At 43.2% G+C, this 65544-nt stretch overlaps 2 protein-coding genes across 2 annotated transcripts; one reads left to right on the forward strand and one right to left on the reverse strand.

Moving 5' to 3' along the window:
* Positions 1-46117: 46117 nt before the first annotated feature.
* LOC143217606 (odorant receptor 49a-like) lies at positions 46118-60390 on the forward strand. The gene is made up of 5 exons (XM_076442078.1): positions 46118-46145; positions 46560-49976; positions 50779-50924; positions 56586-56718; positions 56795-60390. The coding sequence occupies exons 2-5, from the start codon at positions 49941-49943 to the stop codon at positions 56843-56845; spliced, it is 366 nt and encodes a 121-aa protein (XP_076298193.1). The 5' UTR covers positions 46118-46145; positions 46560-49940; the 3' UTR covers positions 56846-60390.
* A 4178-nt stretch (positions 60391-64568) lies between these two features.
* Positions 64569-65233, reverse strand: LOC143217605 (uncharacterized). Its single transcript, XM_076442077.1, has 2 exons — positions 64853-65233; positions 64569-64708 (listed from the first exon to the last, which is right to left on the reverse strand). Exons 1-2 carry the CDS (start codon positions 65231-65233, stop codon positions 64628-64630), a joined length of 462 nt encoding a protein of 153 aa, XP_076298192.1. The 3' UTR covers positions 64569-64627.
* Positions 65234-65544: the final 311 nt, after the last annotated feature.

Genomic DNA, 65544 nt, shown 5'->3' on the forward strand with positions numbered 1-65544 from the left:
GTGCGGCGGACGCTATGTACCGGGACCCCGCGATTCAGAGGGCTCCAACACGATCAAGAACTAAAATAATGTAATTTTTCTGAAGTAATTAATTAATGTATTAGCAAGAACAAAACACGCATTAAATAAACATGCATTAGCAATACAGGATGTCCCAGAACAAGTGTAGTTCCCAGAAATGGGAGGTTCCTGAGACCATTCTAAGAGACATTTTCCTTTGCACCAAACTCAACTGCGGCTTTGTTAAGAGTTATTAACGAAAAACACGGACCAATCAGAGCGCGCCCTGGGCCGCCGCGCCGTCACGATACGATGTCACGGCGTACCACCGACACTCGCTTGCCGGCACGACGCGGCGCGGCGGCCCACGGCGCGCTCTGATTGGTCCGTGTTTTTCGTTAATAACTCCTAAACAAAGCCGCAGTTGACATTGGTGCAAAGGAAAATGTCTCTTAGAATTGTCTCAGGAACCTCCCATTTCCGGGAACTACACTTGTTCTGGGACACCCTGTATACAGGGTGAGTCCGAAGAAACATGACACCTAAATATCTACGTTACTTTTCGTTGTACAAAAAAACTTCTTAGGGCAAAGTTACACTGTTTGAAGGGCCACATATGTAACGGTGTAAGGGAAAAAATTTTCGAGGTAATTTTTTAATGAGATTTCAAGGTCATCGATATTTTTTTAAATGGAATGAGGTATTTTGTTATACGTCAATCGATGCAACTGGACATTCGTTATAAGAAAGTACTAACCTACGTATGTCGAAAAGTTAGTAGTTCACGAGATATTTCAATTTAAATAACTCTAAAACACCATTACTGTCGTACTAAGACGTTACACAAGTAAGCAAACGCTAACATCAATTTCAATATCAATGTCAATTTTTCAATTTCAACTTCAATTTCAATATCAACTCTTCAATTTTTCAATTTCAACTTCAATTTCAACTCTTCCATTTCAACTTCAATTTTTCAATTTCATTTCGTTAATATCAACTTCAATTTCGATATCAACCCTTCAACTTCAATTTCAATATCAACCCTTCAACTTCAATTTCAACTTCAATTACAATATCAACCCTTCAACTTCAATTTCAATTTTTCAATTTCAACGTCAATTTATCAATTGCAACTTCAATTTTTCAATTTCAATTCGTTAATTTCAAATCTTCAATTTCATTTTCAACGTCAATTTTTCAATTTCAATATCAACTCTTCAATTTACACTAGTAAGTAAACGCTAACGTTTTAGTACGACAGTAATGGTGTTTTAGAGTTATTTAAATTGAAATATCTCCTGAACTACTAACTTTTCGACATACATGGGTTAGTACTTTTTTATAACGAATGTCCAGCTGCATCGATTGATGTATTAAAAAATACCTCATTCCATTCAAAAAAATATCAATGACCTTGAAATCTTTGCACCGTTACATGTGGCACTTCAAACAGTGTAACTTTGTCCTAAGAAGTTTTTTCGTACGACGAAAAGTAACGGAGATATTTAGGTGTTTTGTTTCTTCGGACTCACCCTGTATGTTCGTGTTTGTAAGCTTTTTTTCACTTTACAAAACATTTGGGGCCACAAATGGTTTCTTGCACCCAGGCCCCTTTACCGGCCCTGCATATAATATATTTGCTAAATAAACAAAAACATTTTATTGTGAAAAACATGTATTGTTATAATATACAGGGTGTTTCACGCAATTGTTTCAAGCCATAACTCCGTTAATAATGCATTTACGAAAGAATATCATAAGAGAAAGGTAAATGATCCGAAGAGCTCTACATTCGTAGCCCCTTAGATTTTTTTTAGGTGCAACTGTGCATGTGCAATTAACAATTGCATCATTTCTTTAAATAGAAACGCATATTTTCTTGTTACACTAATAGATTCCTCTGTTCAATAAAAAATTATTAGAGTACCATAGCAAAAAAATTATTAGTTCTCGACTATTAGTTTTCGTACTCAACTTACGACGAACTTTTCAATCTTACAGTTCAATCACATTGCGTAAGACATAAGAGCCTATCCTGCCCTACACTGAGCTACCCTGGCCTTCCTTCAACAATCCTATGCCGGACCTTTTTTTGCACCTTTAGCCACCTTTAACAATTTTGTCCTTCAACTGTTCATTCAGCTGTTACGGATGATGAACAGGTGTTCAATATCATCTCTGGCAGGAACCGTCTTAGATAAACGAACAGAGCTACCCTAGATAAATCTACATAACTGTTTAGGTTAGTTTAGGGCCCAAACGTACGCACGACCAACGGTCGTTGACAAAATACGAATGTTCACTTGAAGGGTACTGACAAGTACCATTCGTCGTTGCAGGAATATATAAGCCCTTGCATTTTTACTCTCGGGGGCTAGTACTATTGTAAGAGTGAAGACGTTAAACTCTAAATATTTATTGAACGAAAAGTAGCACACAACTGAGAATAACAATATATGTATATGTAACTGAATAAACGTAAACTCTTTAATAGTAAATCGCGTAGCCGTAATTCGTCGTGTTCCGTTCCGTATAAACTTTTACGTCAATATCTATTCGTATTTTTCGAGAATCTCCTTAACTGCGTGAACGCGTCTTTTTTATATGTTTCTCGACGTGATGTTTTGTTCGTGCGTTTCGTTTGTCTCTTTATTTACACCGTTGGTTACGTAGTCAATCGATGTATCGCATCGATTGACTCACGCACGCACACACACACATAATACACTCTTACAAATATAATTACACGCATACAGAAAATCTTCAAAATCTCGCTCCTACACTATCGTAATCACGAATCGTGTCGCGTCGTGCTGCATCTCGGAAGTCAACTATGTACCAGTGAGATCGGACGTTCGTTCCTTTTGAATCAAAGTTTAACCGTACAGATTCCGCGAGTTCGGTGTAAAATCTGTCAGGCAGTGATAAGGTTGCACCGAGACCCCCGCATTGCCAGTGCGTCAACACCGTGCATCTTAGTTTAGGTAATATCATCTTCCAATTTCTTTCTATTCTAAATTCAATCCATTCGCGACAATCACACAATTGTAACACGAATTCTATAGTAAGAATATATTTGTGTTCTTTGATAATTAACTCAAATTCATTAAACCCATAATTATTGTCCAATATCCTAATCAAGTAATTGAACGTCCCCGCACGATACAATCTTACCGCTCGGATTGTATCAATTAAATTATACTAGTTACAAGGCTTACTAATTATCCTAGCGATTCCCTCATTACGCATCAGGTTCGTTCGCGACATTCCAATTGTCCAAACAGAGATTTATCCAACCTAGCGGCTCCCCAGTTTCGCACATAAGATTGTATATCGTTGTAAATATGTCGAGTAATTATAGCCGTATCATATCCGCGTAATTTAGTATAAGTCTGTCGTTGTGTAAGAAAGGGAGCCAGGAGGAATATTGGTATTAACAGGAGGGTAATCGGTATTATCCTCTGTTTGTAAGAACTTCAAGTATCTATAAGTATATAAAGAATAATATCGAGCTAATAGCTGCACACTTTGAATTTTTATTATTATTATATACGAGAATGTAAGACATGTCATAGATGTAAGAACAAATGTATTGAAAGATATAGAGATTTTGTAAATTAAACCTATTAAACCTATTCCCTTCCATATAACATATTGCAATGGTTATGTATTATTCAAGCTGGTTCATTTGATTGTTGCATTAACGCGAATAAGATTACTTCGAGCCACTACTGTACTGTCACTTTCCCCAAGAGCCCCTATACAAAGAACCATTCTGTACCTTCAATTTAAACCCTAAACGTTTGAAAATTCCAATCACAACATATTCCAAAACCAACGCAAAGAATCTTCGAGAAATCGAGAAAATTTTGTCCCAGTTTGTCTTGAAAATGTTAGCGTACACCAGGGAGTTCCAACTTGTTCTCCTCCGAGAACCGCAAGGTCCCCACCATTAGTCAAACCTCTCCCTACTATGCACAATGCACAGCCATAGAGTTCGTGGGCGGCATGGCGGCGGGAGAACAGGACGAAGTTCTACTTCTACGGCAACGCTGAAGTCTAGGAGTGGGGGCAGTACCTAAGCGGGGAAAAAGTCACGCGTGGTTCGCGAGCTTCATGTTGGATCTCTCTGGCGTACACTAAAGCAGTAAACTGGGTTCTAGTCCATGCCAAAGAAGAATAAAGTGACCAAAGGAACCACAGACTTTTTGGACCCAATCTGAGGCATTTTTGAAGGCTACACCCCCTCGACCTGACTGCACGTCTATCTCCCCGTGACGCTCCTGGTTCTCGAGCCACCTCAAGCCTACGCATTCGTATTTCTGCCAGGGATCTTATTCTCATCTCGCCACCACGATAACAACCTTTAATATTCTATAGTATATTGTAATGCTACGTTTAATGAAAAATAAAGAATGTTAGTTACAACACAAATAATGTGTTCTTTCTTAGCCCTGCACATGAATATGCGATAATAGAATTAGATTAATATCCTCGAAAAATTTTCGCTGTCTGACTTGTCGTCGAGTTGCACTACTGAATTTCGTGCCACCTCCTTCGATATCATGTTCTCCTAATACAAAGCTCAATTTTCGAGGTTTTCGAAAATTTTCGCCAATTTCGACCGTCCGACTTGTCGTTGAGTTGTACTACTGAATTTCGTGCCACCTCCTTCGCTATCATATTCTCCTAGTAGATTTCCAAGAATTTCCGAAAATTTTTCGAAAATCTCGAAGATTGAGTTTTGTATTAGGAGCACATGATATCGAAGGAGGTATTCGAAATTCAGTAGTGCAACTCAAAGACAAGTCAGACGGTCGAAAATTGGCGAAAATCTCGAAAATTGAGTTTTGTATTAGGAGAACATGTGCGACGAGACAACAACTCGTCGCGAGCCGCGTCTAGGCCTAAGAGTAAGAGCGACCGAACGGCAGTCATATTTGTAGACTTTGCCGAAACTGGCCCGCACCAATCACCGCAAAGAATCAGCCGCGACGCGAGCGGCACTCTTCGTGGTCCGTGCTTTCGTCTTCTGCCTATATAAGGCAGAACGAGACGAATTCTCACCGGAGTTCACCTGGAGGCATTCTCATTCTCGCTAGTCAGTGAACGAGCTCGAATACTCCTGGGTGCGTCCAGGACGCGATCGCTTCGGTACTCTTCGGTCGGGTGCTTCCGTTCGAGCGTACAGACGTTCGTGCTGGACGACGAAGCCGTCCAGTTCGCAGGTTGAGACAACCGCTCCAGGAGATGCTCCTCGTCGAAACCGCGACGTACCGAAATCCGCGAAGTATCCGCGTGTCCGTATAACCGTCTCCGGAAAGACGCTCCTGCAAGCCGCGATCAGATTCGCACACCGTACCAGACCTGCGTCGCGGCAGATACCGCTGGGCGACGAAATCACCGTTTTATCCGCGTCCAGAATCCAGTCGAGGTAGCATAGTCCGGAGTCGCGCCAACGCACCGTGTCCGCGTACCACGGTTTCGCCTCCGGACCGCACCAGGCTCGTCTTTTAACCCACGTCCGTAGTGCGTAGTCCGTAAGTTAGTTCGTTTCTTCACCGCGTTATCAGTTGTAATTTTCGCCGGACCGAGAGACCGCCGAGGCGCGTCAGCCCCCGCTGTCGCGCCAAGGACCGCCGCCGCCAGACACTCGTCCAGGCACCGGGATTTATAATTGAATAAACCGTAGTTTTTAACAGACTTCGCACCACCTTCATTACTTCCATCCTAACGAACCCTGGTAACTCTTGAGCAACAGGGCATCGCGAAGTCGGTCCGTTACACATGATAGCGAAGGAGGTGGCACGAAATTCAGTAGTGCAAGTCAACGACAAACCAGACGGTCGAAATGCTTCCAGAATTTTCGAAAATCTCGAACATCGAGTTTTGTATATTGAGAACATGATATCGAAGGAGGTGGCACGAAATTCAGTAGTAAAACACAACGACAAGTCGGACGTTTGGGAAAAATTGGTGGTTCAATAAATATATATACGCAGACCCGCTTCTTTATTACATTGTCTTTAATTTAATCATTGTAGATTCATACTGTGACGTTGCAATTTTTGCGACGTCACGTCTCCGTCAATTTTGCGTACGCTTGGGAGCGTACCGACCGGACCGCACTCTAACGGGACACGTTACCGAAAATACAGGATTCGAGAGCGCTCCTCTAAGAGATTCCGATATTACCGAGGACCTGGCGTAATCGTTAGCGTACGCGTCGGGGCGAATCACGTGCGGAAGTCATCGCGGTAGTCTCGCAGTTCGCCGACCATCTGCGCCTCGCGTTTCAGGAGTTCGTTACGAACGAAACGACGGTAAATTTCAGAGGTATCGTCGCGAGCGAAAACGGTACGACAACCGCGCTGCGAACTCCCATCACCTACTTATATGGAGAGCGCGGGCTCTCGGGTCGCGGCCACGTGGCCGCCGATTTTATATTCCACCGACTGCTAGAATAAATAGCTCGAGACAATATCGTAGTCGAATTACTCTGTTCCCTGTGAGAACCGTCCTGCCGAGAGGGCTGTCCTAGTTCTCCCGTGTTCGAATCCGCGTATCTCGAAGATTCGACTCTCGAGCTCGGCTTCTCCGAGCTCGAGAATTGTTCCGCGTTTCGTGTGGCATCTTTGCGGTGCCTGGCGCCCGAACTTTTCGTTTTCGTGAGAGAATCGTCGAATCTTCGAGCCCCTTTTGTCTCGGGCGGTCCGCGTGTACTCGGCCTGTACGGGGCCTGGTCTCAGCGCCTGCAAGGCCCGAAGTTAACCGGCTTTCGCGAGTCTAACCGCTTGTCGAAAAAGGGTTAACGTGACAATACTTCTTGTTTGTGTCCTATACTTATCCTCTTTGATAGAAACATCTCATACATCATTGAAGCCAATGGTCTGTAGTCTCCGCTAATGTTGTAACAGACCTGTACGATGCAGGCCTGTCACTATGAGACACGCGCCGAACATAACCGAGCGACGCCGAAGATCACCGAACGCGCCGTCCGTATACGACGCGCTACGATGCACGATCCCGCGCTCCAAGCCATATTCGGCGGGAAACGGACGCCGAGGTTCCGCCATCTTGAGGAAGGCGGAAACTCGACGTCACACATCCGTTTCCTTCACACCATTCCCCCACCACCAACCTTCGCCTATAAAAGGCGATGCAAACGAGGCACGGGTCTCTTTTCCAGCCTGGGCAGCATCCTGGGCACATCCCAAGTATTGGTACGTATTACTGGTACTTTCCTATTTTCCCACGCTCTCGGCGTCGAGTTGTCCGCAGCATCGGCCTTCTCGACATCGGCGTTTCCTACCGGCGTGACAGCAAACACGCCAAACAGAGAGGGCAGCCTCCTTCTCTGCCGTTTGGGCAGCATCCCGAACACACTTCTCGGGCAGCATCCCGAGAACTCCGACAGCTACCGGAAACGATTAAATGAAGGGGCAGCATCCTCTTCATTTACCGTAGAACCGCCACGGGGAATTTCCCAACTCGTGGCCAGGTTTCCTGACCGTTCCTTCTGAACCCAGTCGCCGGTATCAATCACCAGGTCCACGTGTACGCGTCGCGCCGCGATACACGTTTACACCAGAATCACCAGTAGAAGCACGGATCGGTAACACGGTTCGCTAGTCCCATGAGTCCGCGAACGTACGTGCAGTGAGCCCGAAGATACGTAAACCCGTTGTCGTTATTTCACGCCCCGCGCACTTCGTCCATTTTCAGCTTCCGTCGATTCTTTCGCTGACTCACGACCCTGGCGCGACGAGCTATTACAGCACGAGAGGGTACGACGCCGCGACGACATCTCCGTCGGAAGCAGAACCGTTACAATGTAGGCAACTAGGTTGTAGCCCATGCTAACGACGAACAGGTTAGTTTCCGATCAACTTATTGAGGCACCTCCACTACCAATTACCATCAAGCTGCAACCGGAATATGAGCCTCCCGACGAATTAACGTCTAGCTGTAAGACCCGTATTTTCCTATTGGCTAAGGAAAAGAAGACAGGAATGAAGAAGCTGGAAAAAGATTCAAAACTCCAGGACGAGTCAGATTTTATTCTGGAATCGTAAGTTAACATCTAAGAGCTCAGCCAATAAAGTCCCGCGCAGGCATCGGAAGCACAACATTTCATTAACCAATTCACCCCCACCTCAAGTATATAGGTTTTTTGAAACCTTTCCTATAACCCCACTCATATCCGAAGAAACACCCACTCCACCAAGAAAAGTATTAATCCTTTTTTGCTCACAGTATAAGTATCTAGGTAGAAGGGAAACTGATACTCCCCAGGAACTAGAAAACCCAACCCAACTGTTTAGAGCAGGCATGCACAGCTCTTTGCTCTCAGAGCAGCTCCCGTGCTCCCAAGTTGCTCCCCGTATGCTCTCAGAGCAGATCGGACGTATGGAAGGGGAACCCACTAAGCGTGACTTGTAAACAGAGCACGAGAGAAGACGAGTGGGAGGGGCGTGGGGAAGTGGAGAGCGCGCCGGAGTGGTCAGACTACAACAACGTAGACGCCGCCCCCACTCTCATAAGCTCTTCTTCTCGTCTTCTCTCGTGCTCCGTTTACAATTGGTGGGTCCCCCTTCCATACGTCCGAGCAAGGTCACTGCTCTGACCCTGCTCAGGAGCAGGGTCGATTGCTCCTGCTCCCAAATCGTCCACCTGTGCATGCCTGGTTTAGAGCGTTGTTGAGTCCAAGATTGCTGCTGGGGTTCAAGAGCAATCAAACGCTCTGAGTTGCACAAGAATGCGTACACGGAGCACACACTCGTCATAAAATCTTGGAACGACCAAGGTTCAACAGTTCAAAGTTCAAAACATAAGTTCATAAAAAATCATAATAAAAGTTCATGATATATAATAAATGATTTTATAATAAAAAGTTCATAAAAAAGGTGCATGAATTCACAAGAAAAAAGTTCACAAAAAGTTCATAAGTTCACAAGAAAAGGTTCATAACAAATTTCATAAGAAAACGTTCAAAAATTCATAAAAAGTTCATAAGAAAACGTTCAAAAGTGCATAAAAAGGTTCATAAGAAAACGTTCAAAAGTTCATAAAAAAGTTCACAGTTCAGTTCTTAGTTTCACTTCACGCTCGCAATTAAAGATTAATACTGTTCAAAAAGGGAAGCATCGCAACGTTCTACGATTCAGTATATTGAGTACAAAGTTCGTCCGGTTCTCTTGAAAGATCTAAAAATTTAGCCCGCTATTTCCGCTGCAATTCCCTACCAAAGCTCGGGAAGAGATAGTTTCTTTGGTAGGGATAACCAAGGAACTAATCACCAGTTCGGGGCGTAATCCAAATTATGTGGTACGCCTACTAAAATCGTGATTTTGTTTCTCACGCAAGCCTCGTAAATAAGACAAGCCTATGCACAAGGATCCCTTGTTCAGGTATCTGTCCCCAAACTGGTGTCGCCTTTCCGCTGAGTGTGGGCCTGCGATGCGTCAATTGTCATTGACTGGGGTACGGCTGGTTTGCTTTCCCAAAACGAAAGAGAACACTCGACTTTCAACCGTACCCAAGTCCGTAACTAATTCTAAGAGCTAAGCACGCCAATAAATAACTCGAAACTGACAATGTTCCACTCGATCGTAGCACAGGCCCAGACACAATGTTTAGACAATTCTAGACACCAAGTGAAACCCGCTGAAAAAAAAATCGGAAGCACTGGAGCGGTCATTGCTCCAGCACTTCCACCCGCGCCGAGGATCATCCTTCCTGTAGGGTTGGTTCATAGTTCACCGGTTCCGGCAACCGGGCTGAGATTCTTACCCAGGTTTAAGGACTGTTTAGTTTGCGACAGCCTCCGTCCGGCAACAATGCTTAAGGATGGGGCGACCGACATCGGAAGTATCCGTCCGGTTTCTCTCCGAAATTTTTTTTCGCGCCGGGCCGTATCCGTCAGGTCATAAACTCTCGACGAGCGTCGCGGCTGCCTGCTGTGCGTGGCACAAAAAAAAGGTTTTTATGTGCTCTACAACTCCTTAGGTAAATTATCGGTAGGTCTCCTTTATAACATCATGGAAGTAGGAAACGTTCCTACCGCTTGGTGAATTCTTCTTAAATAATGATTTAAAATAATTACTAGAAAATATATTAGAGACATATCTTTGTTCTGCAAATTTTCCACCGGATCTAGTGTGAAAAAATGTTTAAATATATGGTCGTATTCTACGATTCTTGCTCTTTGAAATACCGTTCTTTTTTCATTGTTCGTAACAACTTGTTGCCATCATTCAAGTAACCTGTCAATTCCCGTATCTCAATGACTAATTAGCAACATGTGTTTTCGATATACAAGTAAAATTACTTGCTTATTTAAAATGCGCCATAACTTTTTCCTTCCAACCTAATACACATATGATATCAAAAATTATTTCAGATACACCGGAAAATAATAAAATGTTCATTTTAGGGAAACCAATAGTATCATTTCGCCCACTACGATACTTTGCAACTATACGCATCATGTAAAAATTTCATACGACACACATGAGATGTGAAATAGTGCAGTAACTACAAACAGCTGTTAGGTTTGAATTGTTTGTTGTTTCGGGTGAATAAAATTGCTGAATATTCTTTAGACATTACACCTTCCACGTAGTGAAAAAGCGAGCGAGAAGAGTCGCAAGCGTTTCTATTGGGCGGTATGGAATAGGGCTGTAACTTTTCCGAAGCTTCGAAGTTCCGAAGCTTCGAAGTTCCGAAGTCTTCCAAGTGCTCGAAATTTCAGTCTTCGAAACGTATGAAGTTGTAACTTATGAGTTCCATACCATGTCACGATTTTTTATAAATAAAAATATTAACTTTCAGTCACCGGTGACTGACACTGAACTTTCCGTTTTGATTTTTCGTAATTAAATTAAATTTAAAAGAGTGCATTCTATTAATAAATTTCGGGATCATATCACGAATGTACTTAAAAAATAATACTTTGCAAACAAAATTTTAATGAGTTTTATTAAATTCGGTGAAATCGGCTATCGCGGACTAAATGAAAAGAAAGGCAAGACAGGCTTGGCGCTTGACAAAACTCACGTATTCAGTAGGACTGTAACTTTCCTTCGAAGGTCGAAGATTTCGAAGCTTCGAAGCTTCGGAACTTCGAAGTTTCTGTGAGTGTGGAAAATGAAGTGTGAGTGTGGAAAAATTTCAAGGCATCTGTGTGAAATAAACATACGAATTATTTATCGATTCGAAAGTGAAAGTGAAATTCTGGATCGTCGACTTGACCGCGCATCCCTTAGGCCTTCTACCAGCGGCTGTGCAGTTCGTCGACCTGGCCGTACGTCCCTTAGCTTTCGGTACTGTCGTATACCTGAAGACATCTGTACAGTTCGTCACCGAGTGACCCAGTGACACAGATTTCGAAGCAGCAAATGGATTTACGGCTGAATAAGTGAGTTTTCAATACAATCAGTTTCTGCTTCTTCTCTCGTTCGGGTAACGTTGCCGTAAGTCGGGTAAAAAGATCCACCCATATGAATTGACAAGTAAAGTTCTTCCGCGACCATCAAAAAGTCTAAAGGAAATGTTGTTCAGAATCATGGTCTTGACAACATATCCAAAGCTCATCCAAATCGGGTAGAAGATAGTACAATCGATCGATTTACAATGACAAGTTTTTACATTTATCGCGTAAACTAAAGCCGGCTGAAAAAAACTGTAAAGGGAAATGTTGTTCAGAATCATGGTCTTGACAACATATCCAAAGCTCATCCAAATTGGGGAAGATTCACATAATCTCGAGAAACTCTTTTTCGTTGCGGCATCGCGGCGTTACACCACGCTCGTCTCCCGGCGCGCCGCACAGTGGTTCCAAAACCCCGAAAGCTGGCCGAAACCCCTAAACGTATGTACTTCAATTTTTCCAAAAATTGGTATCCCATGGTTTTCGGGTCCGCTGATTACAAATCTGGACTCAAAATTCGAAAAAACAAAATGGCGGATCCAATATGGCGAACGCATACGTTAAAAAATTGTTAGTTCTGTTCAAAAATTAGTATACTATGGTTTTCGGGTCCGCTGAGTACAAATCTGGACTCAATATTCGAAAAAACAAAATGGCGGATCCAATATGGCGAACGCATACGTTAAAAAATTGTTACTTCTGTTCAAAAATTGGCATTCCGAGGTGTATCGTACGTATTGCGACCACAAAGCACAAGAAGATGCTCGGAAACTCATTTGAGTTGCATACGATAATGCATCATCTGAAAAATTTGCCCGAATATCTGCTGTCTTTCTTCGCTTTGATCTTTCGCTGGAGGTTTCAAATTCTAAAGAAGGACGGCCAATGATGTTCGCATGATTGTCGCTGTCTGCAGGTATACGGAATGCAACAGATACATTAAGCCACGTAGCAAACTTTCTAAAAAAGAAATCTTCCGTTCACTTTACACTTTGCCATTTTGTCTTAATTTTAGAAATTAAAATCCCTAATGCGGTCTTTGTTTCATGATTTACATCAATTAATTTCCCGTGCTGTTCGCATATCTGATTCTGAAGATGTTCAGATGTTATAGTAATATCACTATTCAAATAACACTTAATTATTTGAAAAATCTGTTTTCTCGTCAATCGGATTTCGCTATCACGAGACCCTGAAAGTAAATAATAGAAATCAATATTTGAAACATTTTGTCTAAGAATTAATTAAAAAGTTAATTAATTACTTCTATAAATTAATTTACTTAGACCTGTCTGTCCCTTAAAGGTCGCTTCCTCTCTAGCTCTCTTAATAAAACGTTTATATCTCGGTAACAAATTAACGCAAAATAATGTTATTATATTGTTTTGAAATTGTCTGAATGTCAGCTATAAGAATATATGAAAAAAATAACATTTTTTTCAAAAATTGACCCGTGACCTTCGCAGGACGTTTCAAGGTCACTAATAAGTCAAACGCATACCATCGTCAAATGTGTTCCTTCAGACCGTAAAATTTTTATTTGAAACATTTTTTAGTATCATTCATACTTTCCGAGATATTTTGGTGAAAGCTAATAAAATGCTTACACTGAGTTATACATATAAAATGGTGGTACGTGAGAAATGGCAGTAATTGGCAGTTAAGATTTTAGATTTTGCAAGATAATAGTATAATCTAAGACCCTATGTAAGTTATTTGCTGGAGGTGTGTGGAGGTTTTAACTTATCACTACATCTTTAAAATGTATGCGTCAAATTTTACGTTCCCCTTCCGTGTAACTTTTAACCGGTTAACATTAACAATTCAGCACTAAAAACGATTGAACTTACCTCCACAAACTGTATCCATTATGTAGTATAAAAATCAGTAGCTTCCAATATAACTTATACACTTTGCACTTATATTTCGTACGTACGCTCACGCGCGTGAAAAATGCCTGTCTAACGAAAGCGAAGTTTCGACTACGACTGCAACTCAGGTAAAAAAATGCAAGCATTTTCCCGTTTACCCCACTACGGAGTCACTATTAGAGTACCCATCCCAATGGGTAAAAACGTCCTAGCTCATAATTCATTTTTGGGGTTTTGGCCAGATTTTGGGGATTTGGAACCACTGTGCGCCGGGCTGAACGTGCCATCGCGCGTCTAGGTCGCGCTGTGATTGGTCCGTGTTTTTCGTTAATAACTCCTAAACAAAGCCCCGGCTGACATTGGTGCAAAGGAAAATGTTGCTTCAAATGACCTAAGGAACCTCCCATTTCCCGGAGTCGAAGGGGTTTTGGGACACCCTGTATAGAGATCGGTGACGGATCAGGTAGCAGCGAGAAAGGTCTTTCTTTGACTATCTGTCCATCTTGTGGCAAATGTAGGAAATTAGCCGCCACCACAGGTTACACCCAGTGATGCCAGAATCTAGGACGCGAGGACGTTTCCCCTCCGGCACAGGACCCCCACTCTGACGGACCGTGGACGTACCGTCCTCGCCGTTGCTTCTGCTGCGCACGCGCTACACACGAACGTACTTCTACTCTGCCCGTGTGAGTGTCTGCTCGATTGCACGCGCGCTACACAACAAGCGTACCTCTACCATGTCCGTGTGACTACCTGCTCGACTGAACGACGCCGACGCGTTCCTTCGATTTTCACCAATTTTCACGTTGCCGAAGTTTCGGAAGCATGAGTCGGAAAGTCGGCATCTGGAGACAGCGCGCATTTGAATCCCTGGAAGCGCGGCGCGGCGCGGTGTACATTTTGCTATAACTTTTGATCTAAAAAAGATATCGAAGCGAAATTTGGACTAAATTTTTTTTTAAAATACCGGGTTTAATGGTTCATCCTAAAATATGTTTTGTATTTCTTAAATAATTTTTTTCGTTGATTTTTAAAGTTAAGATGGTCCAGAGGGCCCCCAACACAAATTGATTTTTAGTCAAACCATGCTCAATAAACAATTACGAAAAAATTAATAAATATTCTACCTAATAGCACACATGACCGAGACTTTTTTCAGATTTTTCAGATCATGCAAACATGTTTTAAAAAATTGAAAATCTTTAAACATTCGAAGAAAATGCATATTTTGTATTGAAATTTTCGAGATACCAGTTTTATAAAAATTCAGTAGTCAGATATTATTGAAACAATTGTCCTTAATTTTTTTCAGAATTTTTTATAAATTGTATCGGTGTTAAAAAAATCCAAATCAATTTTTTCGATAATTCTTTACATTTTGTAGATGTATTATGTATTAGTGAATATTTTTATATTCAGAAAAATAATGTACAGACTTAATAATGCAATACAAAACATTTTATTTACATTATATTTCAATATATGAGCGTAGCTTCCAACACTTCCGGTTGGGGTAGGCGGCAAAGTCTTCGGCTGCGAACTTTTTGGCCCTTGATCGAATCCCGCACCGAATACAGTAAATTCTCTATAAACGCGAACGCATCGGGGGGATTTTATCGCATTTTTCAATCGTGGTCCTACTTTTTTCGAGCTTCAAAGGCCAAGCCGAACGTAGAGAAGGACAGCACGTGTAAAGCGAGACCACGCGCGGGCCTTTGAACTGTGCCGGCGACTGCGACTCTCCGCGTCTCTTTCTTTTCTATACGCGCTATCCTTTCTTGCGCCCGAAACGTCCATCATCATTTAACCCTTACAGTTTAAATACCATCGAAGGAAAACTATCGAATTGGAGCGTTTGCATCCGTCAGGAAAAGGCACACTTTTTGTAGTTTTTTAACTGTTTTAAGTAATGTACTTAAGATTTATTTAAGATTTATTTAATTTTGTTTCTTATCAAAAAATTGTAATGGAGCGAGCGACGCGCGTGACTTGACACGGTGTTCGTGTTCCGTCGCACAGGAATAGAATTCGTAGGTTTCCTTCGGGCAGGATTTATGATGCGAACGTGCCTAAATATCCTCCTCGAGGATTAAACAAACTAGGGTCATTCGGCGACCAGTCAAGGCATCTGTTTAACGTTCAGTTTTTATACACCCTCGAAATTACAACGTGTCATAAATTTAGTCCCTCCGAAGGACCGTCCGCGACCGTTACGCAGGGTGTCGAATTACCTGGAACCGTCGCGTCGTCGACCGAGTAAGATCTCGCCCACTCCTCCTTCCGAGGGCCTCATTCAGAGCCACGGGAAGGAGGTCCTAGAAGTCAAGGTGTGTACTGATTGGGAAATGCAACTTTCTGCAGGAACCAATCAGTGCATCTTATTTCATATTCGAGAACCCAACGAGCATCGCGCTAGGACTGGAAGACGAAGTCGCTCGTAGACAAGTACAACGCACGAGCCGTTGTCTTGTCAATCGTTCATTACATGTGCAAAGTTAGCATCACGGTAGTTCGTCGTCCAGTGATCAGGACACCCGACAAACCGGGATCGCGTCGGTCGAAATCCCTCGCGAACCGGATCAAATCAGTCGAGATCCCTCGCGTGCGTTCAATCACAAACGCGAATCCTCATATCATTGTAGTGGACATGGTGCGTTGGAAAGAGGGACTTTCCGGACGCGGAAATTCCATCCTTCTCAAGTGTGCACGTTGGACGGTTGCGTTGAGGGTTCGGTCGTAAAAGTGACGATTGCCAGAACCCTGACCCAACCGTTGCAATGTCCTTGGCAACGACGATTTTTGAATTGTTTTGGGGAAGAAAACTTTCTCCTTACTCTTGAGGAACGGAGAATTCCTCCCCTTATTTTAACGGTTTTTCCCACGTTGCTAATCCTCCCACCAAAAAGGATTTTTACCAGTAGACCAGAAAGCTTGTGGCACTCGTTGAGAACGCATCGCTCTAGAGTTGTCCGCGCTACGTGACGTTATATCTTTGTACTTTGTAGTACGTGATAGTCGTTAACGTTATAATCTAGTTTTCTCGTTATTGTTGTTATTGTTACATTTCGTTTTATTTTGTTATTGTTATGTGTTATTGTTTTGATAAATAAACATTTATATTCGTTGTCTGTTAACCACGCGAAACATATTTGTTACACACTGAACTACCCGTCATCCTAAATCATCATCTGCGCGCGTATAAGGCAGGACCTGCTAGATCAGCCTTACAGACGAGTCCACTAGCAGGTCCGGGACGAAACGCTTCCATTAACGTATTCATGCGATATCAAGTCAAGCGAATCAATTATTGTCTTTTGCGATCATTCTATCATTTGAACTAGCTGCCCAAGATTAACTTGGCGGGCAGTGATCCGGAACCGTCGCAAACCCACAGTTCCGCGGCAAAACAGTTCGGTTTTGCGACATGATCGGTCATAGTTCATCGCGTCTTTATATTTGCGAAACCGAACGTTAAATAATAAAAATATAAAACAGTTCAGCATATTTTATAAAGTAATTTTTCTCGTTTTTTAATCTTTGCCTAGCGTCGAGATCGCAATTTCTCTTTCTTTTTCATGTTCTAAAGTCACTTCATATGTACATACCGTCAATTAAACCACTAAATTCTTTCAAATTATATCGTGTTTGATATCATTTTAATCAGAAAAATGCCAGAAATAAGGTAGTGAAAATCCCATAACAGAATCATGGAAAATGAAGAAGTTTGACTGTGGTGTAATGTTATGATGACTCACGGGCGCGTTTGAACTGTGCCGACGACTGCGACTCTCCGCGTCGCGTTAGTAGTGGTTCACACCGATATACCGAGCCGAGTCAGTGTATTAGTTTGGAGGGGATATTTCTGTCGCGTTTATCGTTGAAAGATTTTCGCGCGCGCGTTTATAGAGAATTTACTGTAATTCTTTTTTTCCTTTAAACACATTTTTTTGTTCTTCGTTCTTCATATAATGATAGCAATGAAATTTTACTTATATTTTTAAAGTGTTATTCATATTTTTAAATTGCGTGTGGAATATAGTAAAAATAATAGTAAATCTTTATAGTAAAAATTTATTATCATTTTAAAGAATTATACTCTTGTGAAACTGTAGCCTTTATGCTTTTATTTCTAATTACCTGTTTGGATTACCATTGTTTGAACGATTGGCAAGAGGAGTTCGAATCTTTGTAGACTCGGTTCTATTTTTATCATTAAAATTGGAAATTTTCTGTTCATCTACCGTAATTTTAACTTCTGATTTAAAGACCTTTTTCTTTTTTTTATATACAGCTGTCCTTCTTTTATTAATTTCACATTTAGATAATTACAACGATAGTGTATCGTTAGCACTTAATTGTTTTGGCAGTTGCGATATTTTCTCTTCAACGCGTGCATCTTGCGATTCAATTGAATCCGATTCTGTGGGATCGTTCAATATTAATGGATCTCTCCATATTTTTATCATATCGCTATCGGTAGTTTGAACATCCTTATGTTTTGTGTTCTTTTTAACATCATTGTAATTATCTGAGATTGTTTTACTTCACTTCCACTTTCTACTATCTGAGATGAATGATTGGAACTTGAGTCGGAATCATTTAATTTCCCATTGACTTCGTTGTGTTCATCAAATTCAAAGACCTCACTTTACACATAAATACCATACATGACCATCTATTTCTCCGTTGGTACTTTGCCGTTTCTTGAGTGTTACAACAGTTATAAATGGTTCGAAATCGTAGGACATCAAACTTTGTGGGCTTATGATACATCAGTTGCCATTGCAAAGATAACATAACACCAAATTTCTATAATGTTTGAAAATTAAGATTTCTTCTAATGATAAATGAAAAGAAGCTAACATACGGCGCAATAGTAAAATATGAAGTTGTATACCATTTGACATTCAGCAGAATTAATAAATGAAAGTAGTACCACCAACGAGATATAGGAATAGACCTGACACCTTATGGGACTTGGTGTCCATAGGAATCTGAAGTACCGACACCTTAAAATGCCAGTGATAGCAATAATTTTCTTTAAATTATATCCATAATTTGTTATTAACCCGGCTATAAATATTGTGCCCCTAGAAATAATAATAATACATCTCTCTAATTCTATGTATAGAGGTGTTGACACTGAATGGTAACGGGGTGTTAGTACAGACGAGATATAGGAAATGGTGTGCTGGTGTTCGAGTACTCGCAAAATGCGAGCCGAGCTAAGCTCGACTCGATTGGTCGAGTCGAGTCGAGTACTCGCACGAAGCGAGCGGCTCGCACGATGCGAGTAGCTCGCATCGATGCAAGCTACCCGCATCGAAGCGAGCTACTCGCGCCGACGTCATCGGCTCGCATCGGTGCGAGTTACTTGCATCGATGCGAGTACTTGACCGGCTCGATCAATCCAGTCGAGCTTAGCTCAGCTCGCACCGATCCACAGTGCGCCGGAATGCCTGTTTCTTGGACAAAATTCAATAACTTTTGTTCTGTTCATGATAGAGACATGAAACAAAGTGGTTTTTTATTTATATTGAGAGCAATCACAATATGATATTATTATAAATATAGTATTTATTTAAACATTAAAAAACGATATTTATAAACAAAATTTTGTTTTATTGGTGGTTTTCAGTAGATATATGAATTCGCAGTTCAGTTCTTCCGAAACTGAAACTTCGTTTTAAATTAAATTTTTTTCATAAATAGCAACTGATCGGAATTGTGGAAGAAATACTAAAAGTTGCATTATACAACTTCTTCATGTGGACCTATATTGAAAATTTAACAAATACGCTTTGTAGATCTGTGTTAATTGAACAACAAACGTCTACTATTTGATCTTCCTAAAATTCGCGTACAGATTCGCTTGTAACTAATTTCCTACTGAATTTTTTAAATCTTTTTCTCAAAAACTGATTTATTTTGACATAGTATGAACATTGTTTTAAATCGATATGAAGCAGTGACTTTTTCGATTTTTGTCAATGGTTCGGCGCACTGTGGCGAGCGTGCGATTCGTACGAAACGAACGGCATGCATGAAGGAATTGATCCGAAATAAATTCAAGCGTAATACGACATTGAAGTTCTCGCCGTGCCACGTTTAAATTATTATGTTGGATGTGTCTTATCGTGATTATTAATGTATGTTTTTTCAGATTTTACAGAGTGTGGAAACAGGTTTTAAAAAATTGGAAATTACCAAACATTCGGAAAAATGCATATTTCCTATTGAAGTTTGGGAAATATCAGGTATATAAAAATTCAATAATGAGATATTGTTGAAACAACCGTTTTTAATTTTTTTCAGAATTTTTTATATAGTGCATCGTACTTAAAAAAAATAAAAATAACCTTTTCCGATATTTCTTTACCTTTTGTAGGTGTATTATGTAATAGTGAACATTCTTGTATTCGGAAAAATAAAGTACAAACTCAAAAAAATGCAATACTCTTAAAAAAATAATTTTAAAAATATTTTATTTACCTATATTTCAATATATGAACAATACTTCCAGCAGATACGATTAGTGCAGACGGCAAGGTCTCCCGCTGCGAATCGAATCTCCGGCCCTGGATCGAATCCCACACCGAATAATTTTCTTTTTCGTTAAACACTTTTTTTCTTTTTTTTAACCATATAATTGTTGTAGAGATATATTAAATATATTTTTCAAAGCACCGATCTCACTGATGCGAGAAGATAGCTTACTCGCACCGAAGCGAACGGCTTACACGAAACGAACAATGTATACAATGTATCTGATGTGTAGCCGTGAAATGAGTTTTATATTAAAGTTTCCAGAGTACATAACTCGTTTATATTAATATGTTAGTTGTGTCCCATCGTGATTATTAATGCATATGCTTTTCAGATTTTCGAATTATGCGAACGTCTTTAAAAAATTGCATATGTATTTTAAAACATTCGAAAAAAATGCATATTTCCTATTGAAGTATGGGAGATACCAGTTTTATAAAAATTCAGTAATGGGATATTGTCGAAATCATTTTTCTTAATTTTTTTCAGAATTTTATATGTACAATATATATGTATAGTGCAATGTACTTAAAAAAATATAAAAATCAACTTTTTCGATATTACTTTACCTTTTGTATGTGTATTATATAATATTGAACATTTTTAACAAACGTAAAAATGCAATGTAAATATTGCTTTGACAATATATTTGAAATATCACTACAACAATTATATGGTTCAGAAAGAAGAAAAAAAAGTGTTTAACGAAAAAGAAAATCATTCGGTGTGGGATTTGATCCAAGGCCGGAGATTCGATTCCCAGCGGGAGACCATGCCGTCTGCACTAATCGTATCTGCTGGAAGTATTGTTCATATATTGAAATATAGGCAAATAAAATATTTTTAAAATTATTTTTTTAAGAGTATTGCATTTTTTAAAGTTTGTACAATATTTTTCTGAATACAAGAATGTTCACTATTACATAATACACCTCCAAAAGGTAACGAAATATCAAAAAATTAATTTTTGTTTTTTTTAACACCAAACCTACCGAGCACTAAAAACTCTATTTATTTACATTTCGTACAATTTTTATTATAATATGTGTTTGGATAAAGAAGTTTATCGAATCAATACACTATATGTAGTACGATGCACTATATAAAAAATTCTAAAAAAAATTAAAAACAGTTGTTTCAAAAATATCTCATTACTGAATTTTTACATACCTGATATCTCCCAAACTTCAGTAGGAAATATGCATTTTTTCGAATTTTTGGAAATTTCCAATTTTTTAAAACCTGTTTCCACACTCTGTAAAATCTGAAAAAACATACATTAATAATCACGATAAGACACATCCAACATAATAATTTAAACGTGGCACGGCGAGAACTTCAATGTCGTATTACGCTTGAATTTATTTCGGATCAATTCCTTCATGCATGCCGTTCGTTTCGTACGAATCGCACGCTCGCCACAGTGCGCCGAACCATTGACAAAAATCGAAAAAGTCACTGCTTCATATCGATTTAAAACAATGTTCATACTATGTCAAAATAAATCAGTTTTTGAGAAAAAGATTTAAAAAATTCAGTAGGAAATTAGTTACAAGCGAATCTGTACGCGAATTTTAGGAAGATCAAATAGTAGACGTTTGTTGTTCAATTAACACAGATCTACAAAGCGTATTTGTTAAATTTTCAATATAGGTCCACATGAAGAAGTTGTATAATGCAACTTTTAGTATTTCTTCCACAATTCCGATCATTTGCTATTTATGAAAAATTTTAATTTAAAACTGTGGGTGATCACAATAAACGAGTCGCGGATTAGACAAAGAAATGAATAACTGTTTAATAAGTAGATATTGAATTGAATAATTACAGTAAGATGTTTTATTGTAACAGACCTGCACCGAGCAGTCCTGTCATCAACGGTTCTTTTCGAATACAGCCCCAAAACAAGGGCGGACGCGACCGAAACGTACCGAAAACAGTACGAACCCTCTACCGCACCACCAACCCTCACCACGATGTTAATAATATATAAGCCGCGGCAAATAAGACAAATTACCGCATTCCGTCTAGAAGTATTCTAGACTCCACTCCTGTAGTCCTGCCTGAGACGAGCCGTCACAGCGATCACTAGGAAGCCGACACATCTCCTGTCCAGGGTGAGTATCCTCACCGAAATCCATTTCGCCGAGCCGTCGAAATATCCTCACCGAAATCCGTTTCGCCGAGCCGTCGAAACATCCTCACCGAAATCTGTTTCGCCGAGCCGTCGAGACTCCCACACCACAAAACCCGTTTCGCCGAGCCGCCGAAACCTCCACACCAAAGTCCGTCTCGCCGAGCCGTCGAGACTCCCGCACCAAAAGCCTGTTTCGCCGAGCCGTCGAAACCTCCACACCAAAGTCCGTCTCGCCGAGCCGCCGAGACCCCACACCAAAGTCCGTTTCGCCGAGCCGCCGAAACTTCCACCAAACCGTCGAAACCTGCACTCCGACCTCTGTTTCGCCGAGCCGCCGAGACTGCCCTTCCGACATCCGTCCGCCGAGCCGTCGAACTCCCCGCGCTGACCTTCACTTCGCCGAGCCGTCGAAAAGTACACCGTTGCACCCTTCCGGTCCACCACTCCACTGAGTCACCCGCCGATTCCACCGAGACACCGAAATCTCCGACGACCACCGCCGGTCCCGCCGACTCACCGAACGCCCCGCCGCTACCGCCGAAGCCACCGAGTTCCGATAAACCGTCCCGCTCCGCCGAGTCACCGGAATTCGCGCCGCTAATAATCGTTCACCGCCCGAATTATTCTACCGCGATGCCCGCCGTGCACCGCCCCGATTCACGCATACACGCTGCAACCCGGCAACTCCATCGCGTCTAAAACAGCAGCATTGTTTATACATGTACCCTCGTTTACAGCCTCTAAATATAGTACGTCATTTAACGTAACCGTTGTTTCCGAAATTCTTTCCGAACCTTCGCACCTCGTCTTCCCGCACCGGCCGACTCCCCTCGTCAGCTAACGAACCTTGGTCCGACGAGCTGTCCAAACACTGGGGGGTCAGCATCGCGACGATTCCGATTACCGTCGGAAACGACAACCGTTACATGGCGCCCGAACAGGGACCTGGTGCGAAGAGACCGCGATAATAACAACAGTTACCCGGTCGACCGAGAGTTAGAGACTGAACGGGCAAACACGTCGTCGCGCGCGATCGACAATAGACTAGGCCGCCGCGTAGTAAATACATAACATCCCCGGAACCGACTACCGAAAGTACGAGCCCACGGCGAACCAAGGCCGTGCACGTCATCTCCTGTATACGCGGCGATACATGCGCGGATTCAAATCTTATGGAATGCCGGCAAGAGACACCCTCCGCCAGACGAGAGCACGATTAATCGCCGACCTACGCCTACGAAATTTACCCATCACCGGGACGACATCAGAGTTACGACAGAGGTGGGAGGATTTTACGAACCAGCAACCCACTAATCCATCCGACATGGCCGAACCGAAAACGCCGACACTCCAGAGCACCGCCGACATACAACTCGGCGCGTCCACCAGTCAAACCACTCTCTTACACGTCCCCAACGTCCCTATGAACGGTGATCCGTGATAAAATTTGGACCGCATGAGGAAATGGGGATGCACTAGCGATGGAAAAGACCCATACGCGTTCATAGAACGAGTCGCCGAGTTACAACCCTCGTATCGATTTACCGATAACGAATTATTAAGGGGGTTACCAGAATTACTACGGGGGGACGCCCAGTTATGGTACCGAAACACACGCCTACAGATTACGCACTGGGCCGAGTTCGCCGACAAGTTCATCGCATTCTTTTCCCCAAACAGTACCCGGGTACAGCGAGAACGCGAAGCTCGCGACCGTATGCAACGGCCCGGGGAACCGTTCAACTCGTTTATGAACGCCCTAAATACGCTGACCCGACGCGCAATGATTCCCCCCGAGGAGAGCCTCGAATTAATTTTCGAAAACATGCTACCGGAGTACGCGGCGATCATTAACCCGGACACCATCTCGAGTACCGACGACCTACTCCGACAGGTACAGCGTATCGAGAGAGCTAACGATAGGAAAACTCGTCTCAGCCGCACTTACGCGCGGACAGCAGCTGTCACGACCGATGGTCTCCGGACCCCCGACCTCCCGTACCGCACCGAATGGAACGAGAGCAGTTCACCTCGAGCCGAAGTGAACTCGATCCCGACCAACGCATATCACGTGGACACCCACTGCTGGCGGTGCAAACAACGCGGACATCAGCGCTTCGAATGTCGAAACCAGTATAGAAAATTTTGCTCAAGATGTGGTAGAGATGGGGTACTGACCCGAGAGTGCCACCCACCGGGAAACGGACCGAGGGGCACGCCGCAGATGGGCAGCCGCCGGCCCCAGTAATCACCTACACCCCGCGCCCGTTCACACGCATCCAACTCCTGGGACGAGAAGTAGAGGCACTACTGGACACAGGCTCGCAATTGTCCTGCATCAACGAGGAGGTCCAGGAATGGGCACACCAGAGAGGGTTCACGGAACTCACACCAGCCAGACGCATCGGATTAGCCGACGGTTCCGATATAGTACCGATCGGCAAGATCACATTACCGTTCAGTATAGGAGGACAGACTCAGACACAAGAATTCACCATCCTGCCGAAGATGGGACCGCCGGTCTTGTTGGGGGTCCGAGCAATCGCACGATTGCAGATCACCTTAACCCCACCACCTGACGTCGCTTCCTGGCCCGCCGACTACTTAGCCGAACCGTGCCTACAGTTAGGCCTCCGAAAATCGCCAGAGGACGAACAAAAACGACTGGAATTTTTTTTAGAACAGGAGATGAAACTATTCGAGACCGTTCCAGGGCGCACCACGCTCACTCAACATCGCATCAAACTGACCGACGGCACGCCTATCAAACAACGGTACCGCCCGAGAAACCCAGCGATGCAGGCAGTAATCAACGAAGAAGTGGAAAAGATGCTACAGGAGGGAGTTATTGAACCGTCTGACAGCCCGTGGAGTTCACCAGTCGTCGTAGTCAGAAAGAAAGACGGCAAGCCACGCTTCTGCGTCGACTTCCGCAGACTAAACGATCGATCCGAGAAAGACGCCTATCCATTGCCTCAAATACAGGCTACCCTCGACAAGTTGCGAGGCGCAAAGTACTTGACCACCTTAGACCTCAAAAACGGATACTGGCAAATCCCATTAGAGAACTCCAGCCGGCCGCTCACCGCCTTTACTGTACCCGGCAAAGGACTATTCCAATTTACGGTTATGCCGTTTGGATTGCATTCAGCGCCAGCCACTTTCCAGCGCCTACTCGACCAGATCATCGGGCCCGAACTCGAGCCGTTTGCATTTGCCTACCTCGATGATATTATTGTTGTAAGCAAAACGTTCGCGGAACACCAGAGGCATCTCCGAGAAGTTTTCCGCCGGCTCCGCGCCGCCGGGCTACGACTCAACCCGGAAAAATGCCGATTCTGCGTAGATAGCCTCCGATATCTCGGCCACGTCGTAGACCAACAAGGTATTAGGACCGACCCCGAGAAGACCAGCGCAATCGCACGGCTCACGGCGCCAAAAACGATACGAGAAGTACGCCGATTCCACGGAATGGCATCCTGGTACCGGCGGTTCGTGCCGAATTTCGCCGAGATCGTGGAACCATTAACCCAACTTACCAGGAAGAACGCCAAGTGGAGATGGACCGAAACCGAAGAACACGCCTTCCAAACCATGAAGGACAAACTAGTCGCCGCCCCGATACTCGCCTGTCCGGACTTTAACGAGCCGTTCACTCTCCAGACAGACGCCAGCGACCACGGCCTTGGCGTCGTACTGACCCAGGGCCCCGAAGAACAGGAAAGGGTCATAGCCTACGCCAGCCACACGCTGAGCGCAACCGAGCGCAACTACAGCGCTACCGAAAAAGAATGCCTCGCAGTGATCTGGGGCATTCGAAAAATGAAGCCCTACCTGGAAGGCTATCGTTTTTCCGTCATCACCGACCATCAAGCGCTGCGATGGCTCCGACAGATGGACAGCCCCACCGGCAGGCTCGCAAGATGGGCACTCGAGCTTCAACAATACGATTTCGACATAAAATACCGACCGGGAAAGTTAAACCAGGTAGCAGACGCGCTGTCCAGAGTCGAAATCACTCCCGGCGTGAACGTGATCCAACCAAAACAACCAGCGGATTCATGGTACCAGAAGAAAGTCGATGCAGTCCAGACAAACCCCGCGGCCGTCCCGGAGTACCAAATACGCGAAGGGAAGCTATACCGCCATATATTGCACCAGCTAGATTACAACGAGCCCGAGCCGGGCGACGCTTGGAAAATCTGCGTGCCCAGCAACGAGCGAGAAGCGCTCCTCCAACAACATCATGACGACCCGACCGCCGGACACTTAGGAGTCGCCAAAACAATCGTCCGACTCGCCCAGCGATTTTATTGGCCGGGAATGTTCCGCGAAACCGCCAGTTACGTTCGCAGCTGCGCCAGCTGCCAACGTTACAAGACACCACCGCAACTGCCACCAGGAAAACTCCACGCCAATCCAGGAACACAACCCTGGCACACCGTCTCCGTTGACCTAGTCGGACCACTACCACGGTCACGACGAGGTCATATTTGGCTACTCGTAGCACTAGACAAGTTCACCAAATGGGTCGAACTTACGCCCCTACGAAAGGCCACCAGCGCCGCCGTCGCCGCCGCCGTACAAAAGGAAATCATCCTACGTCACGGAGCACCGAACACCGTCATCTCCGACAACGGAAAACAATTCATCGGAGAACCATTTACCAGCCTACTCCGAGCAGCCGGTACCGAGCATCGACGAACGCCACCGTATTCGCCCCAATGCAATCCGGTCGAACGTGCAAACAAAGTGGTAAAAACCATGCTGGCCCAATACACCGGGGAGCACCACGACCGATGGGACGAGAAATTGGACGAGGTCCGATTCGCTATTAACACCGCATGGCACGAATCTACCGGCTACAGCCCGGCGTACCTCAACCAGGGCCGGGAACTGCGAGCCCCTGGACAACCACCGACCGAGACCGGCCCCGACGTACCGCAACACCGGTGGAAAAACCTCCGAGCAGCACAAGAACTGGCCAAGCTACATTTGGCCCAAGCATTCGGCCGACAGGCCAAATACTACAACCTGCGACACCGAGACTGGAGACCTGCAATCGGCGACCGAGTATGGAAAAGAGAGCACACGCTGTCCGATAAAGGGGCGGGCATTGCCGCGAAACTAGCTCCAAAATACAGCGGGCCTTACACGGTCGGCCGCATAATATCGCCGGTCATCGTAGATCTCCACAGCGACAACGGCAAATGGGCGCGACACATTCACGTCCACGATCTAAAACCAGATCAAGGAACGGACACGGAACCGAAAGAACCTGCGACCGAAATAGGGAAACCAACCCTCCCACCCATCCCGTCCGATCAAAACACAACGGCATCCTCAAACCCCGAACCGCGCCGCCGCGGACGTCCTAGGAAAAATCCGAAACCGCTTATATGTTCACAGGTCAACATGGTAGATTTTTACGCCGGGCTAGAGGACCTCTTCGACGAGCCGTTGGAGAGGCCACCGACTCCAGCCACGCCGGAGCACCTGGCAACGACCACCGCAGGCACCGAAGAACGACAAGCCCCACCCCGGACAACTCGGTACATGGCAACAGAGAAAGCCCCTCCAGCGCTAGCACCAACCGCCAAGAGGGCCAAGCCCACCATAAGGTCCAACAAAGTGGTCGACCTAAATATTCAAATCGCCACGAGGAAACCGACGAGACCACGGCCGGTCACAACCTCCCGCACTACAAGGACACCGCAGGAACCGAAGGGCGGGGAGACCATGAGACGAATGGGCACCACTGCCACGACCATACGACCCGTCACATGGTATAAACGGGACCCCCCCGAAACAGAGGTCGAGGTTATATGGCCACCCTTGACCATAGAGCAACACCGAGCCAAACTGGGGGCCGGACCATTCCCGGGGCGCGGACACCCACCAGCACCGGCCAAATGGTGGGACAAAATCATAAAGCCGCCAAGCCGAAAGCGAGGGGCCACACCAACCACGATCACAGCAGAGCCGACAACACCAACAAAAAAGGAGAAAAAAGAGGTCGAGATCGTCACGATCGTCAACCCCCAAATCGACACCGTCACCGGGAACGACGCAGCCACCAGGACCACGAACGGCAAACGCGGCAGACGCAGGAAACGAGAAACCCGGTAATAACGGCCTACCGGCCAACCCCACGCAACTAGCCGCAACAACATCGCTACCCCCTGTGCCGTATGTGGGAGAGGACACACCATGCCCCACCGCATGGTACACACTGCCGACCGGACGACTGGTCGAAGTGCCATTGCGATATGTCACATCGAAAGCAAGGGAATTCCGACCGTCCAGCGGAGAAGAACGCTGGATTTTATTCTTCAACAGGAACCAGACCCTACGACGGTGCAAACTGAGGAGCGCTAAACCCCACGCCGAGGAATAAAAGGGACAGGGTTTTATATGTTTTTTTCTCTTTTCCGGGTAGCCTCCATTGCCAACAGCAAGTGCCAAACGGCAAACCATTGTACATAGATAGATATAAGTTATTCGTCAGTTTTTCATCGTTAGCGCGAGATTGTTTTTGTAAATACAGAGGGTATCCTTTTGTCTTCTCCGAGATATTACCGCCAGCGAGCGCCAAAATTTTTTTTTCTTTTTTTTTTTTTCTCTTCCCCGCGGACGCAGATGTCTTCCCACCGAGCGCCAAACAATGTATATTTTTGTTTTGTTTCATTACACGTGGCGAAATAAATGTCTTTTTCCCTGCGACCGATATTTGTCGCCACCCCGAAGAAGGAGGGGGATGTAACAGACCTGCACCGAGCAGTCCTGTCACCAACGGTTCTTTTCGAATACAGCCCCAAAACAAGGGCGGACGCGACCGAAACGTACCGAAAACAGTACGAACCCTCTACCGCACCACCAACCCTCACCACGATGTTAATAATATATAAGCCGCGGCAAATAAGACAAATTACCGCATTCCGTCTAGAAGTATTCTAGACTCCACTCCTGTAGTCCTGCCTGAGACGAGCCGTCACAGCGATCACTAGGAAGCCGACACATCTCCTGTCCAGGGTGAGTATCCTCACCGAAATCCATTTCGCCGAGCCGTCGAAATATCCTCACCGAAATCCGTTTCGCCGAGCCGTCGAAACATCCTCACCGAAATCTGTTTCGCCGAGCCGTCGAGACTCCCACACCACAAAACCCGTTTCGCCGAGCCGCCGAAACCTCCACACCAAAGTCCGTCTCGCCGAGCCGTCGAGACTCCCGCACCAAAAGCCTGTTTCGCCGAGCCGTCGAAACCTCCACACCAAAGTCCGTCTCGCCGAGCCGCCGAGACCCCACACCAAAGTCCGTTTCGCCGAGCCGCCGAAACTTCCACCAAACCGTCGAAACCTGCACTCCGACCTCTGTTTCGCCGAGCCGCCGAGACTGCCCTTCCGACATCCGTCCGCCGAGCCGTCGAACTCCCCGCGCTGACCTTCACTTCGCCGAGCCGTCGAAAAGTACACCGTTGCACCCTTCCGGTCCACCACTCCACTGAGTCACCCGCCGATTCCACCGAGACACCGAAATCTCCGACGACCACCGCCGGTCCCGCCGACTCACCGAACGCCCCGCCGCTACCGCCGAAGCCACCGAGTTCCGATAAACCGTCCCGCTCCGCCGAGTCACCGGAATTCGCACCGCTAATAATCGTTCACCGCCCGAATTATTCTACCGCGATGCCCGCCGTGCACCGCCCCGATTCACGCATACACGCTGCAACCCGGCAACTCCATCGCGTCTAAAACAGCAGCATTGTTTATACATGTACCCTCGTTTACAGCCTCTAAATATAGTACGTCATTTAACGTAACCGTTGTTTCCGAAATTCTTTCCGAACCTTCGCACCTCGTCTTCCCGCACCGGCCGACTCCCCTCGTCAGCTAACGAACCTTGGTCCGATGAGCTGTCCAAACACTGGGGGGTCAGCATCGCGACGATTCCGATTACCGTCGGAAACGACAACCGTTACATTATCACAAACTCTCGCGACACGTGTTTCGCACAACGGTCTCTCTCTATCTCTTTACTCTCACTTCGTCTCACTCTTAGTTCTCTCTCACAATATATCGATGTTTGTTCTCTCGCGTTTCGTGGCATACCATCCGCTCTCCCGGTTCTCGCTCGCAACGTACTCCAAACATAAACATTATAGAACATAGAATGACATCCACACAGCATGCTTTCAATATATAACCTAATGTCTTATTCTCATCGCGTCTCGCTCCTAAAACCTAATCCACAAACTCCCCTCTAGGTTTTATTTATCAATTTTTAGATATACAAGAATCTTTTTACAATGTTCGATAGCGACGGTCCGCTTAGTGCTTTTGTTAAACAGTCTGCCCACATTTTTTCTTTTGGAACATGTAATACTTTTAACGAAAAATCTCTCACACATTCTCTAATAAAATGACATTTCCGATTCATCAATTTTGTTCTCGCTTTGAAATTACCACCATTCGCCAATTTAACCGCGTTCAAATTATCGCATTTTAGTTCCTTGTATACATCGTCGCATACGCCAATTTCTCTTAATACATCACTCATCCATACCACTTCTTTCACTCCCTCCAACATCGCATCTAATTCACTCTCCGTCGTTGATAGCGCAACTGTCCCTTGTTTCCTACATCTCCAATGAACAAGATCACCATTTCTATACAGGAGAAATCCACCAAACGCTTTTGCATCTCTTGTACTATCCCACGATGCATCTGTCTCGCATCTTATTCCTTTCATCAAATTTTTTCTTCCATATTCCATTTGATAATTTTTTGTTCTCTTCAGGTATCTCAGAATACGTTTCAATGCATTGAAATGCATAATTCTTGGATTTTTGCTAAATTGCGACAGACAACTCAGACTGTAGGCTATATCAGGCCTTGTTGCAACACTCAAATACATCAGTCTGCCAAGAAGTTCTTGATAACTCTTTTGCTCATATGGTTGACTCTCTTCACATTCATCAAATTTTTGATTTGTATCCATTGGAGCGCTTACATCATTGCAGTCAGTCATCCCATAGAATTCCAATAAATTTTCAATGTAACTCTTCTGATTGAATGATATTTTTCCTTCTTCCTGGTAGATATCCATTCCTAAAATATGATTAGCTTCTCCAAGATTTTTCAACTCTATATGTGTGGACAATTCTTTCATGTATTTATCTTCGAATGAATCTGAACTACTCACCACTGTCATATCATCCACGTGTATTCCACAATACAAAAAATGCCTTCCTTGTTTGACAAAAAATAGACAGGGGTCAAACGTACATTGTTTAAATCCGATGTGCAAAAGGGTGTTAGTTAGATATTCATTCCAACAACGACTTGCCTGTTTTAGGCCATAAATACTCTTTTTTAGTTTACACACTTGTCCTATGGATTTTTGCATGCCCTCCGGTATTTCCATATAAACTTCCTCATCCAGTGATCCATGTAGGAAAGCTGTTTTTACATCATACACTTTTAATTTCCTTATATTTTCAGCACCCAGACTAAAAAGTAATCTCACCGTTTCCATTCGTACAGTAGGTGAAAATGTCTCTCCATAATCATAACCTGGTCTTTGTGTGCAACCCATGGCTACCAGTCGTGTCTTGTATCTTTTTTCCATCGTAATAGGATCCTTCTTCAGGCTGAAGATCCATTTACATTTTATCACCTTCTTTTCTCTAGGTCGATTGACTATATCCCACACTCTGTGTTTCTTTACTGAAGTTATTTCATCATTCATCGCGTTTTTCCAATGCATCCATTCTGATGATTGTTTCGCTTCCTTTACCGTACTCGGTATCTTTTCATCAAAGCATTTCATAGCTCTCCTTTCTTCAATTTTTGCTGATCTTCTCACATTTCTCTCTTCATCTTCTCTCATTCTCTCTTGTCTCTCTAAATGTTCTCTCACTTGTATCGCTTCCTTTGTCACGTTCTTAGGTCTTCCCACTCTTGTCATTGTGGTCGATGGTTCTTGTTCCATGTTTTCCTCTCGATTCATTACATCTGCTTGATCATCATCGCTCAATATTTCCACTCTTGCATCTCCATAGTCGCTGTCCTCTGTTCCACTCTGTGCGTCCTCTTCCATCTCATATGTTTCGCTTTCTTCTCTATTTGGTATTTCCGGAACGACATAGTTCTGTTCATTCTCGTCATCTGACTCCAATCCGATTACAGTTAGCTCAGTCTCACATTCTCTATTACCTCTATTATCGTGTATCTCCTTCATTAATTCTGAACCATTCTTTTCTTCATCAAATCTCACATCACAGTCACATATTATCCTGTTCGTACCAGGTATGTATATACGATATGTTTTATTCTCGTTGTACCCAACAAATATACCTTTCTGGGTTTTTGATTCGAATTTTTTATTCGCTCCTCCCTTTTTTAGTGTATACGCCACACATCCGAATCTCCTCATGCGCTGTATATTAGGCATTCTCTCATACCATACTTCATATGGAGTTTTTCCATGTACTTTTGATTTAACTCTGTTTCGTATATATGCTGTAGTATTCGCTGCTTCTCCCCAAAAATTCAACTTTAATTTTGAATCTGCCAGCATTGTTCTCACAGTCTCAATTATCGTTCGATTGCATCTCTCGGCTACTCCATTGCATTGTGGAGTCATAGGAGGGCTCAGTTAATGTATAATCCCTTTTCTTTCAAACCATTCATTTAAATCCTTGCTTACAAATTCGCCACCATTATCGGATCTAATTCTCTTCAGTTTCAGCTCGGTTTGGTTCTCCATGTTAATGATCAATTTCTTCAGTTCTTCCGCTGCTTCAGCCTTTTTATTCAGTAATCTAACGAAAATTAACCTAGAATAATCGTCGATAACGGTCAAGATATAATTTTTATTACCGCATGTAGCCGGCTTAATCGGACCTACCAAATCAGTGTGCCAGAGTTCCATTTTTCTTTTAGTCCTCACTTCTTTCAATCTTTGATGAGATTTTCTGCATGCCTTCCCTTCTATGCATGATTCGCATCTAGTTTTCTTATCCTCGTTCATCCCTTTTACCAGATTTTCCTTTTTCATTTGTTCGATGACTCCTCTATTCGCATGGCCCATTCGTTTATGCCAGATATCTTCTCCAGCCGATGTCGGTGCAGCTCTCTCATTTGCTAAAAACGTTCTAATATAGTATGCATTATCAATTCTATTCGCTGACATGATCACCTCGCCACGTTCTTTATATATTATTGCTCCGCGCTTATTAAAAGTAACATTATATCCATTGTCTGTGATTTTCGCGACTGAAAGGAGATTAGTATTTAATTCGGGTACGCACAATACATTTTTTAATCGAATCCGCCGGTTATCGTCTATTTGTTTCACGCATACATCGCTAATACCTTCGGAAGTTAACATTTTTCCATCTTTATCCGCAAGACTAATTTTTCTTTTTTCATTAAAGATATTCTCGCATATAAATTCATTATGAGTCATGTGACTCGTGGAACCAGAGTCCAACAACCAAACATGATTTTTGTTTCTCTCATACTCACTCATATTGTTTCTTTCTCTCTCATACTCATCATATACGCTGCTTGTTGACGAAATTTCCCTCACGTTCAAGGCGGCATCTTCTCTCACTCTCATTGAACTGTCCTCTCTTCTGTTGTATTGTCTCGCATATCTCCCTGGTGTTCCCCTCTGGAAACGTCCTCCTCGTCCTCTGCTTGTTGTTGATGTGTTCTGCCTCGGCTCCCGACAATTCGCAGCAATGTGGTTAGTCCCCTGGCAGTTGAAACATCGTTGATTTCGATGGCAATCTTTAGCCATGTGACCTTTCGTTCCGCATTTAAAACAATGAATATCTTTTCCTGATCCTTCTCTCACTTTCTTGACTGTCTCTTCACCTTTTAACGGTTTTTCCTCCGATCTTCTACCTTCCCTGCGGTATTCCTCTTGTTTTAAGGCGAATCTTATATCGTTTATTGATATGTTCTTTTGAATTTCCAGGACACGAACGTTTTGTTCATATTCAGATCGAAGTCCTCTAAACACGTACATTTTTAGTTCAAAGTCCTCGATATTCTTTCCAAGTTCTTTGCATTGATTCGCCAATGCCTCTGCTCTGTTTATATATGTATCGATAGTCTCGAATTTTTTCATTCTTAGGTTTGTGAGCTCGTTGAGCGACCTCGTTTTTTGTTCTTCGCTTTCGGCGGCCATGTCTGATTTTATCCTTTCCCACAATTTGTCAGCACTCTTTTCCCCGCTGTATTTTAATATGTGTGCTCTGCTCATGGTGTTTATCATCACCGTCCTCGCTGCATAATTGTCGTCGTCCCACTCATTCCACTCTTTCAGTTTCTTTTCGTACTCTCCATCTCCTCTCCGTGGTTTCTCTTTTATATTCACACCGATCACCTTTTTCCACAGTTTCTTTGAGCGCAGAATACCTTCAACTTTTTCTTTCCATAGAAAGTAATTCTGATCGTCAAATAATTCAACTGTCGTGATCTTCCACGGGTCTGTCATGGCGGCCGACGAGTTCACCTACATCTTCTCGAATTTTCTTTGTCACTTTTCACTAACCACGCTCTGCTACCATTTGTGGGTGATCACAATAAACGAGTCGCGGATTAGACAAAGAAATGAATAACTGTTTAATAAGTAGATATTGAATTGAATAATTACAGTAAGATGTTTTATCACAAACTCTCGCGACACGTGTTTCGCACAACGGTCTCTCTCTATCTCTTTACTCTCACTTCGTCTCACTCTTAGTTCTCTCTCACAATATATCGATGTTTGTTCTCTCGCGTTTCGTGGCATACCATCCGCTCTCCCGGTTCTCGCTCGCAACGTACTCCAAACATAAACATTATAGAACATAGAATGACATCCACACAGCATGCTTTCAATATATAACCTAATGTCTTATTCTCATCGCGTCTCGCTCCTAAAACCTAATCCACAAAAACGACGTTTCAGTTTCGGAAGAACTGAACTGCGAATTCATATATCTACTGAAAACCACCAATAACACAAAATTTTGTTTATAAATATCGTTTTTAATTGTTTGGGACTAGCCACGCGTGTCGTAGGATCGTGACGCACGATCCACCACGCAGCCCGCGTATTGGCTGATCCTTGCGACATCGCGAGGATCGATGATCGATTAGCAGCGCGCCGCGCTATAGGCTATCGCCGTCGGATCGATTATCGACTGGGCTAATACAGTTTCTATTGGCCCAGCGGTTCGTATCGCAAAGTCATCGCTCCGACGGTGAGAGAGAACTTCTCGCTGCTGGTCGATCTAGATCAATCGTTAATTAGCATCGGTACGAAAACGTCGCGCGTCGTTGCACCCGGTTTTCTCGGCTAGTTCGATTCAAAGTACATCTACATTCTAAGCTACGCTGCTTGAATTCATGCTATACACCACGACAATTACTTTGTTCAGTTCTTTATTTCGCTCTAGTCAACTTTACAATTTGGCTAGAGATCTGTACATAGTTTTGTATAAAGTGTTTTGTCGAGACTAACCGCAAGACGGGAATAAAGTGTGCTCGTCCAAATTCTGTGAGTGTTCTTATCCCGTCCAATCCGTAAAATTTGGTCCTTCGAGCCGGATTCAGTGCTGCAATTCACTGAAAATTTACAAAGTGATTTTTTAACCGTTGTGCGTTTGAAATCGCGAATCAAAAACAATGGCTGACCTTGTCAGTAATCAGCAGCTCATCGGCCAACGGATTTCCAGAATCCTTGCGAACATCAGAAAACGGGGAAAGGCCAACATTTCGCTGGCATTCCTGCAAGCTGGCCTGACTACCCTCCAAGAATTATGGTCTGATTATCGAAAAGGAGATTCCGCCATCAGAGCCGCTGCTGAAAGGGATCAGAAATTAAGAGAAAGTGCATACATCAAGGAAGACGAGTACGACGATGTGCAACAGATCCACATGGAACAGTACGAATTGCTGCAAGACATGATTTCGGACCTCAGGGCCTCAGCTACCGTTGGAGAATCTCCAAATTCAAAGGCAACGGTCGGCGAGACGGTCACGCAAAGGTCGATCGGAAATCAACGACTTGTCGCGCAACGACTCTCCCGCGTTCTGGTCAACTTGAAGAGGAGAGGGAAGGCTAACATCACGCTGGGAACACTTCATGCTTGTCGAGACAGCATTGAAGAACTCTGGGATGACTACTGCAAGGGTGATTCCGAAATCAGAGCAGCCTCTCAAACTGATGCTACCCTGAAGAAGAGCCCTTATCTCCTGAACGATGAATTCGGCACTACTCGACTGAATTACTTCGAGCAGATCGAATCTTTACAAGACGTGATCGACGAACTCAAGGCTGCGGCGACCGTTACGAAGTCGGCGACTTCAAATTCAACGGTCGTCGACGCTACCTCTGCAAGGTCACGCGCTGCGCTGTCAACATCTTCACTTCCAACGTTCGCGGGTCACATCAAGGACTGGCCAGCATTTCGCGAACTGTTTACTTCACTTGTCGCAAGTGACCCATCGCTGTCCTCACTGGAACGTCTTCATTATTTGAAGAAGTGTTTACAAGGCGACGCCGCTACTCTCATCACGCACGTTGAACCGCATTCATCCGACTTCCAAGTGGTTTGGGAAAAACTGAGACATCTCTACCACAATCGCAGGCTTGGGACACAAGCTCAATATGCAACACTGACCGACAGGATGTACCAGTCAATACACGGTCATTCTGATGGTCCTAACTGGCAGCTGATCGGAAGGAGACCTGAGCTGAAATTAAAATTCTGTGATTACGAGGTGATTGCGAGCACTATCACTCGCGGTCTAGTTTATGCACCGTACCTTGCAACCAGATGCCAGTACCAACTCGGCAAGGTGGAGGAGCGTCACCACCCACGTGGCTCTCGCTTCTTCAGGAGGATCAACGACGTTGCTGATCTTCTGCCCGAAGCGGAAACACATCCTGAGGCTGGACCTAAGTCGCAGGAGCAGCAAGAGCTCCTCATGGCGGGCGGGACTCCACTTCGCAAGTGGGCATCCCGCTGCAGGGGTCGTCCGGACAGGATTTCCACCTCCGTCCTTGGCAGCAACTGGTTCTCTTCCTCTGACTGCTGTCGATTCACCGCTTCTTCATCTCGTTGGAACTCTGCGTTCCTCGAGCCCGCAGCGCTCGACGGAACATCTCTACCGGGGCTCGATTCATCTGACTGCAGTCAGACCACCACTTCCCACGGGGACTCGGCGTTCCTCGAGCCCGCTGCGCTCGACGGAACATCTCTACCGGGGCGCTACTTTTCTAACTGCGGTCAGATCACCACTTCTCGCTGGAACTCTGCGTTCCCCGAGCCAGTTGCGCTCGACGGAACATCTCTGCCGGGGGTCTATTCCTCTGACTGCTTTCCAATCACCGCATCATCAACACTCTGGAATTCTGGGTTCCCCGAGCTAGCTGCGCTCGGCGGAACATATCTACTTCATGTATCCCCTCCGGCTAAGTTGTGGGTCGAAGCTGCCCACAAACGATGCCAGCATGGGGGGACACAAACTCCTCTTGCAACTCTATTACAGAATCGCTGGAGCCACAGCCGTCTTCCATCAGAGTGCTGGATCCGCATGACGGGCGGGCTTCCACATTGCGCATGGGCCTCCCACTCCAGGAGTCTTCTGGATGGCTACTCCACCTCCGAGTTGAAAGGAGTCGGCAGATGGGACTCGCTCATCTTTCACAGCTACTTCGGCATCAACTGCCTCTCTCGCTCTGACCGTTGTCGGAACATTACAGCTACTCTTCTCCGGAACTCTGTTCCCCGAGCCCGCTGCGCTCGGCGGAACATCTCCGTTGTACGTATCCCCTCTGGCGAAGTTGTGGGTCGAAGCTGCCCACAACCGACGCCTGCATGGGGGGACACAACCTCCCCTGGCAACGCCACGCCAGGAGTGCAGGATCCTCCGCGGTCGTCAGTCGGTAAAATTCTGTATCGTTCGTGGCACCGTTAGTTTACTCTGGAAAGGGCAAACTGCCCAACCTAAAATCGAAAAATCTCCAGTTAGCGCTAATCACGTCTTCTCTTGCAGATCTGGAAACTATTATACTGCACCTACGCACCTTCGATCCAGGCAGGATCGTGGTCAGCGGAACTCCAGGGAAAGCCTCTCCTGGAAATCGAATCTCACTTCCTCTTCACTCTTTGAACAAAGCTGTAAAGCTGCCATCAACGCAGCCAAGCACCACCGACGCAGGATCATCGAAGAGCTGTTACGGTACTTCGAGGAGCTGACCACGCTCCTGACTGGTATCGAAGCTTGCTGTCTCTTTAAACTTGTACTCACGTTCACAGACGACTCCGAGGATCCAGTAACTCTAACGCCTGGGTACCACTTGATCGGGGAACCGCTCACTGCTAGCCCCGAGCCCAGCCTCGAGGACCTTCCATCATCTCGTTTATCTCGGTGGCAATCAATCCAGCAGATACAACATTTTTGGAAGCTCTGGTCTCGGGAGTACGTAAACTCTCGTCAAACTCGAGGCAAACTGCACAAGTACAAGACACGAATCAAAGCCGAAGTCCTCTATCTTATCGAAAGTTATTAATTCTTCCGCCTACCTAAGGGCCTCTCGTTCGCGTGATACTCGTGCACCCGGGACCAGACGCTTTCCTTCGAGTCGCTACAGCCCGCACTGCCAAGTCTCAATTTCTTCGTCCGGTTCACAAATTAAGCCTCTGCTGACACCGACGATGCTGAGACGAATGCTGGAGGGGTCCCCGAGGCAGGCTTACCACGTGGTGCTCCCGATTCGCACCTGCGAAATGTCGAACACACTGCTTAATTGTAGGTTAAGCATTTCACTAATCGGTACACACACTACTTTACATTCGTCGCCCAGTGAAATAGAGTAGTTTTCACTCACCTCATTGTCCAACTTCATATGAATTGTACTCTTCTCGTCAATACTCATCACTGTACATTTTCCATTTAGTCACTCGCGTCTCATTGTTTATAGCTTCGGTTACTACGCCGCGCGTTTCAGACCCATTCATCCTTCTCAATTTCGTCAATGAATGACGAGGCGGGCGGAATGTTTGGGATTGGCCACGCGTGTCGTAGGATCGTGACGCACGATCCACCACGCAGCCCGCGTATTGGCTGATCCTTGCGACATCGCGAGGATCGATGATCGATTAGCAGCGCGCCGCGCTATAGGCTATCGCCGTCGGATCGATTATCGACTGGGCTAATACAGTTTCTATTGGCCCAGCGGTTCGTATCGCAAAGTCATCGCTCCGACGGTGAGAGAGAACTTCTCGCTGCTGGTCGATCTAGATCAATCGTTAATTAGCATCGGTACGAAAACGTCGCGCGTCGTTGCACCCGGTTTTCTCGGCTAGTTCGATTCAAAGTACATCTACATTCTAAGCTACGCTGCTTGAATTCATGCTATACACCACGACAATTACTTTGTTCAGTTCTTTATTTCGCTCTAGTCAACTTTACAATTTGGCTAGAGATCTGTACATAGTTTTGTATAAAGTGTTTTGTCGAGACTAACCGCAAGACGGGAATAAAGTGTGCTCGTCCAAATTCTGTGAGTGTTCTTATCCCGTCCAATCCGTAAAATTTAATGTTTTAATTAATGTTTATTAATGTTTAAATAAATACTATATTAATAATAATATCATATTGTGATTGCTCTCAATATAAATAAAAAAACCCACTTTGTTTCATGTCTCTATCATAAACAGAACAAAAGTTATTGAATTTTGTCCAAGAAACAGGCATTCCGGCGCACTGTGGATCGGTGCGGGCTGAGCTAAGCTCGATTGGATTGATCGAGCCGGTCGAGTACTCGCATCGATGCAAGTAACTCGCACCGATGCGAGCCGATGACGTCGGCGCGAGTAGCTCGCTTCGTGCGAGTACTCGACTCGACTCGACCAATCGAGTCGAGCTTAGCTCGGCTCGCATTTTGCGAGTACTCGAACAGCCCTAATTGGGTGTCAGGCATCGACGAAATACTGCCAGCCTTATGGGAGTTGGCGAGCCCAAATATTTCGGTGTTTCTTACGCCCTCTAGGATAGATTCTGGCTCCATCCAGAGAAACAGAAGGCCAACGACGGCATTTTGTCGGTGAAGAAGACCACTGAGGAGATTCTCGTCGCGATGCATCGGTGAGAATGCGAATTATCACGAAACTATATCGATTATTATTAAATGTTACATTCTCCGCCATATTTCAGACGATGTTTTGGCATTATTGTGGCTCCATTTCGAATTTTTAGCGATGTGGTATATCAGATCACTGTAACTTTCACGTTATCCCCGCGCCCGTTGCGCCCGGTTACCGGGCTCGCTGAATAGCACAGGGGCTGGCAGTCTTTAATAGTATCTCGTCGGTGTGTCAGGTCTATTCCTATATCTCGTCGGTGGTAGTACATAATGTCAAAGACATTGCAACTAATTGTGAGCCATCATGATGGATTTTCGTAGTCAGAGATACTATTGCATAAAACATTTTTAAAACACTTTGAAAATATATTTGAAATGTTGCTACAATAATTTAATGTAAACAAAGAACAAAAAAAAATTGTGTAAAGGAAAAAAAGAATTATGCCAAAAAGTTCGCAGCCCAAGACTTTACCGCCTACGCCAACCGAAAGTGTTGGAAGCTACGCTCATATATTGAAATATAATGTAAATAAAATGTTTTTTGTATTGCATTATTAAGTCTGTACATTATTTTTCTGAATATAAAAATATTCAATAATACATAATACATCTACAAAAAAGTAAAGAAGTAACGAAAAAATTGATTTGGATTTTTTTAACACCGATACAATTTATAAAAAATTCTGAAAAAAATTAAGGACAATTGTTTCAATAATATCCGACTACTGAATTTTTATAAAACTGGTATCTCGAAAATTTCAATACGAAATATGCATTTTCTTCGAATGTTTAAAGATTTTCAATTTTTTAAAACATGTTTGCATGATCTGAAAAATCTGAAAAAAGTCTCGGTCATGTGTGCTATTAGGTAGAATATTTATTAATTTTTTCGTAATTGTTTATTGAGCATGATTCGACTAAAAATCAATTTGTGTTGGGGGCCCTCTGGACCATCTTAACTTTAAAAATCAACGAGAAAAATTTTTTAAGAAATACAAAACATATTTTAGGATGAACCATTAAACCCGGGTTTTTAAAAAAAAATTTAGTCCAAATTTCGCTTCGATATCTTTTTTAGATCAAAAGTTATAGCAAAATGTGCACCGCGCCGCGCCGCGCCGTCCCGGGATTCAAATGCGCGCCGTCTCCAGATCCCGACTTTCCGAATCGTGCTTCCGAAACTTCGGCAACATGAAAATTGGTGAAAATCGAAGGAACGCGTCGCCGACGTGTTCGGTCGAGCAGGTAGTCACACGGATATGGTAGAGGTACGCTTGTTTGTGTAGCGCGCGTGCAATCGAGCATGCACTTACACGGGCAGAGTAGAAGTACGTTCGTGTGTAGCGCGTGCGCAGCAGAAGCTTCGGCGAGGACGGTCCGTCAGAGAGGGGGAACCTGTGCTGGAGGGGAAGCGTCCTCGCGTCCCCGATTCTGGCATCACTGCTCAGGTCCCCTCCGAGGTGACCGTGAGAGGTCAAGCCCTCGGAGAAGGATCTCGGCCTGCCTCGTGGGGATGCCGTCGGGCACTGAATCAGCAGTAATTAAAAATCGTCATGTGTATACACGTGTACATTCTGTAACTCGTAGGGCACTCGTCTCATCTTTTTCTGGAACAGATTGTTCCGATACTTTCGCGCTAATATCACTGTCTCCTCTACCTTGTCCTCAAAATATAGATACGTTACTGTTTTGGGTGCGCATGCGCGAGGAAACCTGGCCAATATCTCATCACTGCTCTGGAGATAAAGTCAAACTAGAGTAGTGCTGAAGACTGAGAGAACGGGCTATACATATAATGGTGGGCTATACATACATATAATAATCTTGTTATTTCCATAATACTATACACATCAGTCACTTTTGATAATCGGTAGGTTTAGTGTTAATACAAAGAAGAAAATTAATATAGTATGGAATTATTCTAGTTCGAAATAAATGTTTAATTTCCGAGTTGAAGTAGCTCCGAGTGCACAAGTTTAAAAGTAAATCAACAGTAACGCTATTCGTACCTTATCCGTCTGGCAGAGAGTGTTTCCATCTTGTCATTCAAAACAAAAATGACTACGTTAACTTGTGTCTTCAACTATTTCTTCGTATATTTTCCTGTATCGAAACAGATCCGTACTCGAACAACTCCGAACGACGACTGTGGCTCTTGGAGTCACAGCAACATACCCCCACTTCCGCAAGTGTATTCATCGATTGTCAATAATCGCGCAAGTGCCTTTTCACACGAAAAGTGAAAATACGAGAGATATCAGAAATCTGAGGATTATGACTGACAATAGCCTTTTGTACTTCAACCCTGTCTTTGCAATTTGCTTCCTGGAATCGGTAATCGTTTTCAAATTGTTCGAAGGTACTTGACACGTGTATAGACGTTCGCCAGCGTTTACCACGTGAAATTACCTCTTGGTCAAATTTACGGGATATCGGAAACTATAGGTTGCAATTTTAAAGAAAGAAAGCGATTCCATCTATAGAGTGGGGTGAAAATGAATAAGCGAGTCTCCTCGCAACAGTTGTGTCCCACCGTCCGTTCATGAATGGATGTCTTCAAGACTAAGTATTTCAAGTACTGCCGGTTGCAGCTGTTGTTCGTTGGTATGTGGCCGTACCAAAACAAGTTAGCTGCAACGTCCATACAAATGTGTTTAACGGTTATGGCAGCAGTTTTTATAAATGGCGAGGTACAATTGAAGTTTATATGAATATGTAGTGAGAGAAACACATTGGAAGACTGAGTAATGTACTCATTGTCAGTGATAACTGAATTTGTTGCAAGAAGGAATACTTAAACAACCGTTTTTATTAATAATCTCACTCGTTCATCGAATCGTAACTACAATATTTGTGTCTAGCAATATTTTTAAATAATAGAGATAACGTGAAATGTTTTCTTTAGAATAAGTTTCAACAGATATATTCGGAAGAATGCTGCAGTTGTATGAAAAGATTAGTGGACGATTAAATATATATATATTCTGCGAAAGTAAAAAGATTCATGATTTATTCACAACTAGTAAATGCAATTGTGACTTTTATAGAATAAAGTCAATTAGCCCACATTTAGTAATGTTGATTGATGAAATCGTCATTGTTAATTTACTGTGAACAGATTCAACGCATCATCAAAACAAGGAACCAACTTCGACTATTTATAGAGCCCATACCTTATCTTCTGACAGTATGTGGGATTGCCGTAAAATATACAGGGTGTCCCAAATGTGGTGTACTTAATTGAAATGGGAGGTTCCTGAGACCATTCTAAGAGACATTTTCCTTTGCACCAATGTCAACTGCGGCTTTGTTTAGGAGTTATTAACGAAAAACACGGACCAATCAGAGCGCGCCCTGGGCGGCCGCGCCACACCGCGCCGACAAGCGAGTGTCGGTGGTACACCGTGACATCGCAACGAACAAAAGTTTCTCGATTATGTGAATGCTCTCCGATTTCAATGAGCTTTGGATATGTGGTCAAGATCATTATTCTGAACAACATTTCTCTTTAGACTTTTTGGCGATCGGCTTTAGTTTACGAGATTATCGCGAGAAACTTTACTTGTAAATCCATGGGATCGATGTACTACTAGCTCCTATCCGATTTCAATGAGCTTTGGATATGTGGTCAAGACCATTATTCTGAATAACATTTCTGTTTAGACTATTTGGCGGTTGGCTTTAGTTTACGAGATTATCGTAAAAAAAGAGAAGAAGCACAGAAACTGATTGTATTAAAAACTCACGTATTCAGCCGTAAATCCATTTGCTGCTTCGAAATGTGTGTCTTGAAATTTCTCCACACTCACAATCATTGTTCACATTTGTCAACACATAGTTATGCACTAATAATAATTGCCATATCCCTTGTACTGCTGCACAAATCACAACAATCAGGTAATGCAATCACTAGACCGCGGATTTCATGTATTTGTAGCAAACATGAGTAGTTGCATTTTAATACAGTAGACAGATTAAAATAATTTCAAAACACCATAGTATTATTTTCAACTTCTTAAAATGATCACAGTGACAATCAAATATCTGTCTGGCTCCTGTCCCTTGTAATAGCGGCAGCCAACATTAATGTTGCATAAAGATCCGTAGTCTAGTGATTAGTTTAAATATTACTATCAAAAACACAGCTAATAGCAACCGTTAGCTTTGAATTGACAAGTCTTTGGAGATGTTCTCTCTACCGCGGCTCGAACGACACTGATTTTCCGCAAGATTTTTCTAAAGAATTTAGGGAGGGCATTTAGAGTGTCGAAATTCGAAATGCACGCTGTAGCACGAGAACGACGGGACGGTTGGACGAAAAACAGGATACGAGAAGGACCGCTTTAAGACTTATGGCAATCACATGTTTAGTTTTTCCTGTAGATTGGTACGCAGAGTCGATAGGTAACCGTTCGAAAACGTCGTCTGTCCTTCTTTTAGAAAGTTTCTTAAGGAAGGTATAGGACAATAGGGATGCTACGCTGACCTGACATTTTTACCCCTTGCTGGGTAAAAGGACGGATGACGTTTTCGAACAGTTACCCATCGACTCTGCGTACCAACCTGCAGGAAAAACTAAACATGTGTTTGCCACAAAGCTTACAGCGGTCCTTCTCGCATCCTGTTTTTCGTCTAACCGTCCCGTCGTTTTCGTGCTTCAGCGTGCATTTCGAATTTCGACACTCTAAATGCCCTTCCTAAATTCTTTAGAAAAATCTTGCGGAAAATCAGAGTCGTTCGAGCCGCGGTAGAGAGAACATCTCCAAAGACTTGTCAATTCAAAGCTAACGGTTGCTATTAGCTGTTTTTTTATAGTGATATTTAAACTAATCACTAGACTGCGAATGTTTATGCAAAATGAATGTTGGCTGCCGCTATTACAAGGGACAGGAGCCAGACAGATATTTGATTCTTACTGTGATCATTTTAAGAAGTTGAAAATAATACTATGGTGCTTTGAAATTATTTTAATCTCTCTACTGTATTAAAATGCACCTACTCATATTTGCTACAAATGCATGAAATCCGCAGTCTAGTGATTGCATTACTTGATTGTTGTGATTTGTGCAGCAGTACAAGGGATATGGCAATTATTATTAGTGCATAACTATGTGTTGACAAATGTGAACAGTGATTGTGAGTGTGGAAAAATTTCAAGACATCTGTGTAAAATAAACATACGAATTATTTATCGATTCGAAAGTGAAAGTGAAATTCTGGATCGTCGACTTGACCGCGCATCCCTTAGGCCTTCTACCACCGGCTGTGCAGCTCGTCGACCTGGCCGTACGTCCCTTAGCTTTCGGTACTGTCGTATACCTGAAGACATCTGTGCAGTTCGTCACCGAGTGACCCAGTGACACACATTTCGAAGCAGCAAATGGATTTACGGCTGAATAAGTGAGGTTTTAATACAATCAGTTTCTGCTTTTTCCCTCATTCGGGTAAAGTTGCCGTAAGTCGGGTAAAGAGATCCACCCATATGAATTGACAAGTAAAGTTCTTCCGACCGACAAAAACTGTAAAGGGTAATGTTGTTCAGAATCATGGTCTTGACAACATATCCAAGGCTCATCGAAATCGGAGAGGAGATAGTTCAGATAGTACATCGATCGATTTACAATTACAAGTTACTTATCGCGTAAACTAAAGCCGGCCGACAAAAACTGTAAAGGGAAATGTTGTTCAGAATCATGGTCTTGACAACATATCCAAAGCTCATCCAAATCGGGGAAGATTCACATAATCTCGAGAAACTCTTGTTCGTTACGGCATCGCGGCGTTACACCGCGCTCGTCTCCCGGCGCGCCGGGCTGAACGTGCCATCGCGCGTCTAGGGCGCGCTCTGATTGGTCCGTGTTTTTCGTTAATAACTCCTAAACAAAGCCGCAGTTGACATTGGTGCAAAGGAAAATGTCTCTTAGAATGGTCTCAGGAACCTCCCATTTCAATTAAGTACACCACATTTGGGACACCCTGTATAACCATCTGGATCCGTTCCGGACCTGTAAATTTATTTCACTTCTACATATAGTACAGTCAATCCTCCTGTAAGACGGTTCATTCGTTCCGTGGTGTACCGCAACCGTGTGGAGCGAAACTTATATGCGGAGAGTATCGTATTACAAAAGGATTGTTGTTATTTTTGCACCGTGTTATAGGAGGGTTGGGTATACATTAGGATGGCTCTTATTTATACTCTTGACGAAAATTCTTTTAAAAATTTCTTTTACGTCACTCCCAGGATCGTTCCAAAATTTTGTTTAATTATTTGGAACAATCCTGGGGGTGCAGTAAAAGAAATTCAAAACTTGAAAGTAAGAGCCACCCTAGTGTACGTTCTTGAAAATTTTAATGTCAATAGCAATTTGGATGCTTTACCGATTTATTTGTATCTAATTTTGTTACACCCATGTTTCAGATGAGGAAAACGATGAATAGAATACAATACGATTGGCATAACGCGGCACTAAACAACGAGGATCACATTCTCAAAGCTAACGCCGAAAAGGGGTGGAGTTTTTGTAAGCTGTACATACGTAAGCAAACAATTATGCTTGGAACCTGAGACAGATGGGTTTGGGGGGAAAATTCGTAGGTAGTTGAACCCCTTATTCAAACATTCGCCGTTTTATAACGAGATAGAGGAATGAAAATGGTGATGCAGAGGGGAAAGGGGAGAGGGAAAATATCCGATTGATTCACTCTATGTTCAGAATACAGTAATGTCGCGTTATGTTGCAAACGGTTGTGTTCTGCACAGTGGGTAAGGATGGGGTCGATAGGTTCAATATGTACTCGCGAATACGAGTCAAGTTCAATAATCAAATTTCATTTCATGGGTTTCGATTACTACTAAAAAGCAATAAAAGTGTCAATGATTATACTTGAAAAGTATTCATTGTATACAAGTAGTTATCGAACCTCGGAATGAGTACAAACAAGTTTCGAAAAGATACTTATAAGTACTTCGATGTTGAAAGTAATTGAAACTTTCACAAGTAGTGCTCGAATCTTGGAAATCAGAACTGCATCGTAGGTTTTAAGCACTTTCTTTATTAAATTCGTAACTATTTTAGAATAATATTTCATTTACAATACTTCGTTTTATCCTATTTCTTTTCGTATCCATGATATTTCCTACTTTTGAAAATACTCTTTCTGAAGGTACAGAAGTGGCCATTATACAAAAACAGTCACGTGCAATTTTTGATAAAATGGGGTACTTGATTGAATTTTCACGCCAAAATAATAACGAGTCTTCTTTGCGTTCTATATATTGTGATTTTAGATAATTTTCCACTTCTAACACAGCAGACGATGAGATAGGTATCGTATTATATGTAATTGCTATTTCATTGCCAAAGTATGACCAAATTGATAATTCGCTATTGTGCCGATTTTCAGACATCTGCGTCTGTGAACTATCACATGTTGTAGATGAATTATCATTATTCATATAATTAGTGGCTATTTCAGTCAAGGCATCCCGTGCTCGAGGGATAGATTCATCTTTAGAAAAAGCTAATGTTTTGAATCGTGGATCCAATGATGCAGTTAACATATACAAATTATTGTTCTCGACATCACCTAGATAATGTTCGATACATTATCTCAGTTTTTGTCGCAAAGTACATTCCAAACTAAAATCATCGTTAGAAGCATGTAAAATTATGAGACCCCGTTTTTTCTCTCATCTCCACAGCGTGTTTACAAAAAAAGTAAACAGACGCCGCGCCGGAACAGCCTTACGTTGCCACGGAGTGTGCAAGAATACGGAAATTCATAATGATATTCATAAAAATTTCGAACGTTTCGAAACTGTTCGACGAAGATTCGAGTTTACTTGCAAGTATTATTTACGTTTACCACAGTACTTGTAAAGGATTCGAAACTGTCTGGCAAAGGTTCGAGTATACTTGGGAGTACTATTTTTTTTTCGAAGTACTTACAGAGAGTTCGAATTCCATCAATCAAGGTTCGAACCTGTTTGCGAGGTACTTGATCCCATCCCTAACAGTGGGAAAGAAAAAAGGAAAAATAAGTTGGGAAAAAAGAAAATTTTTCACCTCACCTTGGAGTGTCCACCGGGAAAAGTAGAAGTCCCTCCACATGATGTCCCCCTCTGTACTGTAATTGTTGCGTATAATCAATATTTTTGGAGATATTCGTCTGTAACGCATTATAATATGTTCACCCTGTATATGTATACACTGTATGCAGGGTCATCGCGTTAAATTATGTCACCATTTTTTAAGCATTTCCGGTAGTGCAATTAAAAAATGTTTTAAACAAAAGTTTATCAGTACTTGTTGAGCTATGTTCCGGAAAACCGGTGCGCATCCGATCGGCTTTACCGACCTCGCGTGGCCACGATCGGGTGACGTCACCTCGTGTCGCGGCACGCCCCACCCTGCGTCCGCGTAACGCGCGATTTTCAGCACGCACCGGCTGATCGAGAGCTCTATTCACTCTGTTAACGGACACCGCGCTCAACACATAACCGTTAGCAGTCGTCAATACACGCGTTATACACACGTCGTCTATACGACACACGTTTTGTCGCCTCACGCTTATGGTCCCATCTCGCGTTCTTCGCAATCGTGGGCCATCACCTTCATTGCGACATACTCGTTAATGTACATTTTGTGACAGTTTATTATATTAAAGTGTTGTAGTTACGAACTCAGTTACGTCAACATTCACCCACGACGATCTCCCAAATTCCCACGTCCGATCCACGAACAAGCTACATGTTCGCAAAACAATCCTATGACGTCCAAAACATAAGTTGCCATTTAAAAAAATCAAGGTAACCTTCACTTTTTTACGTGAAAAGCATTTTCTCAGATTTAAGAATATGCGAACATGTAGCTCACCAATTACTGATAAGCTTTTGTTGAAAACATTTTTTAATTGTACCACTGGAAATACCTAAAAAATGGTAACGTTAAGTAGACCCTGTACAAAAAACTGATGAAAGGATTTTCTTTCTGACGAGTTTAATAAGAGATAAGATGAGATTGTTCTTTCATTTGTTTCAGTAACTAATTACGTGTACCTGTCTTGCGTATTAAGCTTTCAAATCATACCAGAGGTCTTGAACATGTCGATATCAAACAGCATCACTCGTTTTGTATATCATATTCGAGGTGAACTTTTTCTCGACCAGGATAAATATTATCCACTTATCTTATCATATTTGATTGTGATATTCATTTATGGAATGGTTGTGGTTACCGCCATGACTCTGCAGTGGATTATGATCATTAATCACGCATGCGGAATGTTCGCTATCTTAGGGTCAGTATTCAGGTGTAAAACTAGCTGTTATGCATTAAAATAGCCGGATTGAACCGATTGTTCCTAGATATCGTTTGGAGCACGTGTTCAAAGTCAGTTTGAGAAAACGTGACAGAAAAGACAGTGTAAAAGAAATTCTCGTTCAGACGGTCGAGTATCATAAAGAGATAATTAAGTTAGTATGTCTCGTTAGTATGTCGGCGTTCTAATAGTTGTAAACAAAGTAAACAAATATTACAAACAGACCACTACTGTGCGCATACGACCGCATGGCCGAAGTGAAAACTTCTATGGCGATTGCACACCTGTCTGTTTCTCGCTCAGAGTTTCACCCCGGGGCGTGACGGATCAGACTCATTCACAGCCCAACGATTGTATATGCGTTTTGCCTAAGGAAGTTTTCACTTCAATAATACACTACTGTTCTAGCTACGATTTTTACAGGTATATTGCTACAGTGAATTCTAATTATTCAGTTTATTATGTGCCCCTCCTGTTTATGGAAATTATTGTTCTCAGCACATTCTTGATTCAAGTAAGTTTGGTAATTATTTACTTTCAGGGCTTCCTAACCGATTTTGATGAAATTTAAATATGTTATAGATTTCTACATTTTGAACCATGTTCCATAGTTGAGGTGAATTTCAAAATTTTAAAAATTTTCAATCGCTTTGGGGCACGTGATCCTTTTATCCGATCGATCTCAAACTTTGCACAAATTTTTTTCTCACCTAAAGGAACAATTCTGGGGAGTGCGGTGCATTGTATCTCGATAAAAAATTTTCACAGGTATAGCTTATTGTTAGAAGCACCCTAATGGTCAGAGTGAGACCCTGTTTTTTCTCTCATCTCCGCAGCGTGTTTACAAGCAAAATGTAAACAAATGGTGGGCCGAGGCAGGCTTACGTTGCCGCAGAGCGTGCAGAAATACGGAAAATTCAATACAGTATTAGCGATAGTTCTTCGCAAATATCTCTAAAACTAAAATCGAACGGCGCTAACATGTATAGGAAAAAGTTGTTCAGAATGATGAGTCTGACAACATATTTAAATTTTATCAAAATCGCTGAGGAAGCCCTGAAAGTAAATAATTACCGTAAGTTTATTTGAATATAATAACTAGTCCGCGCATTTTATGTATTTATGACATAAATGAATAGATTTAGTATACTAGCTACAAGTTATTGTTTCTCAAAACAATTTAATTAATTGTTAGAATTACAAGTGATACACAAAGATCTGATCGTGAAATGAGTTAATGAAAATAATAATGGATTAATTAGTAAGCAGATTTCATTTCCATTTATTTCATCTACTAAACACATTTACATGTTTAGGTGTATATTGCGATCAATGACTCCGTATGTTTTCAAGAAGTTTTTCTACTCACAATGCTTTTTACTGTATGTCTATGGTATATTTACGTTGATGCCGTTCCGGCGCAGAACCTTATAGATGCCAGCTCTAAAGTTTTTCGTCAAATGTGAGTACATAATTAACCAATCATCTTCGGTTTTTCTTCATACGAACCTTATTATACGTAGCATAAAAGTCCTGTAATGCGGCTGCATAATTATGTGTCTAGTACAGTAAAGTCTCATTCTAAGTTAATTCTCGGTTGTGTTGTGACATAGATCGGGACCGGACACTATTTTTTGTGGCTTCGTCGATCGCTCCGAACGTAGGAAAGGACAGCATGTAAATACGGTATAAAACTACATAAAACTCCGTAAAAATAGCGTATCGGTGAGACAATACTAGTGCAGTACTGGAACTTGTAGGATCCGACATACTAGTAGGAATTCCTCTCTCTCGTATCGCAAGGAATAGGAATTGGGATTTCTCTCTGAACAAAGAATATATTTTCCTATTAGTTTCATACATCGAAAGTTTTCGTAAAATTTACAATAAACCTTTGAAGAAGGTTAGCAACGAAAGATTAAAATAATTTTACTAATAAAAGGTTTTCCCAAACAGGCGTCCGGTTTATTTCAACCGTACTCTCCTATTGGGAAAACGACGACGACTCGGATTCACCAGGTGTCCTCTATAAGCTCGGCGGCCGGCCTTCATGGCCGTCCTCTCCCATTTATCCAGAGAGGCGTCCAGGTGCAACCCCTGTCCTCTCCTGAGCTGCCGGGCGTCCGATAGCATTGCTTCGTACTCTCCCTAACCTATGGGCGGCCGTGGTCTTACCTCGTCCTCTCCCACAGGCGCAGCAAAAGTGATTTCTCCGCGATCGTCTACCGGTATTTATACTAGTCGTTGCTAACCCTTGTTTGGGCGTTGTTAGGGATTTTAGAAGTTTCTCGAACATGCGGCCTTCTAGAACATTCGGTCGCGGCGCGATTCTTTTCTTAATCTCAGGGTAGTGCCGAGGCGGATTGGCACCCCTGGGGTTGTCTCGTTCCTCGTCGCGTTACAGTCTCCCCCTCTGGACACGACGGCGTCCTCGACGAGTAGTCCAGGACTTCCTTCATTTGCGCCGAGCTTGCTTCGTTGGATGCTGTGTTGGATGACCCTCGTGCTGCCTACGAGGTCGCCCTCGTTTACGGATGGTTGTTACTGGATCTGGTGGTGGGTTCGCCCGTGCTCCGTTGTAGGGCCTTAGCGCCGAGGTGTGGTACACCCCTACGCACACAGGCTGGTCCTCACGGGTCTCGATCTCGTAGCTGTTGGACCCTATGCGGCGCTTCACCACGTATGGTCCGTCCCTCTTTGGTGCGAACTTCGCTGTGTAGTTCCTCTCTCGTCGGCTGAGGGTGTGAGTGGTTACCCACACCAGGTCTCCTCTCTCGTAACCAGGATTGGGCCGGCGTCGTTGATCGGCATACTCCTTCCTCTGCTCCTGCTGACGTTCCTGGTTCTGCTGGGCTATCTGCATCGTGTCCGCCAGTGTCAACAGTTTTGGAGTAATTTCCGGCAGGAAATTTTCTGCTTGGATGATGGTCCTCAAGTCCCGATTGGCGTCATCGGGCGTTCTCAGCTCTCTCCCGAACGTAAGGAAGGCTGCTGAGTACCCGGTTGTCACGCACCGGGCCGAATTCATCGCAAATCGTATGGTTGGCAGCCTTTCGTCCCATGTAGAGTGGTCTCTACCGACGTAGATTCCAAGCTGCGCCTTCAGATCGCGATTCTTCCGTTCCACCGGGTTGGCCTCGGGATGATAGACAGGGGTGAACGCCTGTTGCAGCCCAAAACAGTGGGCTACCTGCTGCATGACCCCGCTGATGAATTGAGTACCATTGTCGCTGATGATTCGCCGTGGCATACCAAAACGAAGCATAACTTCGTTGATGAGGATCTCTGCACAGGCTTCCGCCGTTGCCTGCTGCAGTGGAAACAGTTCCACCCATCGTGAGGCTGCGTCTTCCACGATGAAGACCCATCGATTCTCCCTCATTGTGGTCGGCAGAGGCCCAAAGTGGTCCATGGCGAGTATTTCAAATCTTTGCTGCATGACGGGCATCTGTAACAAACCGGCTGGTTTCAAATTGTTTGCTTTATACCTTTGACACTCCACGCAAGCATGAACGTAGTTTGCGATTTCTCGGCTCATCCCAGGCCAAAAGTATCGGCTGATTATCCGATGTAGCGTACGCTGAGCTGCATAATGGCCCGCAGTGGCATCGTCGTGGTATGCTCGAAGAATTTCTTTCCTCTCGTGTGAAGGTACTACCAGCTGAGCTTCTTCCATGTCCACATTCGGAGCGTGTCGGTAGAGCACTCCGTTGTTGATCAAATATCCCCTCGTGGTCCACTTAATCATTTCGTCGTTTCGTGTAGTTGATTCAAGTGATTCGATTATGGTTTTCAGGGCCTCGTCTTTTAGTTGTTCCTCTCGGGTTACTGCTGGTCCTCGTGCTGGTATGTCGACGGAAATTTCTGCGATTTCCGTACTGCTTTCTTCGTTCCATGGTTCGCTCGGTAACCTTGACAGCATATCGGCGACGACGTTGCATCGACCTGGAATATATTGAATATTCGGATAGTAAGGTTGTAATAACAGTGCCCATCGGGCGAGTCGTCCGCTTGGAGAGCGCAGAGACATCAGCCATTTCAAAGGTTGATGATCCGTGGCGATAGTAACAGGAGTTCCTTCGATGTATCCTCGGAACTTGTCAACAGCCCAAACAACTGCTAATGCCTCTCTCTCGGTGGTTGAGTAGTTGCGTTCCGCCGCCGTCAGTAATCTGCTGGCATATTCAATGGGATGTTCCGATTCCTTCTCGCCTTGTAACAGAACTGCTCCTATGGCATAGGCACTGGCGTCGGTACGTATGATGAAGGACTGTTTCTCGTCGGCGTATTGCAGAATCGGAGGACTCATAAGGGCTCCTTTCAGGTGATCGAATGCTTGCTGTTGACTCGTCTTCCATTCCCAGGTTGCCTTTTTCTTTGTTAGCTGGGTCAGAGGTTGGGCAACTGTAGCGAAATTTGGTACAAAACGTCAATACCATGAACAAGTTTGTAGGAAGGATATCAGCTGTTTCAGATTCGCCGGTGTAGCCATGCCTTGGATCGCCTTGACCTTCTCAGGATCGGGATGGATGCCTTCTGCTGTCAATACATGTCCAAGATATTTGATTTTCGGGCATCCCAGACGACATTTCTGCCGATTCATTCGGAGACCAAATTGGCGAAGTCTGTTAAAAACTGCTCTCAAGTCCTCGAGGTGCTCGGTGAAGTTGGCGGAGAGTACCAATATATCGTCCAGATAGACGAGAATATTGCGATCTCCTAAACCAGCTCTCATCCGGTCCATGAGGCGTTGAAATGTAGCCGGTGCATTCTTCAACCCAAACGGCATCCGCTTGAATCGAAAAATTCCGAAAGGTGTCGTGAAGGCCGTTTTGTCTTGATCTTCTTCTCGTACGCCAATTTGCCAATAGCCTGATTGTAGATCCAGCGCAGACATGAATCCCGTTCTCTTGGCCGAATGGAGCAGGTCGTCGATCCGTGGCAGAGGATACGAATCAGTAATGGTAACGGCGTTGAGTTTGCGATAGTCCACGCAAACCCGAATACTGCCGTCCTTTTTAGGCACTAAAACTACGGGTGCGGCCCATGGTGATTCGCATTCCTCGATGACTTTTGCTTCCATCATTTTTTCTATTTCGGTGCGCAGCAGTTCTCTCTTTGCGGGTGGTATGCGATATGGCGGCACAGCGATTGGAGCGTGGTCCTCGGTGTTTATTCTATGGACAGCTTCCTTGCTCGGTGATGTGTTGGCGCTTCGTCCTCCCTTATTTCCCCGATGTCGACGGTAGCGATGTCCATCCTCGTCTCAAATGTTTGGATGCATCTCTCGAAAAAATTGTCGATATCTGGATAATTTGCGTTTGGAACTGGTTCCTCCATTTCGATTTCCTCCTGCAGGTAAGCCTGGAATGTTGTTGTAACTTCCCGACTCGGGCTCAGACATTTCGGCGGAGGTTTCGCGAAATTCTGAATCTCGCGAATCGCATCTGTCGTTAAGGATAATAGAGGGACTCCGGTCTCCCCCTTGCCGAAAGATGCATTCCCAAACAGAACTTCATCCTGGAAATCGTGTAGATTTTCTGGTGCCTCCACGAAATGCCATGTCCGCTGCGGAACATTCAATACAATTCCTGCTTCTTCGATGAAGTCGACGCCCAGCAGAGTTCGGTTGTCCTTTCCTTCCGGCAAGACAATGAAGGTGGTCCGGAGGCAGCGACCACGAAGCTCTACTTCAAGATGAGCTGCTTTAACACCCTGAATGCGTGGGTTTCCGTCTGCCAGCGCGACTTCCATTTACCGTTCTTCGAATAGGTAGCCTTTCGTCTTCAACAGAGAGTACAAGCTCTGACTCGCAACGCTGCACTTCGCTCCTGTATCGAAGAAGGCCTGCCCTTTTTCTCCGGCGATGGTGATGTCGACTCGGATTCACCAGGTGTCCTCTATAAGCTCGGCGGCCGGCCTTCATGGCCGTCCTCTCCAAGACGTACAGAGTAACCTGGTGAACCTACTTTCAGGCGGCCAGGAAGCTGCCCTGTTCTTTCCTCTCGGCGGGCGGCCGGCCTTCATGGCCGTCCTCTCCCATTTATCCAGAGAGGCGTCCAGGTGCAACCCCTGTCCTCTCCTGAGCTGCCGGGCGTCCGATAGCATTGCTTCGTACTCTCCCTAACCTATGGGCGGCCGTGGTCTTACCTCGTCCTCTCCCACAGGCGCAGCAAAAGTGATTTCTCCGCGATCGTCTACCGGTATTTATACTAGTCGTTGCTAACCCTTGTTTGGGCGTTGTTAGGGATTTTAGAAGTTTCTCGAACATGCGGCCTTCTAGAACATTCGGTCGCGGCGCGATTCTTTTCTTAATCTCAGGGTAGTGCCGAGGCGGATTGGCACCCCTGGGGTTGTCTCGTTCCTCGTCGCGTTACAAACTTCTTTAGTTTTTACTTGTTTTTAATAAAATTTTACCAATACATTTGCGACATTTTTCTGATTAAAATGACACCAAACACGACACAATTTAGCCCATATTTATTGTACATGTAAAGCATAACTTACATTTTATCTTAACATCTCGAAAATTATGTTCTCAAAGAATTAGACTAAAATTTTGCAAACTAACGGAGTTACAGCCCGCTGGAGGTTTTTAAACGACTCATTTTAATCAGGAAAATGTGAAAAATAAAAAAGTTAGCATCGCATTGGTATTTTAAACAATATAATAAGTTTTGAATTTTTGCCGACCGTCGTGGTCGCTGTTTCTATTTCTTTTTCACTCGCCATCCTCTTCTATGTCCTAAAGTTACTCCATGCCGTCGATTAAACCACTAAATACAGTTGAAATGATATCGTCTTCAGTGTCATTCTAATCGGAAGAATGCCAGAAACAAGTTGGTGGAAGCCTCATAGAAATATAAAGAAGTTTTGCAACTGGATTAGTACTGGTTCACACCGATATATTCGACCCGGTATTAGATTCCGCGGCATGTTTACACTGCTCGGTGACCGAGGCAGCTCGAGCTTCTTAGCCCCTTACGGGATATGCACTCCAGTGGAAGGGGTAGGCGAAGTGACTTAGAACGGCCACCTCCGTCGTGCTTAGATAGCGACTTTACTGTAGTAGTATCTATTTTACTGTAGTGTAATAAAGACGGAATAACGATACATGTCATAGTTACTACGGTGAATGGTACAATGCATCGATCTCAGACCAAAAGACGTTGCTGCTCATTATGCAAAATTGTATGGAACCACTCACCATCACAACCGTCAACATTATAACGATATCGATGGAGAAGTTCGGCATGGTAAGAGATCCGCATAATTAGTCGTGCTGTTGAATATATTACATTGTTAAATACATTACGTTATTGTTTATTGAAGGTTGTCAGAGTTTCGATGTCCTGTTTTACGGTGCTTTACTCACTTTCATGATCACTAGTTGACCATCGGAGATGACAAAGTTGTTGGATTTCGATAGGATGCAAGTTTATACATGTTGGATTATGCTATTACGGGTGAAATAAAATAAACAAACCAAACGCCAGCAAACGTTAACTATGCAACGACACAGCCACAGGTCCAGGCTCGTCAGCTCATCTTTTTCTGGAACAGATTGTTCCGGTACTTTCCCGCCAATATCTCGGCCCCCTCCACCTTCTCCTCAAAGTATAAATAATAGATTTGCACCCTGTTTTGGGTGCGAATGCGCGAGAAAACCTGGCCAACATCTCGTCACTGCTCTGTGAAAAAAAGAAACCCGCATCACCTCTCTCCTTCCTTCAAAATCGCCCACGCTCCCCTCTCCTCCCCCAACAAAATCAAAATCAAAATCAACATCTAAACCAAAAGCTATACCCTACCCTCCCCCCTAGAAAATCACCCCAACCCACCACAACTCACGTATGCACTAGCTACCAAAAAACCAACACCCCCACACCTAATCCGCCTCAACAAGAATAAATTATCGACACCATAAGCTCTCTCAATGCCTCCGGCAAAGTTCATAAAATCGTGAATATTTTGGATCCAATCCAAAAATTTAACATTATCTACCCTGCAGTAACGCAGTAGACAATGTAAAGGCCATAATTCTTGTTGAGATTATCATGGGAAAGAGGAATAATAGGGTTTAGTGAGAAAGATAGCCTTTTCCTTTAGATTCACTTTTAATAATAGAAAAAACAAAATGGCACGTGTTACATGAGCAGCGATCACGAGTCAACTGCACGAAAGCTACCGGTAACGCAAGTAGTGCGCTCTGGCGCCTTAATACTGGTTTTTGCTCACGCAACGACAGTGACCTTACCGACGAACGATAACTTTACTTCTCAACAATTCTTATTGTACAATCCCCCGATTCAAAATGAATCCCCTTAAACTCTTCCTCTGGAACGCATGCATCATAAAAAGAACAAAATTTCAGAACTACAAACATTCCTACAAACCCACGAAATAGACAGAGCTCTAATTACAGTAACCTGGCTCCAACCAAATGATTGATTACTGACACATTCCCGACTACTCACTCCTCGGAAAAGATAGAGACTCCTCCCGAGGAGGAGTTGCCATCTTTATTCATAAAAACACCCAATACGAGAACACCACACAGCCACTTCTTCATGACATTGAAGCTATCCTCTTAAAAATAAAAACAAATCCCTCAATAATAATAGGCTTCTCTATTCACCTCCAAACAAAGGATGCTACCCCAAGACCTCACCGCTATCGTACGCTCCAACTCCCTTTTCCTCCTAGGCGGTGATCTAAACGCCAAACACCCGCTCTGGAACAACTCCTCCAGGAACCAAAAAGGAGTTGCTCTCAAAAATAGATATAAACCTTCCACCTTATACATTTTTCTCACAAACCTCCCATACACCTCCAAATGCTACACCACCCAAGACCTGCCATCCAATCACCTACCGGTTATCCTGGAAATCAACCTAAATGACTCTAATGGCCACTACACAAAAACCCCATCCACAGACTGGGAAAAATTCAGAACCCTCTGTAACAAACACCCACTCCAACCCTTCCTCGTCTCTCCGAAGGAAATAGACCACCAAATCCAACTCCTCACTGGCACTATAAACCATACATTCAGAAAAGACACCTGGCACCACCAAACCCTCGATCCAAACTACTATCCACTAATCGGAGTCCTCTACCCTCTCATCAACCATAAAAGTCCACTATCCGATCCAATCAAGAGATTACTCTACCTAGTCTGTGCCAAATCCGCACTCTTGTACGGACATCAAATCTGGGCAACCACAGCACAAAATCCAACCTCCAAAACAAATTCCTAAGAATCATTCTCGCAGCTGACATCGACACCCCAATAGATATCTCGCACGAAACTCAAAATGTTCCAACTATAACCAAATACATAGTCACTTCCCTTCCTAAAACATTCGCTTACCAACATCAAAAACACTATGAGCTATGGCTAACATAGGTATCTATGACTCGACCAAAATCCCTACACGCTCCAGGAGAAATAGCTATACACACCCAAGATGTTCCTCAATATCATGCAAACGCAACGACTCCCCTAATCCTCCAACTCTTTAACACGCTTATAGTGTTTTGAAAGTTACCCCTATAAATCACCCAAGCAGGTCGCTCGATTCAAAACAACCCATCAAGCCGCCACTAATTACTCTATCTTTTAAAGTGTTATTCAGGTAAAAAGGATCCTTCTCCCTCAGGTACTGTGGAACACAACCCAAGGGAAAACCAGGAAAAAATAGACAGTCTTCGCGAGGACGCAAGAGACGAGAAGATTGAAAATCATTGTAGATACGTTCGGGCATCGTCAAATTACGGAGCGCAAATAATTATTTATTATTTGAGCAAGTCTAAATGAATTATTATTTAAAATAATAAAGTAATTTTTGTATTGACAAATAATAAATTAAATTTATAGCCATTACGTTAGGGAATAAACAGGATATGCTGGACAAACAAATTCATTTTGAATTAGGAACATGGGTACAGGAAGGTGAGGTATATAAAATTATTCAATTGCTCGAATTATAAACCGCAAACATGCAAACACTCTCTCATCCTCTCTCTCTCAAACGACCAGAAGGTGCTCTGTCCTCTCTCGCTCGACAAGGCGTTCAGGTATTGTCGCCGTACTCTCCTGCCGAGGCCTGGGCGGCCAGGAGTTGACCCGTTCTCCCTCGTTCGACAGGCATCCAGGTATTATCGCCGTACTCTCCTGCCGGGGTGCTACTGCTAACCAGTGATGCCAGAATCGGGGACGCGAGGACGCTTCCCCTCCAGCACAGGTTCCCCCTCTCTGACGGACCGTCCTCGCCGTAGCTTCTGCTGCGCACGCGCTACACACGAACGTACTTCTACTCTGCCCGTGTGAGTGCATGCTCGATTGCACGCGCGCTACACACCAAGCGTACCTCTACCATGTCCGTGTGACTACCTGCTCGACCGAACGCGTCGGCGACGCGTTCCTTCGATTTTCACCAATTTTCATGTTGCCGAAGTTTCGGAAGCACGAGTCGGAAAGTCGGGATCTGGAGACGGCGCGCATTTGAATCCCGGGACGGCGCGGCGCGGCGCGGTGCACATTTTGCTATAACTTTTGATCTAAAAAAGATATCAAAGCGAAATTTGGACTAAATTTTTTTTTAAAAAACCGGGTTTAATGGTTCATCCTAAAATATGTTTTGTATTTCTTAAAAAATTTTTCTCGTTGATTTTTAAAGTTAAGGTAGTCCAGAGGGCCCCCAACACAAATTGATTTTTAGTCGAACCATGCTCAATAAACAATTACGAAAAAATTTATAAATATTCCACTTAATAGCACACATGATTGAGATTTTTTTCAGATTTTTCAGATTATGCAGACATGTTTAAAAAAATTGAAAATCTCGAAACATTCGAAGAAAATGCATATTTCGTATTGAACTTTTCGAGATACCAGTTTTATAAAAATTCATTAGTCCGATATTATTGGAACAATTGTCCTTAATTTTTCTCAGAATTTTTTATAAATTGTATCGTTAAAATTTTTTCGATACTTCTTTGTTGATGTATTATGTAATACTGAATATTTTTATAATCAGAAAAATAATGTACAGACTTGATAATGCAATATAAAATATTTTATTTACGTTATATTTCAATATACATATGTGCATCACTCCTAACAATTTTGGTAATCACATAATTATTGTAACGACATTTTACATATATCAGGTCGTTAAGTATGAAACCAGATAAATAAAACACAAATTTCAAACACATTTGTCAAGTTTCATACATCTCCGGTTACGAAAATCGATTTTAAATGGTCCCTGCCTTTCTGTAACATAACAAAAAAAAAAAAAAATTAGTTAAAGTCATGATTGTAAAGTATAGAATAAAATATTAATGTATAACTTTATAGTATGGTTTATACTTATCTTTTTTCTTTCAAGTCATTCTTGAATCTGCTAATATTGATTTTACGTTATCGCGATTTTAAATGGTCCTCTGCCTTTCTACAACATAAAAAGAAACACATAGTTAAAGTTATAATTACAAAGTACTTACAGAATGAAATATTAATGTAACGATACACTTCGCTTTTGTTTGAAGTCATTCTTGAATCTGCTATTTCATTACCGCTGATACCCACGCGTTGCTATATTCAAGGAAAAAGTAGACATAATTAAAATCGTAATTCTAATTGCAATCTTGTAGGACTCAATATAAATAGTAACGTATACTTATCTTTTTTTATCGATGAATATGGTCACTCACTAAAATAAATTCCTAATAAGATAAAAAAATGTTAAAAACCCATTAAAAAGTATTAAAAACGCGACAAAGAAACTGGAGGCTGTTTACTATAATAATAATAATAATAATAATAATAATAGTATTTTATTTCCCATTTCGGGGTACAAACGCGGACCTCCGCTCCGCTTACAAACTTCACCTTGCTTATCTCTTCATTCTTAACTTAAATTTACACTTAAACGCGATAGAGAGAGAGCCCACCGTTCACTTATTCCTCACACATTCTTCTTCACTCATTCACACACTTTGGACCCCCGGTTCCGCTGCTCATCCTTTCTCTCATCTCTTCCACTCTCTTCATCCATACTGGAGGCTGTTTACTATATGAACTAAACTATCGAACGATTAACGAAGAAAACACGACCTCACTAGTTCGTAAACGAGTGCAAAGTTAATTGTTTATAACTTTGCGAGGGCGATGAATTTTCATATAAATGCTTTCTCGACATAAGGGATAAATGTCTGTCATCGACAGACATGGTGCGACTAGACTCCTGTCTAGCTTTCAAGGATGTGCGCACCACACACATGGAATTTAATAGGCCAGCGCCTATTTTATTCCTTTTTCGAGATTTTATGTCGGGAAGCAAAGAGAAAATTCGCTCGGCCTCGGCATTCGAGTGCGGAAGACATCTGACCGTGTTTATTAGAGAAGTTAAAAGGGGGAAACGAAGAACATGATTCGGGTCTGTTTGGTTACAGATGTCTACATTCTACAAGAATGAAGAGATAAGGAAGGTGAAGTTTCTAAGCGGAGCGGAGGTCCGCGTTTGTACCCCGACATGGGAAATAAAATACTATTATTATTATTATTATTATTATTATTATTATTATTATTATAGTAAACAGCCTCCAGTTTCTTTGTCGCGTTTTTAATACTTTTTAATGGGGTTTTAACATTTTTTTATCTTATTAGGAATTTATTTTAGTGGTGACCATATTCATCGATAAAAAAAGATAAGTATACGTTACTATTTATATTGAGTCCTACAAGATTGCAATTAGAATTACGATTTTAATTATGTCTACGTTTTCCTTGAACATAGCAACGCGTGGGTATCAGCGGTAATGAAATAGCAGATTCAAGAATGACTTCAAACAAAAGCGAAGTGTATCGTTACATTAATATTTCATTCTGTAAGTACTTTGTACTTATAACTTTAGCTATGTGTTTTTTTTATGTTGTAGAAAGACAGAGGACCGTTTAAAATCGCGGTAACGTAAAAGCAATATTAGCAGATTCAAGAATGACTTCAAAGAAAAGAGAAGTGTATCGTTACATTAATATTTCATTCTGTAAGTACTTTGTACTTATAACTTTAACTATGTGTTTCTTTTTATGTTGTAGAAAGGCAGAGGACCATTTAAAATCGCGATAACGTAAAATCAATATTAGCAGATTCAAGAATGACTTGAAAGAAAAAAGATAAGTATAAACCATACTATAAAGTTATACATTAATATTTTATTCTATACTTTACAATCATGACTTTAACTAATTTTTTTTTTTTTTGTTATGTTACAGAAAGGCAGGGACCATTTAAAATCGATTTTCGTAACCGGAGATGTATGAAACTTGACAAATGTGTTTGAAATTTGTGTTTTATTTATCTGGTTTCATACTTAACGACCTCATATATGTAAAATGTCGTTACAATAATTATGTGATTACCAAAATTGTTAGGAGTGATGCACATATGTATATTGAAATATAACGTAAATAAAATATTTTATATTGCATTATCAAGTCTGTACATTATTTTTCTGATTATAAAAATATTCAGTATTACATAATACATCAACAAAGAAGTATCGAAAAAATTGATTTTGATTTTTTAACGATACAATTTATAAAAAATTCTGAGAAAAATTAAGGACAATTGTTTCAATAATATCGGACTAATGAATTTTTATAAAACTGGTATCTCGAAAAGTTCAATACGAAATATGCATTTTCTTCGAATATTTTGAGATTTTCAATTTTTTTAAACATGTCTGCATAATCTGAAAAATCTGAAAAAAATCTCAATCATGTGTGCTATTAAGTGGAATATTTATAAATTTTTTCGTAATTGTTTATTGAGCATGGTTCGACTAAAAATCAATTTGTGTTGGGGGCCCTCTGGACTACCTTAACTTTAAAAATCAACGAGAAAAATTTTTTAAGAAATACAAAACATATTTTAGGATGAACCATTAAACCCGGTTTTTAAAAAAAAATTTAGTCCAAATTTCGCTTTGATATCTTTTTTAGATCAAAAGTTATAGCAAAATGTGCACCGCGCCGCGCCGCGCCGTCCCGGGATTCAAATGCGCGCCGTCTCCAGATCCCGACTTTCCGACTCGTGCTTCCGAAACTTCGGCAACATGAAAATTGGTGAAAATCGAAGGAACGCGTCGCCGACGCGTTCGGTCGAGCAGGTAGTCACACGGACATGGTAGAGGTACGCTTGGTGTGTAGCGCGCGTGCAATCGAGCATGCACTCACACGGGCAGAGTAGAAGTACGTTCGTGTGTAGCGCGTGCGCAGCAGAAGCTACGGCGAGGACGGTCCGTCAGAGAGGGGGAACCTGTGCTGGAGGGGAAGCGTCCTCGCGTCCCCGATTCTGGCATCACTGCTGCTAACCAAGAGCGGCCGTGGACCTTACCTCGTCCTCTCTCTCGGAATAGCAAATAGGCCGAGTCCCTCCGTGAACCCACTATTTATATGAATTCGTTACTATCCGCGAACGTGAAATCAACAACGGTCTTTAAGCGCGATTCGTCTTTTCGCGCGCTCCCCTTACGTCGCTACCTCACGTCGACCGTCGCCGTCTACACACTATGCTTCTAGAAGCTTTTAGAAGCTTGTCGATCTGAATTTCTTCTACAATTTTCTATACATGCTTCAAGTTGAAATTAAAGTTGAAATGGAAAAATTGAAGTTGAAAATGAAGTTGAAGAGTTGATATTGAAATTGAAGTTGAAATATAAAAATTGACGTTGAAATTGAAGAGTTGAAATTAACGAACTGAAATTGAAAAATTGACGTTGAAATTGAAGAGTTGGAATTGAAAAATTGAAATTGAAGAGTTGAAAATGAAAAATTGAAATTGAAGAGTTGAAATTGGAATTGAAGTTGAAGGGTTGATATTGATATTGAAGTTGATATTAACGAAATGAAATTGAAAAATTGAAGTTGAAACGGAAGAATAGAAATTGAAGTTGAAATGGAAGAGTTGAAATTAAAGTTGAAATTGAAAAATTGAAGTTGAAATTGAAAAATTGACATTGAAATTGAAATTGATGTTAGGGTTTACTTACTTGTGTAACGTCCTGGTACGACAGTAATGGTGTTTTAGAGTTATTTAAATTGAAATATCTCGTGAACTACTAACTTTTCGACGTACATAGGTTAGTACTCTTTTATAACGAATGTCCAGCTGCATCGATTAATGTAAAAAAATACCTCGTTCCATTTAAAAAAATATGGATGACCTTGCAATTCTGTAAAAAAATGACCTTGAAAATGTTTTCCCTTACACGGTTACACATGCGGACCTTCAAACAGTATAACTTTGTCATAAGAAGTTTTTTTTGTACAATGAAAAGTAGCGGAAATATTTAGGTGTTCTGTATCTTCGAACTCACCCTATATAATGGTGGGGGTCGAGCAGCAACGACGAGGAAGAACTTCCCCAGCTCTGTTCTACAGTTACTGTACAAACTGTAGATCACCGAGGGTCTCTTATCGGAAGTCAGAGGTGTTCTGGTCTTCATCCCTCGCAAGGTTCCAATTTCGCCTTGGGCCCACTTCCCTTTCCTTCGCGCCCTCATCTGCGTGAAGGGTTGGAGCGAGGAAAACCACGCTCTTCCTTCGCGCGTGGTAACCGACAAATGTAGCAACCGCGTGACTCCAACTTGAAGGTAGATCGGTGTCCGTAAGGGTGAGCGCATACTAGAGGATCTCGAGAATGCCGCGGATCGTTTCGAGAAGGCAGGGGCCTTGGAGGAAGGGAGCAAGGAGTCCATGCGGCAACAAATCTCTAGCAGGTAGACGGAGAGCAAGGCTCCGCGGCCTTCTCGAGACCATCTAGTATGCGCTCACCCTAAACCGTTACCTTCCTTCTGAACATCACTCGTCGAGGCTATGATTTATGACATGTCCTAATGAACTCCTGAAACACTTAAAATTGCAGCTGAACAGCCTGTTCACCTGAGTGCCAAGTGCCAACTGTCGACTGGTTCGACAGTCTCAAACCGCGTATTCCTGGCCGTGCCATAAACTGTCTCTGATTACACTGTCTAATAGGCAGAAAACGTTATGAGAATCGCATAGTGAA

Source organism: Lasioglossum baleicum, chromosome 17 (assembly GCF_051020765.1).
Source record: "Lasioglossum baleicum chromosome 17, iyLasBale1, whole genome shotgun sequence".
NCBI classification, from domain to species: domain Eukaryota; kingdom Metazoa; phylum Arthropoda; class Insecta; order Hymenoptera; family Halictidae; genus Lasioglossum; species Lasioglossum baleicum.

Coding starts and splice junctions, on each gene's coding strand:
- LOC143217605 (XM_076442077.1), bottom strand. CDS start 65,233: ATGGACTCCTTGCTCCCTTCCTCCAAGGCCCCTGCCTTCTCGAAACGA. Junction 64,709..64,852: donor GACCCCCACCATTATATAGG/GTGAGTTCGAAG, acceptor ATTTTTTTACAG/AATTGCAAGGTCATCCATAT.
- LOC143217606 (XM_076442078.1), top strand. CDS start 49,941: ATGGAAATTATTGTTCTCAGCACATTCTTGATTCAA. Junction 49,977..50,778: donor TCAGCACATTCTTGATTCAA/GTAAGTTTGGTA, acceptor TTACATGTTTAG/GTGTATATTGCGATCAATGA. Junction 56,719..56,794: donor CGATGGAGAAGTTCGGCATG/GTAAGAGATCCG, acceptor TGTTTATTGAAG/GTTGTCAGAGTTTCGATGTC.